Consider the following 61,472-nt stretch of genomic DNA (forward strand, 5'->3'; position numbering starts at 1 on the left):
CTGTGGCTCAGTGGTAGAGCCTCGGCTTGGCATGCAGAAGGTCCCAGGTTCAGTCCCCAGCATCTCCAGTTAAAGGGACTGGGCAAGTAGGTGATGGGAAAGACCCCTGCCTGGGACCCTGGAGAGCCCCTGCCGGTCTGAGTAGACAATACTGACTTTGACGGACCGAGGGCCTGATTCAGTGGAAGGCAGCTTCATGTGTTCAATAGCCGTGAAGTTCAGCCTTTTGCACAGTAGCTCTCCGTTTATAATTATTAAAAGCCAAAATGTCAAACAAACTCGTTCAGCATTACCTGATGTGGGGTTTCCAGCATTTAGTTCTGGGGAGGGGGAAGCCGGGTGGAACCGCTTCGCCGGCAGGCCCTGAAAAGGACGGTAAGTTTAGAAATGGGCCCCGCTTCAAAAATCCCGTGAGCCCATTGGCAGGGTGCACCGTGCATGCATGGGGTGCCTGTGGGTAACAGTGTGCTTGCTTTGCGTAGGAGTGGAAGCTTAAACGGGGGTGCGTGCAGCATGCATAGACCTGTTGTGCTGCATGCCCGGTTCCCGTGTGGTCCAAAGTTGTGCTCGTAGCTGCGTTGGCAGAAGTATTAATGCAGAAGTATTGTTGTTTGTGGGGCAAAGGGGGGGGTTGCATTAGTGGCGATTGCCTGGCTTCATTACCTTGATGATTGTGTTCCAAATTTGGGGAGTGGGGTCTTTGTTCCCTTTTCTTCATGCCCTGCTCCTGGGCGCAATGAACATGGCCCTTCGGTCAGTTAAAGGTTTGCGGAGGTTTTCCCCTCTGCCCCACTCTGTGGTGCCTTTTATGGAAAACTGAGTATGGGAGTAAAGAAAAAGCCCTGTAACCACGCTCTGGATTGCGGCAAGATCTTACGTGTGCAGCCTTGGCGGTGGAGTGAGAAACCTTGTGGGACTGTCGCAACATCTTTGGGACCCTGGCAATTCACACGTGTGCTGTGTGATCTCCCACATGTCTGCAAAGGCCTCACTAAAACACAGCTCTTCTGAGGAGCCTCTACCGGGCTGGTGTTTTTGCATGGGGTGGCTACTGCCCTTGCTGTCCATAAAAGCTTAATGGTGGGGGGCGGAGGGAGGGAGGCGTCCCTGGGATACACTTCTGCACTTTAAGCAGCAGCAGCAGAAGAGTTGGTTTTCATATGCCGACTTTCTCTACCACTTAAGGGAGATTCAAACCGGCTTACAATCATCTTCCCCTCCCTGTGAGGTGGGTGGGGCTGAGAGAGCTGTGACTAGCCCAAGGTCACCCAGCAGGCTTCAGGTGAAGGAGTGGGGAGACCAACCCAGTTCACCAGATTAGAGTCGGCCGCTCATGTGGAGGAGTAGGGGATCAAACCCGGTTCTGCAGATCAATGTCCGCCGCTCCAAACCACTGCTCTTAACCACTACACCACGCTGGCTCTCTGTTTGCAAAGATTTTGCGAAAGCATCTGCACAGCAGTTAATGGCGCAATCCTAATTACGCGTTCCTAAGGCCGAGTCCCATTGAGTAGGATTCTGAGTAAACCTGCTTAGAATTGCTCTCCATATCTCCCTTTTATCTCCTCCCCCCTTAATTTTGCTTGCACGTGCCTTTAGACCTTATAAAAAAACCCTATATCCTGTTTATTCCACACACACCCATTTTCTATTGCCCCCAAGACTTCAGCCTGTGTTAAAGTGTACCTCCAGTCTGCAATTCTGTTGGAGGAAGGCCCCGTTCAGGGCAGCCAGGCTTATGGCGCAAGCCCGCGCATGTTTTCTTAGAAGTGCCTATGCGTCTGGATCTTGGTTGATGCTTAATTGAAACCAAAGGATAATTGTGTCTCTTATATAAAAAGGAAAATGACCTGCCCTCAATATCTTGAAACCAGGTTAGTTAAAAAATTGACATTCAATCAGTTCCTTTGCTAGGGTGCTGCTGTCTTTCTTTAGAGCCGGACATAAGGCCCGTGGGACAGATCTGGCTCTTTTTTGGCCTGCAAGGCAGCCAACCCCCCCCCCCAGTCTCAATCTGGGCTGGTGTGGCAAGAATCAGCCCAACAAAATGACATTTTTTTGATGCTGTATCTTCCTAAGTAGCTCCGTGTTAATTGTGGCTTTCGCCGCGGGAGGGTTGTGTGAGTGTGTGTGTGTAACAATACAAAGAGATTGATTCATAAGAACATAAGGAAAGCCCTGCTGGATCAGACCGAGGCCCATCAAGTCCAGCAGTCTGTTCACACAGTGGCCAACCAGGTGCCTCTAGGAAGCCCACACGCAAGACGGCTGCAGCAGCATTTATCCTGCCTGTGATCCGCAGCACCTAATATAACAGGCATGCTCCTCGGATCCTGGAGAGAATAGGTGTGCATCATGACTAATATCCATTTTGACTTGTAGCCATGGATAGCCCCATAAGGAAAGCCCTGGTGGATCAGACCAAGGCTCATCAAGTCCATCAGTCTGTTCACAGTGGCCAACCAGGTACCTCTAGGAAGCCCACCAACTAGATGACTGCAGCAGCATTATCCTGCCTGTCTTCCACAGCACCTAATCTAATAGGCATGCTCCTCTGATCCTGGAGAGAATAGGTATGCATCACTAGTATCCATTTTTACTAGTAGCCATGGATAGCCTTCTCCTCCATGAACATGTCCACTCCCCTCTTAAAGCCTTCCAAGTTGGCAGCCATCACCGCAACCTGGGGCAGGGAGTTCCACAATTTAACTATGCAGAGGCTATTAAAATAGCCTCTTCAGGCTTGTATGCAGGCATGTAAGTGTTGCATTTAAGCAGCATTCTTCACCTTATCTGAGCCAGGTGTGAAGAAGGGGGTGTTGGATGCTGTTTGTGTGGTGACCCACTGGTGGTTGGTAACCAGTGTCAGGCATGCTAGGGGGCCAGTCGGCTTGGGTGGAGCCAGCCCCACCCAGAAACGTGCGAGTCTTGGACTGCTCTTCTCCCTAAAAAGGTTGTGTGCTAGGTATCCCTCCAAAGCGAAGTAGGCATGCATGCCTGAGGCCTCTGGAACATCACAGAGGATTTTGGAACATGTTTTTCTTTCATAGACTCATAGAGTTGGAAGGGACCACCAGGGTCATCTAGTCCAACCCCCTGCACAATGCAGGAAATTCACAACTACCACACACCCCCAGTGACCCCCACTCCATGCCCAGAAGATGGCCAAGACGCCCTCCCTCTCATCACCTGCCTAAGCTCATAGAATCAGCATGGCTGACAGATGGCCATCTAGCCTCTGCTTCAAAACCTCTAGGGAAGGAGAGCTCACCACCTCTCGAGGAAGCCTGTTCCACTGAGGAACCGCCCTGACTGTTAGAAAGTTCTTCCTAATGTCTAGACGGAAACTCTTTGGATTTAATTTCAACCCGTTGGTTCTGCTCCGACCTTCTGGGGCAACGGAAAACAACTCGGCACCATCCTCTATCTGACAGCCCTGAAGTACCTGAAGATGGTTATCATATCACCTTCGTTCCTCCCTCTAATACCAGCTTTTGAGCAGCTTTGTGCTGTGGGGGGCCTTTTTGCGGGGCCTCCCCAGTTGAACAAAAACCCTGGAGCAATGTGGTGCAGGTGACGGGAAAGCCTGGTACAGGCCTCTTAATCTGACCCTGGTGCTAAATTACTGGGGGAGAGGATTGAAGGTTCAGACCTTGTTGAAACAGGTGAGCGAGCGAGGTCCCTACGAGTCGTGAGTCCGATTTTCCCCATCTGAAATGTTCCTGCGCATCTCGGTCCTAAAGTTTAAGCCCCCCCCCCCCCAGCCTTAAAACGGGTAGCGATGGAGAGAGATGCCTCAAAGTCTGAATCCCTTAGCAGAAGGTTCTAGATTCCTTGTCGCATCCTGCAAGGATACCAGGGGGGTCAATTTAGCAGAAGCTTCCAAATCTATGGTGAGACCACACTTGGAATACTGTGTACAGTTCTGGTCACCACACCTAAAAAAGGATATTACAGAGCTTGAGAAGGTGCAGAAAAGAGCAAGCAAAATACTTAGGGGACTAGAGCAACTGTCCTATGGGGAGCGGTTAAGACGCTTAGGGCTGTTTAGCTTGGAAAGAAGGCGGCTGAGGGGAGACATGATAGAGGTCTATAAACTTATGCATGGTACGGAGAGAGTGGACAGGGAGAGGTTTTTCTCCCTCTCCCATAATACCAGAACACGGGGTCATCTGCTAAAGCTGGAGGGTGAGAGATTCAAAACAGATAAAAGGAAGTATTTTTTCACACAACGCATAGTTAAATTGTGGAACTCCCTGCCCCAGGATGTGGTGATGGCTGCCAGCTTGGAGGGCTTTAAGAGGGGAGTGGACATATTCATGGAGGAGAGGGATATTCATGGCTGTTAGTTAGAATGGATACTAGTCATGCTGCATACCTATTCTCTCTAGTATCAGAGAAGCATGCCTATTATATTAGGTGCTGTGGAAGACAGGCAGGATAATGCTGCTGCAGTCGTCTTGCTTGGGGGCTTCCTAAAGGCACCTGGTTGGCCGCTGTGTGAACAGACTGCTGGACTTGATGGGCCTTGGTCTGATCCAGCAGGGCCTTCTTAGGTTCTTATTTATACTACCAGGATAACGTTGCATTGCAAATGTTTTAATCAAGTATGTTTTCTCTCTTCCAGCCAAGATAAATTGCATCTTCTTGTGAAACTTCCGCCCTCTCTCGGACCGTAGTTTGTTTGAAGACTTCCACCATGAGTCTCCAGTGGGCGGCTGTGGCCACTTTCCTCTACGCCGAGGTCATCTTGGTCTTTCTCCTGTGCATTCCCTTTATCTCAGCAACAAGGTGAGGCGTTTGTAGTATGGGATGAGAGCATGACAGGCGGGGCAGTTGGTAGCAGCAGCAGCCAGCGTGGTGTAGTGGCTGAGAGCAGTGGAAACTAATCTGGAGAACCGGGTTTGATTTGGGGAGAGACTGTGGCTCAGTGGTAGAGCCTCTGCTCGACATGCAGAAGGTCCCAGGTTCAATCCCCGGCATCTCCAGTCAAAATGGACTAGGCAAGTAGATGACGTGAAAGACCCCTGCCTGAGACCCTGGAGAGCCACTGCTAGTCTCAGGAGACAATACTGACTTGGATGGACCGCGGGTCTGATTCAGTAGAAGGCAGCTTCATGTGTTCATTCCCCACTCCTCCACCTGAGCGGCGGACACTAATCTGGAGAGCCGGGTCGATTCCCCACTCCTCCACATGAGCGGCGGACTCTAATCTGGAGAGCCGGGTTCGATTCCAAACTCCACATGAGTGGTGGACTCTAATCCGGAGAACTGGGTTCGATTCCCCACTCCTCCACACGAAGCCTCCTGGGTGACCTTGGGCCAGTCACAGTTCGCCCACAACTCAGCCCCACCTACCTCACAAGGTGCCTGTTGTGGGGAAGGGAAGGCGACTGTAAGCCGGTTTGATTCTCCTTAAAAGTAGAGAAAATCAGACTATAAATACCAACTCTTCTTCTACAGGCACTGAGTGTCCCCTCTTTTCCTCCAGGCTGTCATATGGGGACGGTTCTGTAAAGTATTGGGTTGAGGAGACCCGGGTTCAGGTCACCCCCAAGTGACCCTGGGGCCCTCAGCCTCGCCTACCCCACTGCATAGTTGTGAGGGTGAAATAGTGGAGGAGAGGGAAACAGTACGCTCCCCACAGCCGGCGTTCCTTTGAAGGGCAAGACAAAGATGTGATGGGGTAGATAAGAAGATCAAGAGCAAGTAGTGCGCCAAAAACTGATGATAGGAGGTGCGTTTGATGTTGTGTCACTGCCAGGATCTGTGGGAAGCGGAAGTAATGAGCGGGCGTCCGTGTGAGTGAGCGGGAGGCAGGAGAAGGGTCAGCCGGGCTTTTTATGTTTCCCTGAAGAGTTTGTCAAAAAAGGAACTAGCCTTTGTTAAGGGTCGGAGCCCAGGGTTAGGAAGAGGAACCCCTTTGCCAAAAAGTGTTTGGCACAAGGTCTATAAAGGCTCTGTGCCTGGCCAGAATCAAAATGTTGAGTGCTGTGGTCTGGGTGGATTATGTAGAATCATAGAGTTGGAAGGGACCACCAGGGTCATCTAGTCCAACCCCCTGCACAATGCAGGAAGTTCACAACTACCTCCCCCCCAACACCCCCTGGGACCCCTACTCTGTGCCCAGAAGATGGCCAAGATGCCCTCCCTCTCATGATCTGACTAAGGCACTGCTGACAGATGGACATCTAACTTCTTAAAAACCTCTAGGGAAGAAGAGCTTACCACCTCCTGAGGAAGCCTGTTCCACTGAGGAACCGCTCTAAATGTTAGAAAATTCTTCCTAATGTCGTGGTGGAAACTTGTGATTTACTTTCAACCCGTTGGTTCTGGTCCGACCTGGGGCAACAGGAAACAACTCGGCGCCCTCCTCTATATGACAGCCCTTCAAGTACTTGAAGATGGTTATCATATCCCCTTTCAGTCTTCTCCTCCCCTGGCTAAACATACCCAGCTCCTTCAACCTTTCCTCATAGGACTTGGTCTCCAGACCCCTCACCATCTTTATTGCCCTCCTCTGGACACGTTCCAGCTTGTCTACATCTTTCTTAAATTGCGGTGCCCAAAACGGACCACAATACTCTAGGTGAGGTCTAATCCAGGGGTCCCCAACCTTTCTGAACCTGTGGGAGTTGTGACACAGGGCGTTGGGCGCAGCCACAAAATGGCTGACGCTTGCCTGCAGTCACCCAGCCTTGTTCTGTGGTGGCCGCTGCTGCTGAAGCAACAACCGAAAAAGGGGTGGAAAACTCAACCAGAAAACTAAGGGTTGAGCTGGAAACTCAAGTGACAACCGCGACGCATCCGGAAACATGAAAAGTTTTGCTCCGCATACTTGTGTGAGCATGGATTAAAACACTGGGCCTGGAATCCAGGCGACATATAAAACTACCAGTATAAACTATGCAAAAATAATCAACACCGTTGATGATACACAAACTATAAGTGACCAATAGACCATACGCGTTTTGACCTCTCGGGCCTTCCTCAGTGGTCAGATTATATAAAACATGCTTATTAAAAACATATCCGTTAATACACTCGACAAGGTATTCTATCAGAAATGTATAAACCGTATATCCTGTGTGGCTGGAGGTAAATTAATAACACCAGTCATAGGTCTTTCAGCATGGTAATTTGCTCACACAAGTCCGCGGTGCAAAATTTTTCATGTTTCCGGATGCGTCGCGGTAGTCACTTGTTGATGCTAACACACCCGGAAACATAAATTTTTTTGCATATTTGTGTGACCTGTAATTGGTGTTAATAATTTACATCTGGCTACATAGGATATGATGTTTGTAAATTTCTGATATAGTACTTGTCAAGTGCATTTCTGTATGTGGTTTAATAATGTTTTATATAATTTGGGAATATTGGGAGTGGTTCAGGGATATCCTCGGAAGAAGGAAGTCTGGGCCTGCCTCGGTCGCTTGGCGATGGTCAGCTTCCAAGTATTTCACTTTGAGGTTATCTGCCGCTGCTAGGCAACTTGGACAGTAGTGCCTCCGAAAGAGACTCCATAGCGACAGGTGTTTGTGGTGTGTGTGTCTCTGTTGAGCCGTGAAGGTAGATGGGGAGCCTCCGGGAGAAGGAGAGATTACCCTAGGGCAGGGATGTCAAACATAAGCCCCGCGGGCCGGATCCGGACCCTTGAGAGGTCTTATCCGGCCCGCGAGCCAGCTGGCAGCGCCCCCCTGCTCTCGATCTGGGCTGACGATCAAGTGATAGGTATCCAGTTTGGAACCGCTTAACTTTGTATGCGACACGCAGCTGTGTAAAGTTATTCAGGTGCGTATGCATGGATTAAGAGCCCCGGGGCGCAGAGCGGTAAGCTGCAGTACTGCAGTCCAAGCTCTGTTCACGACCTGAGTTCGATCCCGACGGAAATCAGGTCCAGGTAGCCAAGTCAAGGTTGACTCAGCCTTCCATCCTGCCGAGGTCGGTAAAATGAGTACCCAGCTTGCTGGGGGTAAAGGGAAGACGACTGGGGAAGGCACTGGCAAACCACCCCGCTAACATAGTCTGCCTAGGAAACGTTGGGATCTGACGTCACCCCATGGGTCTGGAATGACCCAGTGCTTGCACAGGGGTCTACCTTTACCTTTTATGCATGTAGTAGAAGCACTCTGGAATTGACGAAGTCTATGACGAAACGGGCCACTTTTAGAAGACCCTTTCCATTTGGCACCTATGGTGCACTCCTGTTGGCGTTGTGGGTGACTGGCTTCTTGTGTACAATATATGTTTCGTTCAGTTTGAGTCTTGTAGTGTACCACAGACTTTTTCACGGATTGATTTGTTTTCCTGCACAACCCCGGTGTTGCAATTTGCACGTGGATGGTTTCTGTGGATTGCATTGTATAAAATTTGTGTCATTAATTGTGTACTAGACAATTGGAAATGGATATTGATAATTCGAAATGGATATTTCATAATTATGGATGGCCTCTCTCTGTTGTTTTTGACTTGGTGTAGTTCTGTACATAAAGGGTGCTTTTTTGCTTGCTATACAAGTGACATTTGTGTCATCTCCGGCCCTTGTAACAATTGAGTTTGACACCCCTGCCCTAGGTCTTCGACAGTGAGCATGTGGATGGGGGGGAACAACCCAGAGTAACCAAGTCTTCCTTCTCTCCCTCCCTCCACAGATGGCAGAAAATCTTCAAGTCCCGCTTGGTGCGCATGCTGGTGACATATGGGAACACTTTCTTTGTCGTGCTGATCGTCATTCTTGTCCTTCTGTTTCTGGGTAAGTGGAAACAGTGTGTGTGTGTGAAACGCGTTAGTTGAATTCCTCTCCGGTCCTATTGAAAGGGTTTTATACCTCCTACGCAGGGTTTGTCAGGCAGTGTCTGGCAACTGGTGTGACCGTTATGAGCGGGGATGGGGGTGGCAATGCTGGCCCCAGTGCCACGTCACTCCCGGAAAAACTGACAGGGTTGCTCTAGGAATTGCTTGGAACTACCCAATGATAAAGCCATAGTTTCCCCCCCTTTTAACCCCAAACAAAAAGTAATAAAAGGTTTCACAGTGGTGTCTACAGACAGTCATCTATAGAAGGTTTCCAGACATCTAAAAATATGTCCATGCACAGTTATCAGTTATAAGATGTACATTGAAATGCTCATAAAAGTTGTAAGGTCCTCAATCCATTGGATTACAGGAGGTGGGCGTCTGTCTTTCCAGTGCTGAAATATGTCTTTTGGCAACAATAAGGGCACAGAGAGGCCATTTGCACTGACCATCAGTTAGTTTCCAGAAGACAATCAAATAGCAGCTGTTGGTGGGGGGGAGGGGACTGGCAGTGACATGGTGCTGCTCTAGGAATCGCCCAGAGCTACTCTGTGATAAAACCATAGAGCTTCCGGCAATTCCTAGAGCTACCCTAGGTCACTTCCAGGTTTTTTACCAGAAGTGACGTTGCACATCACATAAGGTTGCCTCTTTCTCCCACCGTTGGTCAGAGTGGCTGGGGAAATACCTTGCCCCCACTGGGGTCTTGGCAGCTCTACTCCTAACTTGCTTCTGACGTGGCAAAGAAAGGAGTTCAACTCGTGTGACGACTCACCACCTTTTCCTTGGCGAGCCCTCCCTTGATTTGAGAGAGCAACAGTTCAGAGTAATCCAGGTGGAATTCACCCAGCAGCGTCAGAACCGGTCATTGGGTTCCTTGACAGCTGTCTAGCGATGACTCTTACTGGGTAGTCTGGGGCAATACTAAAGGGGTTCTGGAGGGTCAAAGATGGGGCGAAGCAGATGCAAAGAGGGGTGGTGGCAAACAACTCTGACCCACATTGGCCTTCCGTGAACTTCTGTGAACTTAGGCAGATCATGAAAGGGAGGGCAGGAAAGGTTGCATCAGCGTTTGGCTCTCCTGGCCCTTTCTTACACGCCCAGGGAAATGCCAGTCGCCACTTTGGGGTCAGGAAGCAATTTTCCTCCAGGCCAGATTGGCCAGGGATCCTGGAGGGTTTTTGTTGCCAACTTCTAGGCATGGAATAGGGGTCACTGGGGTGTGTGGGGGGGAGGTAGTTGTGAATTTCCTGAATTGTGGAGGGGGTTGGACTAGATGATCCTGGTGGGCCCTTCCAGTGCTAGGATTCCGGGTGGCGCCTCCCTCTCCATCGCCCTGTGTCTCGAGCCTTGCGGGGCGTCCGTGAGGAGATCGCTCAGCCTTGTAGCAGGAGACAAAGGCTGATTGGTACAAGTTACGGTGGTAAGGGGAGAGACCTCTGTGCCTTGCCAAAAGAAAAGGTATGCGTCTCAGAACCAGTGCATTGGTAGTTAGTTCCAAAAAGGAACAGCATCCCATCTCACACAGCGGCCAGCCAGTTCTTCCAGAAGTCCAGCAACAGGGCATAGAGGCCGAGGCCTTCCCCTGATGTCGCTTCCTGTCACCGGGATTCAGAGGCTGATTGCCTCTGAACATGGAGGTTCTCTTTAGTCCCCATGGCTAGTAGCCACTGACTGACCTCTCCAGGAATCTGTCTAATCCCCTTTTAAAGCCACCTATGCCTGTGGCCGTCGCTGCACCCTCAGGCAGTGAGTTCCACATTTTAATCACATGCTGTGTAAAGAAGTATTGCCTTCAGCCTGTCTTGAATCTACTGCCCACAAGCTTCATTGAGGGACCTTAAGGCACAAAGGGGGGAACACAAGCTTTTCTAGGGAGAAGGAGAAGAAGAGTTGGTTTTTATATGCCGGCTTTCTCTACCACTGAAGGAAGAATCAAACCTTCCCCTGCCCACAACAGACACCCTGTGAGGTAGGTGGGGCTGAGAGAGCTGCGACTAGCCCAAGGTCACCCAGTAGGAGTGGGGAAACAAATCCAGTTCCCCAGATTAGCCTCGGTCGCTCGTGTGGAGGTGTGGGGAATCAAACCCGGTTCTCCAGATCAGAGTCCACAGCTCCAAACCACCGTGCTTAACCACTACACCACGCCAGCTCTCCTTCTTGTGCTCAGAAGCACATCTTACTTTGATTATGTGAAACTCAAACTATAACTAAGTAATGAGGGGCTGTGGTATGTTTGCAATTATGTGAAGAAAAAAAAGGGAAAAACATTGGAATAGCAATATTAGATTATATATTCCATGGATATATGATGTAGCTTATATGGAATGGTAAATAGAGATTATTAGCCAATTGAAGATAAAGGTGCTATTTACACAGCCCAAATAATGCACTTTCAATCCACTTTGAAGGTGGATTTTACTGTGTGAACTGGCAAAATCCACTTGCAAACAATCATTAAGGTGCAGTGAATGTGGACTGAAAGTGCATTATTTGGGTTGTGTAAATAGCACCTAAGTGAATAGGTAGAAATTATCAGTATTAGTATAGTTTAAGCAGCGTATTGAGAGACAGTTGAACAGGCCTTTGCTTTTTTGTTTTTCTTTCTTGTAAGCTTGAATTGATAAATTTAAAATGAATTCCCTGGAAGGTGGACTATATTGTATGGGAATGATTGAGTTTGTTCTCTGTGTGTGAAATTTTAATAAAAATTATTATTATTATTTAAAAAGCAGTCTCTTAGCAGGCAGCTGGCGCTTGCCTGGTAGCTGACAGATGCCTTCTTGAAATAACCCATTGCTCATCAGCCGGTTTCTCCGGCCCTGGCTCCCTTTGACAGGAGAATGTTACCGGGATTATTGTGGGGTTGTCACTTGTACAAGCTACTGTTGAGGCTGAGGTGGCATTAGTGCAGCCAGTGTAGAAGCGGGCTTGGGGGTGTTCAGGGATGCTCTTGCCTCTGTGCGGTGGTATGGGAGCTAGAAGGGTGTATCTTTCTGTCCAGGTGTGTCTTTTCTGCCCCCCCTCAAATAAGGTGGGGCCCATTCATAAAGCGGATGACATTTAACATGCACAGCTCCGGAGCGCTGGGGCGTTTCGCGCAGATTTGCAGGCTTGCCTAATCAAGAAGAAGAGTTGGTTTGAATATGCTGACTTTACCTTTTTTTAAAAGGAGAATCAAAGTGTCTTAAAATCTCCCTTCCTCTCCCCACAACAGACACCTTGTGAGGTAGGCGGAGCTGAGAGAGTTCGGAGAGAACTGTGACTGGCCCAAGGTCACCCAGCTGGTTGCATATGGAGGAATGGGGAAACCAACCCACTTCTCCAGATTAGACTCCGCCGCTCATGTGGAGGAGTGGGGAATCGAACCTGGTTCTCCAGATTAGAGTCCGCTGCGCTTAACCACTACACCCCACTGGCTCTCAAAGGGAAGAGAATCCGAACATCTGGGAATAACTATTAAAGCCAAGCACAGTGAGAGAAACTTTTTACCCACTGTCTTGATTAAAATTTGGTGTGGCCACCCAGGGTGGGGTGGGGGGTAGATCCAGCCTGTAGGTTGCTCGAGAGCCATCCCTGGTAGTTGTGGATCCTGGACAGCCTTTCTGAGTGGAATTGGTTGTCAAGGAGTTACCTTTTGGTAGTCTTCTCTGCAAGAGGAAGACCCAACATGAGATGGATAGACTCGATCGAGGAAGCCACAGCCCTGAGTCTGCAAGAACGCAGCAAGGCTGTTAACGAGAGGATGTTTTGGAGGTCATGAATTCATAGGGTCGCCATAAGTCGGAAGCAGCTTGACGGCCATTTAACACACACACATAAACACAGTCATCCTTAGAATCCTAGAATCATAGCGTTGGAAGAGACCACCAGGGTCATCTAGTCCAACCCCCTTCACAATGCAGGAAATTCACAACTGCCTCCCCCCTCCACACCCCCAGTGACCCCTACTCCACGCCCAGAAGATGGCCAAGATGCCCTCCCTCTCATCATCTGCCTAAGGTCATAGAATCAGCCTTGCTGACAGATGGCCATCTAGCCTGTGCTTAAAACCTCCAGGGAAGGAGCGCTCGCCACCTCCCGAGGAAGCCTGTTCCACCGAGGAAACCGCTCTAAGTGTTAGAAAGTTCTCTCTTGGGTCTCAAAGTAGGGGTTCTCATTGCCACCCACCACCTGAGAGATGTCGGGGATTGAACATGGGGCTTTCAGCATGCCAAGCAGATGCTCTCCCAGCGTGCCTTGCCCCCACCCTTGGTAGTATTGCCAAATACCACTGAGGACTTGAGACCTAGGCCTTCATCGGCCCTGAACGCGAGGGGAAATCGTATCAGTTCTCCGACGGGTTCCTGATGGAAGCCGTCGCTGCCTGCCCTCGAACCATTTCAGCCTGGCTTTGGCTGCATCAGTGGCTTGCGTAGACGATCTCTCCTTTGCCGTTGAATAATGGGAATGCATCTCTTGGTTTTTATCAGATGGATTCGTGCCGGGTTGGTTTCTGTCCCTGGGTTCTTGTCTCTGGTTTCGGTCACTTTTGTAAAAGGTCTGGGCAAACCCAGAGAGTTGTGGTAGGTGACTCGGAACCTGCGGCTGGGGACCTGCCCTGTTGGGTTGGACAGAGCGTTATACTCTCTCGCAGGACTCTCTTTCGGCTGTGCCCTGTCTCTGCCACGAGATGCCCAGCGGCGTTCCTTCCCTTTGAAACCAGCTCTCTGCAGAGGCGAGGAGGCGGTGTAAATCCCTTGTGCAGAACTTCTCCCTGCCTGCTGATGGAAGGTATACAATCCTGGAAGGGACTGGTACCCAGAACACACATAGACATAAAGTACCACCGATACACTGAATACGGTGGCTTATATAATTTCAAAAGCACGCTTTCCAACAAATAATTCAAGTTACGCAACAAAACAATCTACACACGTTGCAACAGAACAACCTGCACAAGTTACGGAACAATCTCTGCACGTTTGCAAGGTTTCGCGAATCTTTTTTTTTTTGTAATTATTTTTATTCAGTTTTAAGTAATAACGCACCAAACAGAAGAAAGGGAGGGGAATCCAACCCGTCATACGAATAGTCTAGGTATTATTAACATTGCAAATTCATAACATTCTTCCTCATACATAATATTTAATTCAATACCAGTTCATGGCATTCTAGCTCTTCTATAATATTCAGCCTATTCCTTGGTATTATACCTCTTTATACATATAATACTTGGTACTTTATACATATAATACTTGGTATTATACCTCTTTATACATATATTTAACTCATCTTTCTCGTTAAATTCCTTCTCACTCAAACCTTTGCCCAAATTCTTGTAAATTTCATCCATTTTGAGTTTAGAATTTACCTTATAAAATTCTTGTAATTTACATACCTTATCTCATGTCCTGTATATTAGCAGTTGATCTCTCTTCTTGTATAAGAAATTGATACCAACTAAATTACTCCCTTTGTTTCTTTATCTTAGAAAGTTGATGCAATAACCTTATAAAAAAGCAACCATTTTTCTTGGTGATGTTCTTGTGTTTTATCCGCCAAGTAGTCGGCCAGTTTTGCCATTGTTATAAAATCCAGAGATTTTTCCAGCCATGTTTGCGTATCTGGTATAAGGTTTGGCGAATCGTGTCCTTGTTTCGCTAATCTCACGAGCTTCCTCAGAAGTCTCTTGCTGCTGGACAGGGAAATCTTGACTTTCTGATTTTGCTCCTGTTGCGTTAAAACAGAATTTTCAACCCGAATTACGCCCATGAATACAATAATCCCTTAAAAGCTTAGCATCAGTCCATGCAGTTTTACCATAACACAATTTTAACGTACCCAAGCAGATTAATTACATTTATATCGGCAGACCGTGCCGTTTTGTGCACAAGCTTGTTCCCCTTCCGGTCCTGAGTTTCCGGTCGCTTGCTGTAGAGCTGGGAAGTGGCCTCTCCCCTGGTCGCCTGCGGGGAGCTGCAGGTGAATATTTAGAGGCTTCCGTGGACAAACAGTCCGGGAAAACGTTTTACGGCTAGCAAGTCTGATGGCTGGCTGCCATGGTGTCTTGATAGCTGTCCAGTTCTTCAAGCACGGAAGAGCCAGTAGAGGTGCAGACGGAAAAAAGTTGTTATAAAAAACAATGCTCGGTAATCCTTTTTTATTAACAAAACTGTATATATGCATGTGTGTGTGTGTGTATATATACATACTTGTATACTTGCATATCCATATACATCTCAATTATCATTCGAGACTGCTGACTATATAGGTTGTTACGAATGGATGCAAGAAACATCCGGTTTTAATGATAGCGTGAAAACATTGACTGCTGGTATTAATATCTTGTGTGTGTAAAGTGCCATCAAGTCACTGCCGACTTATGGCAACCCCTTTTGGGGTTTGCAAGGCAAGAGACTAACAGAGGTGGTTTGCCAGTGCCTTCCTCTGCACAGCAACCCTGGACTTCCTTGGTGGTCTCCCATCCAAATACTAACCAGGGCTGACCCTGCTTAGCTTCTGAGATCTGATGAGATCAGGCTAGCCTATCTTAAGTCAATTTAATTTTAAATAAGATAAATAATTTAGATAGAATATAGGATAGAGAATAAATGTTTATACTTTTGCTTAATTAAAGAATGATATTAGATGACATAGGATGTATTAGGGCCCACTCTGTTGTTTAATTGAGGAGGATTTTGTTGTAGATATGTCGTATGAGGAATGTGTGTTGTATGAGAGGTGTATGTGTTTTATTTAAAAAAATAATTGTAATAAAAAAGAACAGAAGAGCCAGGAGCTCTTCAGGGAGAGAGGTGGTTGATCCCATATACAGTTGGCCATATTTGCCTGCAAATGGGTGCATGCTTGCAAGCCAGTGGTGTAGTGGCTAGCGTGTCGGGCTAGGATCAGGGAGGCCCAGGTTCGAATCCCCGCTCTGCCGTGGAAGCTTGGGCCAGCCACACCCTCTCGGCCTAACCTTCCTCGTAGGGTTGTTGTGCAGGACAAGGGGAGAGTGTTGTGTGCCATTTTAGGTCCCCATTGGGGAGAGAAAGGGAGTGAATAAAATAAGCCTGGGGGCGGGGCTGGCTAAAATTTGGTGCCAAGGTTTTTACGAAGGCTGACCGGTCCTGGCCCAGCAAGGTTTTTAGCACCCAGCAAGATAAATTCCTCCTCTGCTTCTGTGTCCTGCAGTCTCAATTTAGGGGATCTATAATCAAAGAGTGAGGTATTCAATTACATGAAGTTTAATTGACGTTCTGGAACGTTTCCCATCAGATTTATGGAAGCTGGAGCGAAGGGAGTCACCCTTGCTGTGCACAGCTGTTTGTTGCTAAATCGTGCGCCCGGATGCCTCCTGTGGGGCCCTTCTCATGTTGCTAAAGGTGCAGGAATCCATCAGTGGTTTGGGGTGTTAAGCACCCCTAGTATAGCACATGGGGCATCCTTTTTCCTTGTGTTGGTGCTGTAACCTTGAGTTTGGAAGCAGCTTTTTTCTGAATTTCACCCTCCTTTTTCCCGGGCCTTCGCATCTCAGTCTAATACGGCTACCCCTTCTTGAGTTGTTAAACTCAGTAACTCCTGGCAGAACATTGAATTTGGGGCAGAGGTTTAATCGGGGCTGGAGGTAAAGTGTTTTTTTCTTTCAGGTTTTCTATTTATTTTCTTATATACGGGGCACAAAAGGGAAAAAAGGGAAAGAATAAGGATATCCAACATACAATTAAAAGAACAGAAATTCAAAAGCAATTCGAGCAGACTACATTACTCTACTTTTCAGCATAATTTTACGGCCAGCTAGTTACCCAAATTATAAAGTAAAAAAAGAGAAAAAATATTCGGGTGAATTGAACATATGAGATGATCGAAAAATGATCCCCTTTTGTGTCCATCAGACATATATAACGTCTCTACAAACAAAATAATTATCTAGATGTTGAATTAAAATTGGCGCTCAGAGCTCTTGACTGTCTTGCGCCTCCTTGCAGATGCCATTCGGGAGATCCGGAAATACGACGACGTGACCGAGAAAGTGAACCTGCAGAACAACCCCGGCGCCGTGGAGCACTTTCACATGAAGCTTTTTCGAGCTCAACGCAACCTCTACATCGCTGGCTTCTCGCTCTTGATGTCCTTGTGAGTATCCAGCCAAAGTTATTGTCAACCAACTCTGCTAGTGTTACCGGAGCAGATCCAGCCCAGATTCTCGTCAACCGAGTCTGTATCTCAGTGCTGGCTGTTGCATGCTTCGCAACTGCTTCACTGCTGGGTTTGTGCAATCGTGGGAGACGATTGCTCCGTCTTGACAGTGCGTTTTAAAGCTGCCGTTATAATTCTCTTGCCGGCACCCAAAGGTTGGGTGGGAAAAGACTCAATTACGTACAGAGATTTGTTTATTTTAAGGCGCTGGTCTCTATATTAAAAACAATAAAAGATTATATTAAACGAAAGCACAAAGGGCAACTAATACAGGTTGATAAACTAAAACCACAGTCCAAACACGTTTCGACCCCCTGGCCTTCATCAGGGGTCTAATAACATCACTTTTTATGCACACCAATACGTATTACAATATGTATTGTAATATGACCAGAACCAACGGGTTGAAATTAAATCAGACGAGTTTCCAACAGTCAGAGCGGTTCCTCAGTGGAACATGCTTCCTCGGGAGGTGGTGGGCTCTCCTTCCCTGGAGGTTTTTAAGCAGAGGCTAGATGGCCATCTGTCAGCAATGCTGATTCTATGAACTTGGGGGCAGTTCATGGGAGGGGGCCATCTTGGCCATCTTCTGGGCACTGGGGGTCTGTGGGGGAGGTAGTTGTGAGTTTCCTGCATTGTTCAGGGGGTTGGACTAGATGACCCTGGTGGTCCCTTCCAACTCTATGATTCTATATATAACAGTATTATAGCAAAATAGTAACAGCAACCTGGGTATGCATGTAGGGATGCATTCCAATTTGTGCCCAATATATTCCATAAAATTAAAGAGCCCACTGTTGTGGAATTCTTTCTGCTTTTTGCTTTCTGGGGTGCTTCAGCCTTTTGTCCAAAGTGTGCATACCAGTATCAACCAGATAAATGGTTGTGTGCATGCCAGTATCAACCCGTTAATTCTGTTGCCATTCATGGGAGACAATTGCTCTAATGGGCAGCCACCAGCTGGCCGAACAACAGTGCGTTTTTTCAGCTGCCGTTATAATTCTACTGCCATTCGGGGCAAAGAGAATTTGTGGCTGAAGGGCAGGGAAGTCACCCATCCCACCCCTGGCAGGGGCCTTTCCCCCAGTTTCTTCTATAAACAACTTAAACTTTCCTGGAGGCTTTTGTGCCTCTTCGTTCACTGTAGGCCTTCAAGCATGTCCCTGCAGCCATAAGGGTAAGAAACGGGTTTGCGTGGGAGCGTTAGTGTGGAAACTGAAGCAGAGTTGGTTTTCATTTGCCGACTTTCTCTACCTTTTACGGGGAATCAAACCGGCTTACAATCGCCTTCCCTTCCCCTCCCCACAACAGACACCCTGTGAGGCAGGTGGGGCTGAGAGAGCTCTAAGAGAACTGTGACCAGCCCAAGGTCACCCAGCAGGCTTCATGTGGAGAAGCGGGGAAACCAACCCGGTTCTCCAGATTAGAGTCCACCGCTCTTAACCACTAGACCACACGGCTCTCTGGCTTCACTAGGCAGAGGCCAGACAACTTGGCTCGATGTTGCAATGCGCCAAGAGCCCATTTGAGGAACTGACGCTTTTTGCAAGAGGCAAATGGGATCTAGGAACCGCTGAAACCCGCGTGCAGATTTAATCAGATATTCAGCAAAGCGGCATGCACCGTCTGAGAGGGGTTTTTCAAGAGGCCGGGTATCTGGTTCTGCTCATTTTGCAAAGCTTTCAGAACTAACCACCACGTGTCAAACTTCACCATCCCTGGATGTCCCTTCAAAATACAAGCCGTCTCTTCCCCCCTTCAGCAACCAAGACTGTTTTTGAAGAAGCCAGTTGGCGTTCCATGTCTGAACCAGCTGTGGATTCCCAGGCGGGCCTGTTCTGCTATCAGGGCTGAATGGAAGCCACCACTTGTAGGACCCTGCGAAAGGCGGAGGGTGCAGGATGCCCACTTTTGAGTCGAGATGCCTAGTGCCAAAAGCGCCAGATTTGTGCATTCTCTGCAGGAGCACCAAATGGGCCCAGAACCTTAGTATGGACAGTTTCAGCCGGCATGATGTAGTGGTTAAGAGCGGCGGACTCTGATCTGGAGAACCGGGTTGGTTTCCCCACTCCTCCACATGAAGCCTGCTGGGTGACCCTGGACTAGTCACAGTTCTCTCCGAACTCTCTCAGCCTCGCCTACCTCACAAGGTGCCTGTTGTGGTGAGAGGAAGGGAAAGAAATTGTAAGCTGGTTTGATTCTCCTTTAAAAAGGTAGAGAAAGTCGGCATATAAAAACCAACTCTTCTTCTTCACACAGAGTATAGTTAACTGTGGAACTCACTGCTGCAGGATATGGTGATGGCCACCAACTTGGAAGGCTTTAAACGGGGAGAGGGTGAAGTCATGGAGGATAAGGGCTGTCAGTGGCTACTAGTCATGATGGATGTCTACTCCCTCCAGTACCAGAAGCAGTATGCTTTTTTAAACCAGTCGCTGGGGGAAGGGCTTTAGTGTTTTAAGGAGAAGGAAGTAATTCCAGAGCACACGGGACCTCTCTTCTGGCTCTCCTGACTTTCAGCAAACTGGAAAATTGAATTATTGAAGAGGGAATTTTGTTTTAAACACGAGACATAGTTCTATTAGCCTGATGAGAACTCTCAAGGGTCCTGATCTGGCCCACGGGCCGTAGGTTTGACATGTTTGTAGGCTCTAAAGCCTGGAGGGTGCGGGGGGGGGGGGGGCGCTTGGCCAGTGTTTGAACCTGGACTCCTCGCTTGACTTCTCGCATTATCGGCCGCTTCTGTTATCAGTTAACAAAACCTCATTTGCATGGCTTGCAGTTTTGAATGGTGCAATTCTTCTGGGAGAATGTATTCGTTTCCTGGAAATGCGTATCTTGCCCTCGGTTGCGCTTTTCAAAAACAAAATCAAATCAACCTGTAAAGGAACAGGTAGTCTTTTACTAGAACAGGTAGTGTTAGTGCCAACCTACCAGATTTCCCATCTATTCTTCCCCCCCTCCTTTGGATACATGCATGCTTTCAGCCGCAAGGGGCCTGCTTCCTCTCCCTGGCTTCGATCTCCGTGTGTGTTTCGGTTAGACTCGTATGCTTCATCTGTGTGAACACATGAAGCTGCCTTCTACTGAATCAGACCCTTGGCCCATCAAAGTCAGTATTGTCTACTCAGACCGGCAGGGGCTTTCCAGGGTCTCAGGCAGAGGTCTTTCACATCACACTCGCCTGGTCCCTTTAACTGGAGATGCCGGGGTTGAACCTGGGACCTCCTGCATGCCAAGCAGATTCTCTACTGCTGAGCCACTGCCCCTCCCCAAGCAGTGGACTGGCCGGCGCCCATAAGAGGAAAGAAAGGCATGCTGCAGCCAGTTCCTACTTCCAGGTCCATTAGCCACATTCGCTTGCTGCTATGAAGTCCTATCATTTCAGGCCTAGTTGACAGATCCCTTGGACAAACGTAGCACCAAGTCCCACTCTCCTGGCTTTCTGCAAACTGGAAAACTGAATTATTGGAGAGGGTTTTTTTTTAAAACGCAGGAAATTGGAAGCAGGGTCAGTCACTTTAAATGGGAGACCTCCAAGGAAGTCCAGGGTTTGCTGATATGCTGAGGCAGGCAATGGCAAACCACCTCTGAGAGGCAGCATGGTGTAGTGGTTAAGAGTGGTGGTTTGGAGCTGTGGACTCTGATCTGGAGAACTGGGTTTGATTCCCCTGCTCCTCCACATGAGTGGCGGAAGCTAATGCGGAGAACTGGATTTGTTTCCCCACTTCTCCACACGAAGCCTGCTGGGTGATCTTGGGCTAGTCACAGCTCTCTTAGAGCTCTCTCCGCCCCACCTACCGGGAAGGGAAGGAGATTGCGTTGGGGCAGCTACAAAATTTTGAAGTTGTGGGATGCTGTACAGCTGCTAGCCACAAGGTGGCAGCATTTTTCTTTCAACGTCAATTGAAAACGATTCATCGTGCTGATGTAGCTCCCTCAGCCCAGGAGAACGCGAAGCCTATGAGCATGTGCAGAGTACTTTCCTACAGTGCAGCAGGCTTTTGCATGCATAGAGTTGCTGTAAAGATGTGTCCTGGAGGCATAGAGCAGGGGTCACTGGGGGAGTGGGGGGGTTAGCTCTGAATTTCCTGCATTGTGCCAGGGGTTGGACTAGATGACCCTTGGGATCCCTTCCAGCGCTGTGTTTCTAGAGGCTGTGACTTCAAGCCTGCTTCAGCATCCCCAACTTTTTGCATTTGTCAGCAAGTTGGCGTGCCCCTCCAAACCGTCCGGCGCTCTTATTCTCCCTCTCCCCTGCTTTTCAGTCGTGTTTACCGTTCGTTCTGCGGCCTGCGTCAGCTGCTCTTGGGTGGCTCGCAGCAGATCCGGGGCACTGCCCCCTTCCTGGCACTGGAGACAAACCACAGGCGCTCGACGTCAGCTCCGTATCTGCCCGTCCAGCTTTCAGGCTTAAAGAGCAGCTGCCTTTTGGCCTGCCGAGGCAGCTGACGGAGACAGCGAACAATGGCCACGGGTTGTCAATCCGCCACCTGGCCACAAGGCCCCGTAGAGTGCGGGACTTCGCAGCTGGGACTTCCATTTCTGTTGTGCATCTCGTAAATGGGGCAGCCTGTTTTGGTTTTGACTCTAGCTTCTTGGACTTTTTTTAGCCCTTAGCCAGAAGAAGAAGAGTTGGTTTTTATATGCCGACTTTCTCTACCACTTAAGGAAGAATCAGACTGGCTTACAATCGCCGTCCCTTCCTCTCCCCACAACAGGACACCCTGTGAGGTAGGTGGGGCTGAGTCAGCTCTAAGAGAGCTGTGACTAGCCCAAGGTCACCCAGCAGGCCTCATGTGGAGGAGAGGGGCAACCAACCCAGTTTTCCAGATTAGAATCATAGAGTTGGAAGGGACCACCAGGGCCATCTAGTCCAACCTCTTGCACAATGCAGGAAATTCACAACTACCTGCCCCCCCACACCCCTAGTAACCCCTACTCCATGTCCAGAAGGTGGCCAAGATGCCCTCATGATCTGCCTAAGGTCATAGAATCAGCATTGCTGACGGATGGCCATACGGCCTCTGCTTAAAAACCTTCAGGGAAGGAGTCTGCCGCTCGTGTGGAGGAGTGGGGAATCAAACCCAGTTCTCCATATTCGAGTCCACCGCTCCTAACCACTACACCACGCTGGCTCTCCATGGTTGGATCCTGGGCCTTGTCCGAAGGGGCTTCTGAGGGGGTCCCGAGCTGGGCTTCGGGCACATATTCGTGGCTGCCTGCATGCCCTTTCCCCCAACAGCGCTGGGCATTGTGCGTGGCCGGTGGCACAGCCCCCAGGCAAACCGCCTGCGCACCCTTCCTTGGCAACTCTGAGCATAACATACAGCTGGGAACTCAGGTTCTGGTGTGTTTACGAAAAGCAGGGCAGGTGCGCAGGTGGGGGGAGGTCAGCGGCAAGGGGCCCGACCAGCAGCCCCGGGCCCCAGCGGCTGCACCCCTCCGCAGGGTTTGCTGGTGTTGGCCCTGTGCAATTTTCCTGTTCTTAATCTCGAGCCTCGCTGGAAAATAAGTTTCATCTCTCTCCTTCTTCCCCTGCCTCCCAGCTCCCGTTTTGCCTGTTCACTTTCATTGCTCAAAGTAGAGCGCGCATCACAGTGACAATTAAATTAAATGAACTGAAATTCATCTCTCATTAAAAGGGGATTAGGGAGGTTTATCAGTGGCCGCAAGCCGTGTTGATTAAAGGGAGCCTCCGCCTTCAGAGGCAGTCAACCTTTGAATACCAGCGCCAGGAGGCAGCATCAGGGGAAGGCCTTTGGCCTCTGTTCCTTCAAATCCTATGATTCTATACACTCATCAGGGGTGCTCTAGGCTGATCCTGCATTGAGCAGGGGGTTGGACTAGATGGCCTCTATGGCCCCTTCAAATCCTATGATTCTGTACCCTTGTCAGGGGTGCTGTAGGCTGATCAGGCATTGAGCAGGGGGTTCGACTAGATGGCCTGTATGTCCCCTTCCAACTCTAGGACCCTACTGTATTTTGAACTGCACTTCCCAAGCCATTTGAGAATCGGGCTCCTGTTTTGAAGCCGTGCTATTAAAAACAAATCTTGTAAAAACAAAATGAACAAGTGGGGCCAAAGTGGTGCTTGGGGGGTGGGATAGAGCCGCATTGAGTGCATCTGCTGTTTTACTGCCTGTGCGGCAAGAGCATGCCACATCGATTTGCTGCCACCTGCCGGTATACGGGCGTGACCCTCCTGAAGTTCAGTGTGGCAGCCCTTGATTGGCTAGGGTTGCCAGACTCCAGGTGGAGCCTGGAGGTTTCCTGGAATTACAGCCAGCTCAGTTCCCCTGGAGGAAAGGGCTGTTTTGGGGGAGGATGGCCCCTATGGCATTACACCGGGAAACCAAAAAACATTCACGTGACTCACTTTATTACAATATTCACTTTACTGCGGAGGTGTGGAACCAACCTGCAGAACCTCCGAGGAATACCTGTACTCGTTTCTTGTCCCTGCTGTTCACTCTGCCGTTTGATGCTCTCCCTGCTTCTGTCTCCCCCCCGCAGCTTGCTGAGACGTCTGATCACTCTGATCTCCCAGCATGCCACCACCCTGGCCTCCAACGAAGCCTTCAAGAAGCAGGCGGAAGGCGCCAGCGACGCTGCCAAGAAATACATGGAGGAGAACGACAAGCTGAAGAAGGTATCAGGCGGAGCCAGGGAGTGGTGGGGGGGTGGGGGAATTTGGGGTTATCGGGTATTCCCAGGATGAGATCAGGCTAGCTTCAGTCATCCAGGGTCCGACATGCTTTACCCACCTCCCTTTTCGTAGCAGTAGCGTTCTCAATGGGTTAATCTCCTTTTGGGGCCGCCTTTTGCCAGGGCCCTATGTGGGCGACTTTGCCCTGCTAGGCAGCGGTACCAGCAAATGTAAAGTTACGCGTAGCATCCCTGCTGGGTGTTGGTAGAAACATGCTGGCCGCTTCTTAAGGCACTCTGCTCAAAAATGGCGTTGGGCTGTTAAAGTGGCGATAGCCAAGATACACTGCCTTTTCCCCCTCCCCAATTATTAAACCTACCTCATAGGGTTGTTGTGAGGATAAAATGCGAAGAGAAGAGAATGATGCATGCTGCTTTGGGTTCCCCGTTGGGGAGAAAGGTGGGGAGGGAGGAAGTCTAATAGGGCTGGTGTAACTTTCACCTACAAGATATGTTGTACAGGATCTCTTTATGTTTTTATTTTGTTTTAAATAAATTTTTATTTGTATCGCAAAAAAGAAAAATACAAAACGCACACTAAACACCACAATACGAAACGAAACACCACACATACAGTATTTCAAACCTTCCAAAATGTGCCCTATAACAAGCCGCTCTCTACAATAACAGTTAGGTTATTGAAAATGTCTGCATTAGGAGACCATATTGAAAATAACTCCGATATCCCTTAGTTAAAGTAAACTGTACAGCATAATGGTTTTTGATTCATTTGCACCCTACTTATTGTTCTACTCCTTAAAACCTGATCTACAATTTTCTTTGAATGGCCACCTATTAATATAAGTAATATACTTAACGTGTCTACGGAACAAGCACTTGGACTAAATAACAGTTTGACATAAGCATAAAGCAAGACTATTTAAAGTTACTATTTCCCACTTTAGATAAAACACCTTTAAAATTTATACTGTACTGTTCTTAGCTAGTCAGTCAATAGTTGATACTTGTCTACTCTAATTATTCTAATACAGAGCTACAGTTTTACGTAATCATAACAAGATGTCCATTTTCCTTGGAGCTCTTCTAAAGGTCTTTTATTCAACAAATAAGTCAATTTGGCCATCGCTGCATATTCTTCCATTTTTTCTGTCCATCTTTCTATCTCTGGAATTTTTTCTTAGAATCATAGAATCATAGGGTTGGAAGGGACCACCAGGGTCATCTAGTCCAACCCCCTGTGCAATGCAGGAAATTCACAACTACCCCCACCCACCCCCCAGTGACCCCTACTCCATGCACCCAGAAGATGCCCAAGGTGCCCTCCCTTTCATCATCTGCCTAAGGTCACAAAATCAGCATTGCTGACAGATGGCCATCTAACCTCTTCTTAAACACCTCCAGGGAAGGAGCGCTCACCACTTCCCGAGGAAGCCTGTTCCACTGAGGGACCGCTCTGTCAGAAAATTCTTGCTTCCATGTTGATGCCAAAATGATTCTGGCTAGGATCTCTTTGTGTTGAGAACTCCCAGTTCGGCCTGTGCCGAGAACCAGGTTTAAGACTTCCGGTAAGATGCTGGCTGCGTAGACCTGCCTCAAGGAGGCAGCAGAGACCTGTGGCGGACCGGGAATTTTCCTGAGAACCCAGTTTAATTAGAACTGCCTGGGGCAGATAACCTTGGCCCCCTCTGAACAGCCTGGGTGATTGCTGCATGTTTACGATGGCTGGCATTTTTGAAGAGATATCGAAGATAAAAATGCAAAGAAAGAAAGAAAAGAAAAGCATTCAAGGCTACTTTGGTTATTGCTTGACTAGATGGTTATTGCTTGACTAAAATATATATATTGCACAAGGATGTTTTTTATGCTCTAATTCACCTGAAGTCTCCTGAGTTTGACTTACTTTTTGTCTTTCTGGAATGCTGGCTGTCTCCCAAGTTCTCGCTGCCCAGAGACCCTTGGGCCCATCTTTTGAATGCGGGCCCTGCTGGAGGCCTTGTTTAGTGTGTGGTTGGGGGTACAAAGATGTGCCGAAGCTCAGCCTTGCTGAGCAATCTGCCCTGGCTGTGTGTGTGTTAGGAAAGGTTTAACGTTGGGAGCAAACTAGGCTTTGTTCGCGATCAGCGCAAACCCAGTTGGTTGAGGGGCTTTGCGTGTTTTTTGCCCTTGCTTGAAGACTGAATACGGACGCCTTCAGCTAATGCCGTTTTGCTCTGTGGTGTTAGAACATGAGAAGATAAGGAAAGCTCTGCTGGATCAGACCGAGGCCCATCAAGTCCAGCACGGTGGCCTCTAGGAAGCCCACAAGCAAGACGACTGCAGCAGCTTTCTCCTGCCTGCGTTCCACACCACTTAATATCATAGGCAAGCTCCTCTGGAGAGAATGGGTATGCATCACAACTAGCATCCATTTTGACTAGTAGCAATGGATAGTCCTCCTTAAGAACATAAGGAAAGCCCGGCTGGATCAGACCAAGGCCCATCAAGTCCAGCAATCTGTTCACACAGTGGCCAACCAGGTGCCTCTAGGAAGCCCACAAGCAAGACAACTGCAGCAGCATTGTCCTGCCTGCGTTCCACAGCACCTAATGGAATAGGCATGCTCCTCTGATCCTGGAGAGAATAGGTCTGTGTCATGACTCATCTCTGTTTTGACTAGCTATGGATAGCTCCATCCTCCATAAGAACATAAGAAAGGCCCTGCTGGATCAGACCAAGGCCCGTCAAGTCCAGCAGTCTGTTCACACAGGGGCCCACCAGGTGCCTCTAGGAAGCCCACAAGCAAGACGACTGCAGCAGCACCATCCTGCCTGCGTTCCACAGCACCTAATAGAACAGGCATGCTCCCCTGATCCTGGAGAGAACATCTGAGATAATAAAATTGTGACTCCTCCAGTGGAAATCCCAGAGGGTAGCTATGTTAAAGTCCGTTGCGGCAAAAATATATGGTGTTTTGTGGCACTAAAAAGACTTTATTCCGTTAAAGGTTTTCAGGGGCTTTGAGAAGCTGACCCCAATTCATTTATTCTTTAATGCATCTTCCTCGTTTCTCCTCCCCCAAACAGGAATTGAAGTTGGCAGGGGTTGACGTGGGAGATCTGACTGCCAAAGGTGCCGGAACTCAGGAAGAGAACAAAGCTCTGGAGACAGAAGTCAGGAAGCTGAAGGATGAACTATCTTCCTCCAAGAGAGGTGAGGATCTGTTAGGGGTTGGAGTGGGGGTTTCCTTGCAGGTATAATACTGAAACCATGCTCTGATTTGGGGGGGGCACATGGTTTCCTTGCTACTGAAACGGTGACCTATCCACCCCGTCGATGCCACCTTCTTCCAGCTTTGCAGCTTGCCGGGGAAGGAAATGGATTACTTTGCATGTTCTCCCTCCCACCAACTCTGGGTACTGGCTGGAAGAGAGTGGAAGAGAAAAGACCGCTTCTATTAATAGCCCTAGGACTGTATGTCCGTGAGCCTTCCCGACGGGCCGTTTTGAAACGCCCCATTCCTTTTTTGTCTCGTGGCTTAAAATAATTTGCTTGGCATCATGTTTTTTGGGACTAGGTGGGCCAGCCCCGAAGCGTGTGTTTGTAAACACTTCGCTTTCTCTGTAGTAGGGAGGTCTGCGTCTCTTTGCATACGGCGTTCTGACGCCCCACGTACTGTAGTCATGCTATGCAAACACCCCCCCAAACGTGTGCCCTCTGGACATAGGAGAGAGAGCGTGGTGTAGTGGTTAAGAGCAGTGGTTTGGAGAGGTGGAGTCTGATCTGGAGAATCGGGTTTGATTCCCCACTCCGCCACATGAGCGGCGGAGGCTTATCTGGTGAACTGGGTTGGTTTCCCTGCTCCTACACATGAAGCCAGCTGGGTGACCTTGGGCTAGTCACAGCTCTCTCAGCCTCACCTACCTCCCAGGGTATCTGTTGTGGGGAGGGGAAGAGAAGGTGATTGTAAGCCGGTTTGAGTCTCCCTTAAGTGGTAGAGAAAATCGGCATATAAAAACCAACTCCTTCTTCTTAAGCTGTCTGTGATGTTGGTGGGGTGCAGCCCAAGCGGAATCAGCACACGGGTCAGGTGCTTGGGTAATAGAATCGAACTTCTCAGGCCGAGCACAGCTTGGTTTTGGACTCGGGCGGCTCCCTTCCCACGGGGAGCGTCGCTTCTTCCCAGCAGGTAGCTGGAAACATCAGCTGCCGTTAAACGCCCGGGCGGAAGGGGGGGTCAGAACACACAGTGCTGGTTTTCAGAAGCTCTGGTTACCGTTTTCTTTCTCCCCACCCTTGGTCTCGGTGTCTTTAAAATAACACAGGCACAAAAAACAGCGGGTGGATGTTCTCGATTGCAGTCCAAGCCGGTTTGAGCAGCTTCGGTGGGTCTCATGTCCAGAGCTGGCAAGCCAGAGGGGTTGACATCAGCCCAAGAGGAATCCTGCGCTGGCTTGGGTGGCGGCCTGCCCTCCTGACTTTCTCGCCTCCCCGGGGCTCATGTAACAGCTCTTGTTCTTCCATTCTGTCCCGCCCAGGCTGTGCACATGGCACCATGCCCAGGCAGGCCTAGAGAGCCAGCGTGCTTCAGTGGGCAAGAGCAGCGGACTCTAATCTGGAGAACTGGGTTTGATCCCTCACTCCTCCACATGAGTGGCAGACTCTGATCTGGAGAACCGGGTTGGTTTCCCCACTCCTACGCATGAAGCCTGCTGATTGACCTTGGGCTAATCACAGTTCTCTTAGAGCTCTCCCAGCCCCACCTGCTTCACAGGGTGTCTGTTGTGGGGAGGGGAAGGGAAGGAGATTGTAAGCCGGTTTGATTCTCCTTAAAAGGTGCAGAGAAAGTCAGCGTATAAAACCCAGCTGTTCTTCTCCAATAATGGCCTAGGTTAGTGGTCGGCAAACTCATTAGTCAACAGAGCCAAATATCAACAGTACAATGATTGAGATTTCTTTTGAGAGCCAAATTTCTTAAACTATATAGGTAGGTACACTGTTTATATGTTCAACATAGAACACTGACCTTTTAGGGGAGGGGCCGTGGCTCAGCAGTAGAGCATCTGCTTGGCATGCAGAAGGTCCCAGGTTCAATCCTCTGCATCCCCAGTTAAAGGGATTAGGCAAGTAGGTGATGCGAAAGACCTCAGCCTGAGATCCTTCCAGTCTGAGTAGACAATACTGACTTCCGATTCAGTAGAAGGCACCTTTATGTGTTCACGGATCGTTTCCGTTGCCACACCCCGCAACACTTTGACAAGTTTCAGCTCCAAAATTATTCACCGAGTGCACGGGAGGTTTTGCCTTGTGCATCTACGGAGCAGCAAAGCCATCTTCCCCCATGCGCGTCCTCCAAACTCAAAATTAAGCCCCCCTGCAGAGTTTTGAGAATTTGGTCGGGGGGAAATGTGCATTGTGTGTGTTAAGTGCCAGCCTGGCCGCGGCAAGGGAGACTGCGGGGCAGAAGGCAGTGCCCCTGGCCCGCTCTTCCCTGCGTCCCCCCCTGCCCCGCACCTACCTCGGCCGCAGCCGACTCCCTGTGGCTCCTCGCCATCCGGCTCCAGGGGGTGTGCTTCCCCAGCCCTTCCTCCAGCCAGCCTGGCCTGCCCGGGCCGCGACCCCGCACCTTCCCCCAGGTGGAGGGCCGCGAGCAAGGGGGGAGCAGAGGTGAGGCGACAGCCGCTCGCCGCCTCCACCTGCAGGGAGGAGCCGCAGCGCACCTCCTCTGCCTCCTCGAGAGCCGCACTCAACCGGCCAGAGCTGCATGCGGCTTGAGAGCGGCGTTTTGCCGACCACTGGCCTAGGTAACCATATGTTTTCCAGGTAGCTTTGTTTTTCCCCTTTTTGAAGAAGATGATGAAGAAGAATTGGTTTTTATATGCCGACTTTCTCTACCACTTAAAGGAGGATCAAACCGGCTTACAATCACCTTCCCTTCCCCACAACAGATTTATATGATCTGTAATTTATATGATCATGCCCGCACAGGTCCATTGATTCAATCACTAGTGGACTGCCCCAGATCTCTGAGAAAACAACGTCTAGCACGCCTCCTATCGGACGCAATAGTTAACCTATCTGCTAGCATGGCCAGATTTGCTTGGTTAGCAATGAAAATAAGGCAAAGGCTATTCAGTAGCCAAGCAAATTGGGAATATGTATTCTGCGTACTGTATTTATCTATATACTTAATGTATGTGCTTTCTGATAGACTTATTTTACCAAACGTCTGCTATTATTAAGCATTCCAGTTTTAATACTGTACTGCTTTCGACTGGCCCAAGGACACCCAGCAGGCTTCACGTGGAGGAGTGGGGAAACCAACCCGGTTCACCAAGTTAGCGTCCACCGCTCATGTGGAGGAGGGGGAGAATTGAACCCTGTTCTCCAGATCAGAGTCCACCGCTCCAAGCCACCGCTCTTAACCACTACACCACGCTGGCTCCCAAGTTCTAATCTGCTATGGAAACTTGCTGGGCGACCTTAAGCAAGACACCCCCTGTCAGCCTAGACTACCTTACAGGGCTGTTAGGGTGAAATGGAGGGCGTGGAGGACAACCGGCCAGAGGACTTGGTCTTCCCTGGTTGGTCAGTCTAGCATTGACAAATCTAAGGCATCTGAGAATTCTCCCAGCCTCCCAGATGAGCCACCGGCTGAAGAAGGAAGTGTGGAATGTCGAGCTTTGTGCCGAGATCTGTTTCCGTCCTGACAGATAGGCAAGAATGCAAACCTGGACCACTGAAGTCGAGGATTTTATGGCATTGCTGCTTCGCCCTTTCTCCGGGAAATTTAACGAGTTATACGTGGAGGATTCTCGTTTTTATTCCTGTACTTCTCCCTGATTCGGCAGAAACACTGGTCCAAGGTCACTCAGTGAGTGTCAGGAAATTTGCAAGTTACCCTAGACAAAGTCCAACCTTCTCTGTCCCGGGCACCGCACGGGTGTGTCCTGACTTAACTGTCGTCCTTTGGTTCCATAAGTGCCATCCCTGTTGTGAGTTAAATCTCCCTCCCCCAGTTTTTCCAGCCCGGATCTCGAAGGCCCAGGCCTAGCCCGATCTTGTCAGCTCTTGGAAGGCCGCTAAGCGGGGTTGGCCCTGGTTTAGTACTTGGAGGGGAGACCATCGAGGAAGTTCAGGGTTTGCTACACGGAGGCAAGGAATGGCAAACCATCTCTTGTCTTGAAAGCCCTTTGAAGGGTCAGCATAACTGGGCTGTGACTTGACAGCACTTTCCTAGAGCCAGCGTGGTGTAGTGGTTAAGAGTGGTTTGGAGCGGTGGAGGACCAAGGCTCGATTCCCCACTCCTCCACATGAGTGGCGGATGCCAATCTGGTGAACCGGGTTGGCTTCCCCACTCCTAGATGTGAAGCCAGCTGGGTGACCTTGGGCTAGTCACGGCTCTCTTAGAGCTCTTTCAGCCCCACCTACCTCACAGGGTGTCTATTGTGGGGAGGGGAAGGGAAGGTATGCACATGAAGCTGCCTTATATTGAATCAGACCCTGGGTCCATCAAAGTCAGTATTGTCTGCTCAGACCGGCAGTGGCTCTCCAGGGTCTCAGGCGGAGGTCTTTCACAACACTTATGTGCCTAGTCCCTTTTAACTGGAGATGCCAGGGATTGAACCTGGGACCTTCTGCATGCCAAGCAGATGCTCTGCCACTGAGCCACAGCCGGTTTGATTCTTCCTTAAGTGGTAGAGAAAGTCGGCATATGAAAACCAACTCTTCTTCTTCCTTCCATCAGTGATTTCAAATATGCCTCTAAAATGAAGGAAACAATAAAAAAAACCTAAAAAACTCTCCGAGCACAACAAAGTGGTTAAAAAGTCTGAATAACTCCTACTTGCCTTCTGAGAAGAACATTCCCACGTGACTGTTTCTAGACAGGATAACAGTAGCGTTTAAACTACTGATCAAAGATCTGGATGGTTCTTGAGCGTAGCTCCAAAACTGATGCACAAATCCTGCACCAGCTGGGGGAAATTCATCAGCACGTTTCTGATGCATAGACCGCTCCAAAACCCAGGGTGGAGTGATCTCTCATTTAGATCTGTAGACGGTAGTGGAAATGCTATACCATCTTGCCACTTTAATGGACGCAACTTGCTGGAAATAACTTTCTCACACAAATGAGTTTCCTTCTAGGAACGGTGGGAAGGGTTGGTGGAAAGTCCTCATAGGGCAGCTTTTATTTATTTATCTTGTGATTTATAGCCCACCCTCCCCGGCCAAAGCCGGCTCAGGGCAGGTAACATCATACAAGATACAATAATATAATCAGCAATAAAATTAGCCAAAAAAATCTAACTTTAAACCATAAAATCCCAAATTTAAAACTTAAACACTACTGAACTTTCCTCTGCAAACTCTCCTCTGAGAATGTTCAGACTGCAGTCTTTATAGTCACATAAGAGGGGCTGTAAACTTCCATGTGCACCCCCGGATAATTTTTTTGAAGAAGAGTTGGTTTTTGTTCATATGCTGACTTCCTCTACCATTTAAGGAAGAATCAAACCAGCTTACAATCACATTTCCCTTCCCTTCCCTACAACAGACACCCTGAGAGGTGGGTGGAGCTGAGAGAGCTGTGACTAACCCAAGGTCACCCCGCTGGCCTCGTGTAGGGGTGGGGGAAAAATCCAGTTCACCAGATTAGCCTCCGCCGCTCATGTGGAGGAGCGGGGAATCAAACCCGGTTCTGCAGACCAGAGTCCACCGCTCCAAACCACCGCTCTTAACCACAACACCACGCAGCCTCTTCTTTTGTAGAGTCTCATTAGCTAGATTAGGTTCAGTGGAGGTCCACGGGTAGTCCGCTAAGTGGACGAGAGGAAATGGTAAAACCAGGGCATGCCGGAGTATGTGGAAAGGGATTCTGATGCAAGTGTTGTTGTTTTTCCTCCCCAGCCTTGGAGAAGGCCGAGAGTGAGGCGCTGGCGATGCGCAAACAGGCCGAAGGGCTGACCAAAGAGTACGACCGGCTGCTGGACGAACACTCCAAGCTCCAGGTGCTGTGGTTTGGGGGAGGGAGGGGGTCAACAAAGATCTGTGTCGCGGCAGGAATCTGCCCAGCAGGGCCTTGCCCGCATACCTGCGTACGATTACCGCTTCGTGGTCTCTGCGCATCGCACAGATGGGCTTTGCGCCTCTGCCGAGTGGCAAGTTGAAAACCTTTAGAGCAGTGGTTCCCAAACTTTTCAGACCACCGCCCCCTTGGATCTACAAACACAACCCCAGCGCCCCCTACCCTATCCCAACAACAGAGTTGAAGGGGCTCACCTCTAGCGCCCCCCTGCTTCCTTCCTGCCTCTTTGTGGCCCCCCTAGCTAATCCCACCGCCCCCCAGGGGGTGGTACTGCCCATTTTGGGAACCACTGCTTTAGAGCTAGCTTTTGGATGGGATAAGTGCCCCGTGGCGCAGAATGGGAAGCTGCACTACTGCAGTCCAAGCTGTGCTCACGACCAGCATTCGAAGTCGGTTTCAGGTAGCCGGCTCAAGGTTGACTCAGCCTTCCAGCCTTCCACCCCGTAAACAAAGTCTGCCTTGTAAACGTCGGGACGTGACATCACCCCATGGGTCAAGAATGACCCGGTGCCTGCACAGGGGGCCTTTACCTTTTTTTGGATGGGTTACACTGGCCCCGAGCAGGGCCGTGCTGCTGAGAACCGAAGGGAGCAGCAACGCTGGCGTGGAAATGCCTGCAGTCCATGCACACAAAGGTGTGTGTGTGGGGGTGCCATTGCTTCCATGCATTGCTGTTTGTGTGTGTGTGTGGGATCTCATTCTCATTTAGCAGCTGCAAATCTGTAAAATGTTTTGAGGGCAACCACCTATTCTGGTTGCTGCAGCAGAACTTGTCTTTTAGGAAAAGGTAGAAGGGCATTAGTGGAAGTATTTGCGCGGGCCCAGCTATAATGGAAGAAGAAGAGTTGGCTTTTGTACGCTGATTTTCTCTACCACTTAAAGGAGAACCAAACCGGCTTACAGTCCCCTTCTCTTCCCCTCCCCACAACAGACACCCTGTGAGGTAGGTGGGGCTGAGAGAGCTCTATGAGAACTGACTGGCCCAAGGTCACCCAGCTAGTTTTATGTGGAGGAGTGGGGAATCAAACACGGTTCTCCAGGTTAGAGTCCACCGTTCTTAACTGCTATACCACGCTTGTTAATTTGTTTTATTTACTTCATATCCCACTTTTCTCCCCAGTGGGGGACCCCGAGCGGCTGACATCCTTCTCTACTCCATTTTATCCTCACAAGAGCCCTGTGAGGTAGGCTAGCTGAGAGTGTGTGACTTGCCCATGGTCACCCAGCAAGCTTCCATGGCACGAGAAGGGATTCAAACCTGGGTCTCCTGGATCTTAGCCCGACATTCCAACCCAGGGGTGTAAAACATAAGGCCCAAGGGCCAGATCCAGCCCTTTGAGAGCTGTTACCTGGCCCGCAAACCAGCCGAAGCAACCACCCCCAAAATTCCCAATCTGGGCTGGCAAGGCATGGCCCAATTAAGTGACATTTATGTCATCTCTGGCCTTCATAACACCCCAGCTCTAACCACTACACCCACATGGGCTCTGAAGCGGCTCAAGAGGTTGCCCCTTCATTTGAGACCCCCTGACCAAGAGGCCTTTTAAAACTGCGTGCCCGCAAGCAAGCCTGGCACATGAGTTCGAAAATAGTCTGGTCTTGGTTGCCGGGTAACATTTTGGCCCAAACGGTGCCTGTCCGAAAGAAACCGCCAGGCCCTGACAGCCAGCTCCTCCCCACCTGGGCCCCGTTGCTAGGCCTGGGCAAAGAGGAAGAGCCGGGCAGGGCCGGGGAATCCTCCTTGGCAACCGTCCCGCCACGCTGGGGCCGGCACGTAAATCGGTCACGGGGCTCTGCCTCGTGAGGGAACTGATAAAGGTGAATGAGGTGGGTGGGGCTTCAGCGCCGGGCCGTCGCACCCCGAGGGAGTGCCTGGACAGGGCAACCTGAGTGGCAGGAACACAAGAGCCCTTGACTTTTGTTCTTGGGTTTGGAAGAGAGAACAAGGCACTCCGCGGTTATTTGTGGGAGGGGAGCAAAACAAGCCTGGATTTCAAACACTGTAAGATGTACACTAGGGGCCCCGTGGCGCAGAGTGTTAAGCTGCAGTGCTGCAGTCCAAGCTCTGCTCACGACCTGAGTTTGATCCCGACAGAAGTTGGTTTCAGGTAGCCAGCTCAAGGTGGACTCAGCCTTCCATCCTTCCGAGGTCGGTAAAATGAGTACTCAGCTTGCTGGGGGTAAAGGGAAGACGACTGGGGAAGGCACTGGCAAACCACCCCATAAACAAAGTCTGCCTAGGAAATGTTAGGATGTGACGTCACCCCATGGGTGCTTGCCCAGGGGACCTTTACCTTTTAAGATGTACGCTGGAAACCAAAGTGGCGTGATTTTGTTAATGTTTTTGTGCTCTCACGTTGTGAGCCTTGGGTCTGAGGAGGCGAGGAGGGATATACTTGTTTTAAAGGATCGAAATATTATAGTCATCAGAAGTGTGCGACTTTAAGAACATCAGAAAAGCCCTGCTGGATCAGACCAGTGGCCCACCTAGTCCAGCATCCTGGCTCGCACAGGGGCCAGCCCGTTCCTCTGGAGGTCCAACAACAGGGCGTAGAGGCCAAGCCCTTTCCCTGATAGGAACCTAAGAAGAGCCCTACTTGATCAGACCAGGGAGGGTCCATCTAGTCCAGCATCCTGTCTCACACAATGGCCAACCACTTCCCCTGGAGGTCCCACAACAGGGCATAGAGGCTGAGGCCTTCCCCTGACATGTACATCAGAACAGCCCTCCTGGATCAGACCTGTGGTCCATCTAGACCAGCATCCTTTCTCACAGAGCGGCCAACCAGATCCTTTGGAGGTCCAGCAACAGGGCACAGAGGCTGAGGCTTTCCCCTGATAAGAACCTCAGAAGAGAACTGCTGGATCAGACCAGTGGCCCATCTAGTCCAGCATCCTATCTCACACAGTGGCCAACCAGTTCCTCTGGAGGTCCAGCAACAGGGCCCAGAGGCTGAGGCCTTCATAAGAACCTCAGAAGAGAACTGCTGGATCAGACCAGTGGCCCATCTAGTCCAGCATCCTATCTCACACAGTGGCCAACCAGTTCCTCTGGAAGTCCAGCAACAGGGCACAGAGGCTGAGGCCTTCATAAGAACCTCAGAAGATCCCTGCTGGATCAGACCAGTGAGGGTTCATCTAGTCCAGCATCCCATCTCACACAATGGCCAACCAGTTCCTCTGGAAGGCCAACAACGGCATAGAGGCTGAGGCCTTCCCCTGATAAGAACCTCAGAAGAGCCCTGCTGGATCAGACCAGTGGTCCATCTAGTCCAGCATCCTGTCTCACACAGGGGCCAACCAGTTCCTCTGGAGGTCCAGCAACAGGGCTCCGAGGCCTTCATAAGAGCCCCGTTGGGTTAGATCAGGGGCCCATCTAGTCCAGCATCCTGACTCACGCAGTGACCGACCACTTCCCCTGGAGGTCCCACAACAGGACAGAGAGGCTGAGGCCTTCCCTTCACGTTACCTCCCGTGACTGGGATTCAGAGGTTTACTGCCGAAAGATTTCCCTGAAAAACCGGGCTTCAAGGCAGTTAGAGCAGTCTGCATGAATCCCAGTCCCTTCAAGGTCTAGGAGACCCCACCCCACAACCATTGGCATGTGGGCATGAGTGAAGTCCCTCCAAGTCAAGTGTTGTCCTTGACGTGCAGTCTGATAATCCGTCCTTGTGAACATGTCTCTGGACGGTGCTTGGATCTACTTGATCTCACACCGGACTGTCTGGGGACTTTTCAGCTGGGCAAGGGAGGCTTCTGCCACCCTGGACAGCTGGCATGCTGGCTGGATTCCAGCTGGATTGGAGCCGGATGGCTGGCTACGGGCATGTGGCGGCAGCATTTAGCTACAGCTACCAGCCTCCAGGTGGGACCTGGAGATTTCCTGAAATAACAACTGATCTCCAGACAAAAGAGATCAGCTTCCATTGGAGGACTTGGGAGGGTAGACGCTATGGCACTACACCCCGCCCGCATCATGCTCCACCCCCAAAATCACCAGGAATTTCCCAGCCCAGAGTTGGCACTTGGTGAATCTTGGCATTGTGCTGTTCTTAAGCACACGGCGCTTCTAAGTATCTGTCCCTCAGGCAGAAGGATTCGGGTCATAAGAACATAAGAAAGGCCCTGCTGGGTCAGACCAAGGCCCATCAAGTTCACTGGTCTGTTCACACGGGCCAACCAGGTGCCTCTAGGAAGCCCACAAACAAGACAACTGCAGCAGCATTATCCCGCCTGCGTTCCACGGCATATAATATAATAGGCATGCTCCTCTGATCCTGGAGAGAATAGGGATGCATCATGACTAGTATCCTTTTTGATAGTAGCCATGGATAGCCCTCTCCTCCATGAACATGTCCACTCCCCAAGCCTTTCAAGTTGGCAGCCATCACCACATCATGGGGCAGGCAGTTCCACAATTTAACTATGCGTTGTGTGAAGAAATACTTCCTTTTATCAGTTTTGAATCTCTCGCCCTCCAGCTTCAGCAGATGACCCCGCGTTCTAGTATTATGGGAGAGGGAGAAAACTTCTCCTTGTCTGCTCTCTCCGTACCAGGCATAATTTTATAGACCTCTATCATCTCTCCCCTTAACTGCCTTCGTTCCAAGCTAAACAGCCCTAAACGCTTTAACCGCTTCTCATAGGGCAGTTCTTCTAGTCCCCTAATCATTGTGGTTGCTCTTTTCAGCACCTTCTCAAGCTCTGCAATATCCTTTTTTAGGTGTGGCGACTGGAACTGCACACAGCATTCCAAGTGTGGTCTCACCATAGATTTATACAAGGGCAGTATGATAGCAGCAGTTTTATTCTCTATTCCTCGACTAATTATAGCCAGCGTGGAATTTACCAGGGTCTTTGCCTGGTTTGCCCTTAGGAAGATGCAGTTGGAGGAAAAAATTCCCCATTTGGCAACATAGCCGGGTAAGGTTGAATACCCAGGACCTAAAGAATTGCCTGCGTCCCTTTTTCGTATTGCCTTGGCCCCGTCTTGTTCTCTAGACGGTGCTTTCGGTGTTATCCTCATTCCTGTCCCTCCTCCTGATCTCCCCCATTCCTGAGCTCTCCGTCTTGGCTTTCACCACCTGCTTGCCCGTCGCGGCCGCCTGCTCCTCCTCTCCCCCCCCCCCCCAAGTCCCGGAGCGGGCCTGTTCAGCCGGCTGCAGCCGGGTGACATTTTTGCCTCGCCGGGCGACCTAAAAATAGGGTCCGTGCATGCCCGGCTCGCTCCCGACGACCCTGCGGAGGCTCTTTTAAAAACCGCTGATGCAGCCGAGCGTCCGTGGGCACCTGTGGCAGCGAGAGATCCGAGCCCGGGCTCCCTCAGTGGGCGTGTGGCACATGCCCTCTGCTATTTGCGCCCCCCACGACAGCTGCTGATTCTTATGCCAACCCTGCACCGCCCTCTCTGCTTTGCCTCTTAAGGAAGCGGGAGGCGGGCGATGCAGACACAGGCGTGGTTGGCGTCTCTATTTTGGGGATTCAGTTTTGTGGGTTTTTGTTGTGGGGATGGGGCAGGGGCTTCTGAAATGTGGTCATTAGCTCTTTGCGCTGTTTGTCAAGCGGCGTGGAGTGTTGGGAGTGAGAGCCAGCATGGTGTAGTGGTTACGGGCGGTGGTTTGGAGCCGTGGAGTCTGATCTGGAGAACCGGGTTGGATTCCCCCATCCCCTCCACGTGAGCGGTGGAGGCTAATTTGGTGGACTGGATTGGTTTCCCCACTCCTCCACATGAAGCCAGCTGGGTGACCCTGGACTAGTCACAGCTCTCTCAGCTCCACCTCCCTCACGGGGAGGGGAAGAGAAGGTGGCCATAAGCCGGTTTGATTCTCCCTTAAGAGGTAGAGAAAGTCGGCATATAAAAACCAACTCCTCGTCGTCTTCTCTTAAGGAAGCGGGAGGCGGGTAGTGCAGATATGGACGCGGTTGTGAGTCTCTATTTTGGGGATTCTCTTTTGTGTGTTTTTGTTAGGGGGGGCGGGCGCTCCTGAAACGTGGTAATTAGCTCTTTGTGCTGTTTGTCGGGCGGCGTGGAGCGTTGGGAGCTGCAGCCGGCACGGCCTCCTTGGCGCAGGTCCAAGCCCCGCGCTTTCTTCCTCCAGGCCTTTTTGGGCCGCCGGCGGCTTTAGTAAGAGACGTTGCCGTGCGGAGCTTGGCTGTCTTTCTGCCCCCTCGGGCTGGTGTAAACGAGCCGTCCTCTTCTCCCCCCCCCCCCAAGACCGCAGGGTTCCCGGCTAAAACGTCCTGAGCCATGGTGGACAGCCACGGGGAAAAGCTTGTTCCTGTCTAAATTGAGCGTGTACTGGCTAGGGTTGCCTCGAGCCGCCAGTCATCTGGCGTGCGTGCATCCTCCTTAACAATGCAGTTTCCACACACACACACACACACACACACACACACACACACACACACACAGAAAGCGTACTGTTAAATCCCCCCTTGCGCTTTCTCAGCCTGCCGCTAATGGGGCGCATGGTACGCTTTGACCTAGAAAAACAGAGCTGGAAGGGACTCCACGGGTCATCTAGTCCAACCCCTGGCACAAGGCAGGAAATTTACATCTCCCCCCCCCCTCCCCCAGTGACCCCTGCTCTGTGCCCGGAGGAAGGCGAAAAACCTCCAGGATCCCTGGCCCATCTGGCCTGCAGGGAAATTTCTTCCTGACCCCATAGTGGGGTAGATCCCACCTCTGTCCTTCTCCACAGAGCAAACTTTATGTATTCAGTGGTGTAGTGGTTAAGAGCGGTGGTTTGGAGAGGTGGACTCTGATCTGGAGAACTGGGTTTGATTCCCAGCTCCTCCACATGAGCGGCGGAGGCTAATCTGGTGAACTGGATTTGCTTCCCCACTCCTACACATAAGGCCAGCTGGGGGACCTTGGACTAGTCACAGCTCTCTCAGCCCCACCTGCCTCACAGGGTGTCTGTTGAGGGGAAGGGAAGGTGACTGTAAGCCTGTTTGAATCTTAAGTGGTAGAAAAAGTCAGCATATAAAAACCAACTCTTCTTCTGTGCCTAGAGGAAGGCAAGAAACCTCCAGGATCCCTGGTTAATCTGGCCTGGAGGGAAATTTCTTCCTGACCCCAAAGTGGGGCAGATCCCACCTCTGTCCTTCTGCTCCACGGAGCAAAATTTATGTATTTGTGTATTTTCTTTTTGACCCCATCTTTCCATTGGAGGAAGAGCCCCTTAGGTTAAGAGGTGCTTCTGTACAGCCGGAGGCAGCCCGTTGTGACACACTTGAACGATGTGCCTAAGAACAAAAGCCCCTCTCACCTTGCAGTAGGACAAAGGACAATGGGACCAAGCCGCGATCTCACGTCATTGGCTGGCGGGGAGCTGGTCTGTTGTGTGTGTTTGAATATGCAGCCTTGTGACCAGCCTATTGTCTGCCAGCGGTGACTCAGTCCCGCTTGCATTGGGTGAGGTTCTCCCAGAGTAGCCAGAAGCTGTCTGCCTTGCTCTGCCGTCCGTCCAAAGATTTTCACCGGGCGGGGCGCTCTCCCCTTGCTTCCACGGGTGAGGGGCAAGAGGTGGCAAATTCAGCTTTCTGAGAATCAGAGTCATTTTTTAAAAAGTCAGTTTCCTGTGTATGGAGGTCGACCCTCACTCCAGACAGATGCTTAAATAGGACTCGAGTTCCGCTTGCATAGCTTGGAAAGAAGGCGGTTAAGGGGAGACATGCTAGAGGTCTATAAAATTATGCATGGTGTGGAGAGAGTGGAAAGGGAGGAGCTTTTCTCCCTCTCATATAATACTAGAAAGCGGGGTCATCTGCTGAAGCTGGAGGGTGAGAGATTCAAAACAGATAAAAGGAAGCATTTCTTCACACAACGCGTAGTGAAATTGTGGAACTCCCTGCCCCAGGATGTGTTGATGGCTGCCAACTTGGAAGGCTTTAAGAGGGGGATGGACATGTTCATGGAAGTCAGGGCTATCCATGGCTACTAGTCCAAATGGATACTAGTCATGATGCATACCTATTCTTCCTAGTATCAGAGGAGCATGCCTATCATATTAGGTGCTGTGGAACACAGGCAGGACAATGCTGCTGCAGTGGTCTTGTTTGTGGGCTTCCTAGAAGCACCCAGTTGGCCACTGGGTGAACAGACTGCTGGACTTGATGGGACTTGGTCTGATCCGGCAGGGCTTTCCCTATGTTCTTTTCAGATACCAGTAGGGAACTTTGACTCTTAAAAAAACCCCTAAATCTCGTTGGTCTTGAAGTTGATACTGGACTTGAATCTTGGTTTTCCACTACAGACCAGTCCACCGGAAAAGATGTTTAAATAAGATTTCCAGTTGGTGGCTCTTTGTTCCCGCCCTTTGGCTAATGCAGGTGGTGGAAGGAATTATGCCAAATAAGGGTAAATCTGCATAGTCCGGGATCATTTTTCACCCAGGCAGTTCCAGATTCCATGCCAGAGGGGAGGGAGGAACCCTGAATTCTACAGAGGTCAAATTCAGCTGCCGCGTAAATATGGGTTGGAAGAGGTGGTAAATGTGTAATGAAAATACTTCTGGTTCGGTGTAAAATTCAGCCCTGCTCTTAAACATGCACCGCATGGGCCAACCCCCCCCCCCCGGGTGTTCCATAGTATTGAACTCCAAAACATGTTTATTTCTCTTAGGATAGGTGCGGCCATGTTCAAAAGGAGTCAGCCTCTGAATCCCAGAGCCAGGGGGCAAAATCAGGGGAAGGCCTCTGTGCCCTGTTGTCTGACCTACAGGGGAACTGGTTGACCGCTGTGTGAGACAGGATGCTGGACTGGATGGGACACTGGTCTGATCCGATTCAGCAGGGCTCTTCTTACGTTCTTGTGGAGGTCTCGGCCTCTTTGCCCTGTCGTTGCACCTCCAGAGCAACTGGTCGGCCATTGTGTGAGACACGATGCTGGACTGGGCGGACCCTCACTTGTTAGCCAAATTGCTCGGTTATGAATATTTTATATGGGGAAATTAGCAATCAATAACCGGCAAGGGGCATAACCTCGGGATCTAACCTTTGTTTACGGGAGTCCGTTCCAAGATTCAAACAAGAGGCGGAAGCAAGGGTTTCTTTTAAGAAGTTTACTTTAAAAATACGTGCCCACGCAATCCAATAACATGTACACAACACACAATCAGAGCCTATGAAGTAAAGGTAGTAGGATAGACGTTCGCCAAGGTGGCAGTTTCCCTTTGAAGAGGGGCGATACTACACCTGATCCAGTAGCGGACGTCCGAATGCAAGAAAAGTGGGTCAGGGGATTTCAGGGGCTCGGCCAGCAAGGCAGGAGAGTATTGTGGCTGGGCTGCGCAAAACCCACGCCAACGTAGTGACAGCAAGCATGAGAGGGGAAAAGGAAAGATGATTATGACTGAGGGTCACTTCAATTATATTCTTTCTGGTGGGTGCTGGCTACGTGTCTGGTTGTTCCTTGCGAAATGGCTTCTGCTGGACATTCGAACGGGGTCACAGGAAAATGGATTCCCTCTGGTTCACTCGGAGGGGTCGTCCTGCCCGCGGTTCCTTCATGCCTGTTTCGCGGGACGGTGCGGGAGCCCTTTCCATAGCGTTTGGGGCTTGTTGCACGTCTGGGACGGGGGGCGACACGTAGCTACTGGGGTTGCCATGTCTCCAGTCTGGGAGATGGCAAGCGTGGGGCAACCCACTGGTCTGAGCTATTGGGGCTCTTTGTATGATGGCCTGTTTTGGAGTGTGGCTGTGTCACAGGATATTAAGCCTCCCTTTCCAGAACCGGGGACCCGCACGCGTGCAGTTAAGTCTTTAGGAGAGCTGTTCCCAACATCTTGTCTGACCCAAAGATGTCACCTTTTCACCAGCGTGGTGTAGTGGTTAAGAGTGGTGGCTTGGAGTGGTGGAGTCTGATCTGGAGAAACGGGTTTGATTCCCCACTCCTCCACATGAGCGGTGGAGGCTAATCTGGTGAACTGCATTTGTTTCCCCACTCCTACACACAAAGCCAGCTGGGTGACCTTGGGCTAGTCACAGCTCTCGTAGAGCTCTCTCAGCCCCACCTACCTCACTGGGTGCCTGTTGTGGGGAGGGGAAGGGAAGGTGATTGTAAGCCGGTTTGAGTCTCCCTTAAGTGGTAGAGAAAGTCGGCATATAAAAACCAACTCTTCTTAACTGTGCGTTTTATCTTTGTTTCTAACAGGCGGTGTGCGAAGGACCCAAGGACAAGAAGGAAGAGTGATCCCCCGCATCTGCTGTCCTGGCTAGTCATCTTCCCGTTTGCTGGTTGCTACACATTCATCCTACCCCCCTGGGTGTGGGGGCCCGGTTGAGCCTCTCATTCTGGACACTGGCTTGGGTGGGGGTGCTCATTCTTCATGCCCCTCCCCGACACACTAGCTTTTACGTGGATGGGTAACTTTTCACACCCCTGCCTTTCTGTTCCTTCCCAAGACTAGCCATGAGCTTACCAGCATGGAACTGGGGGGGGGGGGCTGATTCTGGATTTTTTTTCCCTCACATAGGAGGTGGGGGAAGGTAAGACCCTCCTTTCGGGCGAGGCGGGAGGGGGCCGGATCACTGGAAGCTGAGGGTTGTCCAGCCGTTCTCGCATGTTTGTCTCTCCCCCCCCCCCCGCTGTTGTTTTTCCTCTCTCAGCTCCCCCCACACTTTGGATAGTGCGCTGCTCCCTCCGAAGCTTTATGGGAGCATGAAAGGGCATGCCGCAGTGTGCCTGTTGGGTGCGAGGAAAGATCTGCTTTGTACGTCCACACCCTCTGTAATTTTTTTTTATATATATATCTATATATCTATAAAGGATGAGGGGTTTGTACGGAGCTGCTCATTAAAATCTCTGGAACAAAACGCAATGTGGTTTGTTGCGGAACAGTATAGAGTTCTGTTTTGACCCCTTGTGGTAATAAGGTGTATGGGTAAGGTTGCCAGCCTCCAGGTGGTGGCTGGAGATCTCCCGCTATTACAACTGATCTCCAAGCGATAGAGATCAGTTCCCCTGGAGAAAATGGCCACTTTGGAAGGTGGACTCTATGGCATTGAAGTCCATCCCCTCCCTAAACCCTGTGCCCATCAGGCCACGCCCAAGAATCCAGGTATTTCATAGAATCATAGAGCTGGAAGGGACCACCAGGGTCATCTAGTCCAACCCCCAGCACAATGCAGGAAATTCACAACTTCCTCCCCCCACACACACCCAGTGACCCCTACTCCATGTCCAGAAGATGGCCAAGATGCCCTCCCTCTCATCATCTGCCCAAGGTCATAGAATCAGCATTGCTGACAGATGGCCGTCTAGCCTCTGCTTAAAAATCTCCAGGGAAGGAGAGCTCACCACCTCCCGAGGAAGCCTTCTCCACTGAGGAACCTCTCTAACTTAGAAAATTCTTCCTAATGTCTAAATTTCCCAACCCAGAGCTGGCAACCCTACTCCAGAAGTAAGACCACCTACTTCTAGGGTTGGTACCTGGATATCTCCCGCTATTACAGTTGATATCCAGATGACCAAGATCGGTTCCCCTGGAGAAAATGGCTGCTTTGGCAATTGGACTCTATGGCATTGAAGTCCTTCCCCTCCCTGGACCCTGCCCTCCTCAGGCTCCACCCCCCAAATCTCCAGGTATTTCCCAACCCGGAGCTGGCAACCCTGTGTATGGGGGAGGGACTTCAGTGTATTCTCGCCCTACCGGCCAGGTGCAAGCCCGCCCCATCTGACTCCAAGGTCAAATGCCAGTTCCCTGTCTCTAGGCTTGGCCACATCGTCTCCGTTTGTCCTCCCGGTTCCTCTCCCCGGTCTCGGCTTGGTTACGCTCCAGGCTCCGCTCTGCGTCCATTTGGGTTTGACTTCACCCTCCCAAGGTCACCTAAGGTCTGCGGCAACAAGCCGGCCCTATGTGCAAGTGCCAGAAAAGGTGCCCACGGAGGTGACGCAATTGCCCGCAAGGTGTCTGAGCAAGGAGAGGAGACGCTGCGAAAAGACGGGAGATGGAAGAGGGAGTGCAAGATTTGACAGACAAGGATTTTGGGGAAGGGGGGGGGGAATTTTGGTGAATGGAGAGCCGGGGAAGGGCTCTGACGGAAAAGTGGCTCTTTTAATTGACGGATCTGGCCTGATGAAGAATCAGCCCTCAAGCTATATTGGAGCAGTAGGAGAAGCCTCCTACCTGGGGGAGAGTTTAGAAGAAGAAGAAGAGCTGGTTTTTATATGCTGACTTTCTCTACCATTTAAGGGAGACTCAAACCAGCTTACAATCACCTTCCCTTCCCCTCCCCACAACAGACACCCTCCTGTGAGGTAGGTGGGGCTGAGAGAGCTGTGACTATTCCAAGGTCACCCAGCTAGCTTCATGTGTAGGAGTGGGGAAACAAATCCAGTTCACCAGATTAGCCTCCGCTGCCCATGTGGAGGAGCGGGGAATCAAACCCGGTTCTCCAGATCAGACTCCATCGCTCGTAACCACTACACCACGCTGGCTTACACAGCACAGTTTAGCGCCTCCACAGCACAGAAAGTGGGAGAGGGGCTGTGGCTCAGTGGCAGAGCCTCTGCTTGGCATGAAGAAGGTCCCAGGTTCAATCCCCGGCATCTCCAGTTAAAGGGATCAGGCAAGAAGGTGATGTGAAAGACCCCTGCCTGAGACCCTGGAGAACCGCTCCTTAAAAAAACCCTTCTAAGCCTGTGCATTCATAGGAAAAGGCCTTATGCTACTGTTTGCTTTTAATTTTAAATCTCTTTCTGAATAGAGAGGCTGCTTGTTCCTTCTTCCACTGTACACTAGGCCAATATCCTTAGTGGCCTACAGTAGTCCGTACTGGCTTATACCACAGGAACAAAACAATCTTTTCATTATAATCAAGTTTAATTTTCTTTTCACGCAAGAAGGGGAGAGGGGAAGGGAAGGAGACTGTAAGCCTGTTTGATTCTCCTTAAAAGGTAGAGAAAATCGGCATATAAAAACCAACTACTACTACTCTTTCTAGATCCAGCGTAGTGTGGTTAAGAGCAGTGGTTTGGAGTGGTGGACTCTGACCTGGAGATCCTGGTTTGATTCCCTGCTCCTCCACGTGAGCAGCTGTCTCTAATCTGGAGAACCAGGTTGGTTTTCCCATTCCTCCACATGAAGCCTGCTGAGTGACCTTGGGCTAGTCACAGCTCTCTCAGCCCACCTATCTCACAGGGTGTCTGTTGTGAGGAAGGGAAGGCGATTGTAGACCGGTTTGATTCTTCCTTAAGTGGTAGAGAAAGTCAGCTTATAAAAACCAACTCTTCTTCTCCAATGGTGAAGGAATTTACGTGGCTGTAAGAGAAATGGTTAATATTAGTGCTCCATCCCCCCCTTCTCAGAATGAGAACTCTGAACAAAACCGGTAATGTGGACACTCAGAAACCCAAGCCGTTTGGCATCAGCAGCTGCAAGACAAACGCGAGAAGTGTGGGTCAGAGGAGAGAAATGGGATACATCAGACCTTCTGGAATGGGTCTCTGAGTTTTAATGTTTGGGGCATCTCGAGCGTGGCCCAAACCGGTGCGAAGTTATGCAGCTGGGGCAGCGGCAACCCGCGAAAGGGCCCCGCTGTTGATCCTGGCTTGAGCAAATGTTTGTGGGAACGGGTGTGTGTGCCCAAGGAGGGCCTGAATAGCCAAAGGAGGGGTGGGGTTGGCGGGTCCGGAGGTTTCTCCCTCCACCGAGGGCCGTCAAGGGAGTTCACTGTGAGTTAAGAAAATAGCTCTGTTCGGTTATGTTGGGGAGTCGCTGGAACGAGAGCTGTTTTTCTGGAGGGAGCCGGTTCTCGTAAAGGGTTCAGGGGCAAGCGCTGGTGTGAAAGGAGCCTGAGGACCCTCAACCCTGGAGGTGGGGTAAAGGAATAAAAAGGGGACGGCGGGGACTGTTCTCCAGCTTGGAATTTGCAGAAGGCACAGGGCATACAATCGCGTGCATTCTGCTGACTGGCTTGCTGGGTGCGCGTTTTGCTGATGCATGACCGGGTGACCGATGGCTTGGTGACTCACACATGAGTTGGCTCCATTGGGAAGCATTCAACAAAGGGGGGGGGTCATGTATGGAAGCTTTGTTGGGGGGAGTTCAACGGCCGTGGCTCTTCTGCCCACACAGGACATCGTTTCTGAGGCGTTCCTCAAACGATGCGCAAGCATTTGTGAACCTGACCCTTGGTTTGCCAACTAAGTAGCGGTCAGAGCTGCTCGGCCCCGGATAACACGAGGTCCCCGTTGAGTCACAAAGGGGCGGGGAGGTGTCTGCCTAGCCCCAAACCTGCCCACCTTAGACTCATGTGTATGCCTTTTTCTTCTGGCAGTTTGTGGCAACAACAGATCTTTAGGGGGAAAAAACCAGGACAAGTTACCTCTAATCAAAGCCAGCTAAACTTCTGAAAACCCACTCTGAAAATTATTCTATTCATGCAAAAGGTACATGGCCCTGAATGTAAGGTGAATGCCCGCCCAAAAAAAGGTTATACACAAAGTTTTTTGAGTACTGGATATAACTCTCAACTTGTTTGCGAAGTTAAGATTATACCTTCTTTTGAACAACCATAGTTCTGCATTTAAGTCAATACTGTATATTGGTCACTAAGGCCTTCAAAGGATGTGCGGCCTCCCAGTTTCCCTGCCCCAGAACCTCTAGAGCAGTAGCACATGAAGCTGCCTTATACTGAATCAGACCCTTGGTCCATCAAGGTCAGTATTGTCTACGCAGACCAACAGCGGCTCTCCAGGGTCTCAGGCGGAGGTCTTTCCCATCACCTACTTGCCTAGTCCCTTTAAGTGGAGATGCCGGGGATTGAACCTGGGACCTTCTGCATGCCAAGCAGATGCTCTTCCACGGAGCCACAGCCCCTCCCTTCCCCTCCACTGAGCCACAGCTGTGAAAGCAGTTTTCCGGGTGGCTTGGGAAAGAGGACCTTGGTGGTGGAAAGCGCTGTCAAGTAGCAGCTGACTTAAGGTGACCCTGTAGGGTTTTCAAGGCAACAGATGAGCAGAGGGTGTTTTGCCATTGCCTGCCTCTGCGTAGCAACCATGGATTTCCTTGGTGGTCTCCCATCCAAGTTTAAAAATCTGCACAGCCAATCAAATCTCCAATGGCTAATCAGATGCCTTGCTGGGCAAAAGAACATCAGGAAAGCCCTGCTGGATCAGACCAAGGCCCATCAAGTCCAGCAGTCTGTTCACAAGATGGCCAACCAGGTGCCTCTAGGAAGCCCCCAAGCAAGACGACTGCAGCAGCATTATCCTGCCTGCGTCCCACAGCCCCTAATATAATAGCCATGCTCCTCTGATATTGGAGAGAATAGGTATGCATCATGACTAGTAGCCATTTGGTCTAGTAGCCATGGATAGCCTTCTCCACGAACATGTCCATTCCCCTCTTCAAGCCTTCCAAGTTGGCAGCCATCACCTCATCCTGGGGCAGGGAGTTCCACAGTTTTAACGACGCACTGTGTGAAAAGCCCCACCCTGCTTTCTAAAAACTTGGTGGCTGCCAAGTTGGGGGGCCCTGGTATAGGTTGTATTAAATGGGACGGGATGTGCAGCAGGGGGTGGTTTTTTTAGGGGTGCTAGGACTGAAGTTTGCACTGAGGGTTGAAGTGCCGCCGCCTAGTTGAGTCCAGGGTTGTGGTTTTGCTCCTGTTCCTCATCTTGGGGTTCACTGCCATGCTGGATCCCACAAATTGATTCAGGCAGGGCATGACACCCATGTTGGATCTGTTCCTTGCTCCTTTTCTTACCCTGTTCTTTTTCCCCCCTTCAAAATGTTATTCAAATTTTCAAATATTATACGAACAAGCAAACATCCATTAACAAACATACAATATGTGCCATCTTTCAGGGAGTGCATTTTATGTTATTCGCTAAAATCTTACTAATCATTTGTTTAACCAAAGTTCAGCTTAGTTCCTTTATTATTATTCCCACTGCTTCCCAAACTATACTCATACTTATTGTTTAGTACTTTTCAAACTGCTTAATAAAACATTAATAATACTTTATACTTTATATAAATCTTCTTGCCCTGCTGTGGTACGCTTTAATATCTTCTTTGCTACTCTAAATTGATTATCCCATAAATACAGCAATGCTACTAATTTAATATTCTTATTTATATTTCTGTTATCATGCCTTCCCCCTTATTTACTAAACTCTACTTATTTACTAAACTCTAACCAAAATAACATGCCCATTTCTTCTGAAATTCTTCCATTTTTAATAAATTAGGTTTTATTGAAATATGCAGAATATTACCGAATATGTCAAAATATACAAAGACATAATATACAAAAAGAAAAAAGTGGAGAGAAAAAAAGAAAAGAAAAACAATACAATAAAACATTACAGAAACTGACGTCCAACAGAACAGATTATTATATACCTTATTTCTTTTGTGAATAACTTTGATTTTATCTGTTTTTACTTTAATTATCATGTAGGTATTTTTCATCTTAGTCTACCGTTTAATCGGTTTAGGTTCTAAAACCTAAGGTCATTTTTTTAATCCCTAAAATATTGATTTATATACACTGACCATACCTTCCAGACTATATCAAAGCCGGAAACCCAGCTATTTTAAAATATATTTACTTAACTTGGTGAAAGGCAGAGCAATGGAAGAATTTCAAGTTAAGTGACATTCTTCCATTTATCTGCCTTTCACCAAGAAGAAGAGTTGGTTTTTATATGCCAACTTTCTCTACCACTTAAGGCAGAATCAAGCTGGCTTACAATTCCCTTCCCCACAACAGACGCCCTTTCAGGTAGGTGGGGCTGAGAGAGCTGTGACTAGCCCAAGGTCACCCAGCGGGCTTTGCGTGGAGGATTGGGGAAACAAACCCAGTTCACCAGATTAGCCTCCGCCACTCATGTGGAGGAGTGGGGAATCGAACCCGGTTCTCCAGATCAGAGTCCACTGTGTTGAGCCACCGCTCTTAACCACTACGCCACGCTGGCTCCCAAGTTAGATAGTTTGGCCATCACCGCATACTCGGCCATTGTGTCCTGATAACAATCGCTCAGCGATCACGGTCAGCCCAACCAGGGTCCTCAGTGGAGACCCCGGGGGCAGCCGGCGTTGCTTATTTTTTGCAGGAGAGAGGTGATCCAAAGGGTTTGTGGACAGCGCCAAGGGATGGCTGTCCGTCTTCCAACAGTGGAAAAGTTTGATTGCTCTCCCTCCCCATCCCGGGCTGGTATTTGCACCCTGGTGGATCTGTTTTCCCAGGCCCTGCCAGGTGATTTATCACGGCGAAAGCAGGACGGGAGCCAGGAGTAACAACATCGAAAACCCTGCACAGGCAGGCCTCTTGGCAAGCGGGTGCGGAGAGCGCTGAATTGCGGGCCTGTTCTTTCTCTCTGTTGAGGGTGAGTCTGGCCCGGAGCCCTGGAAGGAGGCAGACATTCCCCACTTTTAACGGCAGGATGTATTTTTCCTCTCCGTGGGACAAATCTTTTTTTTTATGAATGCATTTTGTGGAGGCTGGGGAATGGAAATAAAAATTCCAGTCCTTACTGCCCCCTCAGTCTTGTCTCCTTCCCAGCCCAAACTGTTTTGGGATCCATCTTTCCCTAAACTCGCTTGCATTTGCTTATTCCCAGATTTGGACAGGCAACTGACGTATAGGGTTGCCAGTCTCTAGGCACTGGTTATGAAAATAGGCAGCACTTATGGCATATACTGACTCATAATCAATATTGCTTAAACATTTTTTATCAGACTGTGATATGCATGCAACATCTGAATAACATTCATCCAATGTTATTCAGATGTTACATGCATATCACAGTCTGATAAAAAATGTTTAAGCAATATTGACTATGGATCAGTATATGCCATAAGTGCTGCCTATTTTCATAACCAGTTCCTAATCGGCACTAGTCTTTATTTTGAGTCTCTAGGCACTAGCTGGAGATCTCCCGCTATTGCAACTGATCTCCAGCCGATAGAGATCAGTTCATCTGGAGAAAACGGCTGCTTTGGCAATTGGACTCTATGGAATTGAAGTCCCTCCCCAAACCCCGCCCTCCTCAGGCTCCGCCCCCAAAACCTTCCACCGGTGGTGAAGAGGGACCTGGCAACCCTACTAACGTATGGTTACCAGGTCCCTCTTTGCCACTGGCTGAACATGGGGGGTAGGTTTGCCAGATTCAGGTTTGGAAGCTCCTGGAGATTTAGGGGTGGAACCTAGGGTAGGTGAGGGCTGGAGAGGGTAGGGACTTCAGTGGGGTACAATTAGGGTTGCCAACCTCCAAGTACTGGCTGGAGCGCTCCTGCTATCACAACTGATCTCCAGCCGACTGAGCTCAGTTCACCTGGAGAAAATGGCCACTTTGGCAATTGGACTCTATGGCATTGAAGTTCCTCCCCTCTGCAATCCCCGCCCTCCTCAGGTCCTGCTCCCAAAATCTCCAGGCATTTCCCAACCCGGAGCTGGCAACTCTACAGATAAGCATCCATGGGGTTGCCAACCTCCAGGTACTAGCTGGAGAGCTCCTGCTATTGCAACTGACCTCCAGCCAACTGAGTGGCCAGCTGGAGAAAATTGCCACTTTGGCAATTGGACTCTATGGCATTGAAGTCCCTCCCCAAACCCCACCCTCAGGCTCCGCCCCATAAACCTATCACCAGTGGTGAAGAGGGACCGGCGACCCTAGGTATAATACCATACAGCCCATCCTCCAAAGCATCTATTTCCTGCAAGGGAACTGATCTGTGTAGTCAGGAGATAATGGTCATGATAGATACTAGTCATGATGCATACCTATTCTCTCCAGGATTGTATGGACATGCCTATTATATTAGGTGCTATGGAACAGCAGGCAGGACAATGCTGCTGCATTTGTCTTGCTTGTGGGCTTCCTGGAGGCACCTGGTTTGCCCCTGCGTGGACAGACTGCTGGACTTGATGGGCCTTGGTCTGACCCAGCATGGCCTTTCTTATGTTCTTATATTCTTATGAGATGAGCTGTAATTCCAGGGGATCCACAGGTCCCACCTGGAGGCTGGCATCCCTATACCTCCAAGACAGGGTTGCCAGCTCCGGGTTGGCAAATACCTGGAGATTTTGTGGGGGTGGGGGCTGAGGAAGCCAGGTTTCGGGGAGGGGAGGAACTCCAGTGGTGTGCAATGCCATAGAGTCCACCCTCCTCAAGCATCTGTTTTCTCCAGGGGAACAGATCTTTGTAGTCTGGAGATGAGCTGTAATTCCGGGGGGATCCCCAGGTCTCACCTGGAGACTGGCCTCCCAAAAAAGTGCACCCCACTTTGAAGCCGGCTGTCCGGTCCACACACGCAACCGCTCTCCCTGGCTTGTTTACCGCTGCCGCCGGCGGCTCGAGGGATATTTTGCTGCCCAGGCGATGACCCAAACCAAGAAGAAAAAATAAGCCGGAGGTTCCGTTCCAACTCCGTTCCTTTTCTCCCCGTCCTTATTCCCAGAAATAGGAGGACGGCGGAAATCAACGCCCCCCCCCCTTTTCTCGCAGCGGTCCGCCTTCCTAGGCTGCAGCTGAGTGCCAGGGCCGAATCCTGGCTCGCGAGAGGAGGCCGTGTCGCCTGCTCTTTGGAACAGCTTGTGCTGGCACAGGGGTGCGGCGCGCAAAGGGTGAAGCTGTTCTCCTGCCCACGGATGGGCAGCTCCGCGTTCCTTGCTGCTGGCAACTTCTTCGGGCCTCAACGGCCAAGCATTACAACGGACCAGGAGCCTTCGGTGCGTCGTCCCAGGACGGCGGTTCATTGCAAAAGTATAGAGGCCTCGGTTTAACTTCACGCCGCATGTCACCCTTTGACGGCGTGGAGCAGCACACGCCTTGACGCTGAATTTTGTTCCCTGTCTCCGCTGGTGATTTATTTGCCTCCCGCAGTTCCTGCCAGAGGGAAATCTGAATGGCCGTAGGATAGGCACAGAATTCAGCTGCTTGAGAAACTCTCAATAAAACCCAGTTTTATTGATACCTCCCTTTTGTCCCCATGGGCATTCGAAAGGGCTTGCAGAATCTCTGCTGCGTGGTGTAGTGGTTAAGAGCGGTGGTTTGGAGAGGGTGGGCTTTGATCTGGAGAACCGGGTTCGGTTCCCCGCTCCTCCGCATGAGCGGCGGACGCTAATCTGGTGAATCGGGTTGGTTTCCCCACCCCTACAGATAAAGCCAGCTGGGTGACCTTGGGCTAGTCACCGCTCTCTTAGAGCTATCTCAACCTCACCTACCTCACAGGGTGTCTGTTGTGGGAGGGGAAGGTGATTGTAAGCCGTTTTGATTCTGCCTTAAGTGGTAGAGAAAGTCAACATATAAAAACCAACTCTTCTTCTTAAGTGGTAGAGAAAGTCGGCATATAACAACCAACTCTTCTTCTTAAGTGGTAGAGAAAGTCGGCGTATAAAAACCAACTCCTCTTCTTAAGTGGTAGAGAAAGTCGGCGTATAAAAACCAACTCCTCTTCTTAAGTGGTAGAGAAAGTCGGCATATAAAAACCAACTCCTCTTCTTAAGTGGTAGAGAAAGTCAACATATAAAAACCAACTCTTCTTCTTAAGTGGTAGAGAAAGTCGGCATATAACAACCAACTCTTCTTCTTAAGTGGTAGAGAAAGTCAACATATAAAAACCAACTCTTCTTCTTAAGTGGTAGAGAAAGTCGGCATATGACAACCAACTCTTCTTCTTAAGTGGTAGAGAAAGTCGGCGTATAAAAACCAACTCCTCTTCTTAAGTGGTAGAGAAAGTCGGCATATAAAAACCAACTCCTCTTCTTAAGTGGTAGAGAAAGTCGGCATATAAAAACCAACTCCTTAAGTGGTAGAGAAAGTCAACATATAAAAACCAACTCTTCTTCTTAAGTGGTAGAGAAAGTCGGCATATAACAACCAACTCTTCTTCTTAAGTGGTAGAGAAAGTCGGCATATAACAACCAACTCTTCTTCTTAAGTGGTAGAGAAAGTCGGCGTATAAAAACCAACTCCTCTTAAGTGGTAGAGAAAGTCGGCATATAAAAACCAACTCCTCTTCTTAAGTGGTAGAGAAAGTCGGCATATAAAAACCAACTCTTCTTCTTTGTTGTCTGAGAGAGTAACTGGCCCATGGCAGAGGGAGGATTCGAACCTGGGTCTCCCTGATCCCAATCCAGCACACTAGGCACTATGACACTCCAGCCACCACCTCGAAGTTGGCAACCCTACTTATATGCCAAGCATCCCTTTAGGAAGGCGAACTGGGTGGTCCTCACAGACACAGAGGGGATGCCTCCTGGACTCTTCCGAAGCTGGTGTCTTTCCATTCCCTTAAACCAGAACCGGACATCAGCCTCTGACCCCCTAACTGCGTCACAAGTACACGGCTGAAAAGTTGAAAGTTCAAAGTGGTGATCTTTGCATGGTAACCTAGAGAGGCGAGAAAGAGATCCTATCCCCCGGGGATCGCTGGACAGTTTTCGACTTGGTAGTCCTCTAGCTAGCTTTTTTATCTTCCTCGAATTGTGAGATTCCAAGCAACCCTGATGTTTAGAGAGTTATATTCCAGATGTGCGTGGGTTCTTTTTTTCCCCCCAGCGGCGAACTTTTGGGTCACCCCTCAGAGGTTGCAAATTCTAAGAAGCAAGAGATACTTGCTCAGAACAATTCCACAAAATATTGGCTGCTACCTGGATTTTTTCACAGTGAGTCAAAAGGAAAATAAAAATACTGGAATGGCATTGATGAAGGCCCCGATCAAATCCAGCATTCACTTCTAGCTTTAGCCTGCTATGGTGGACCTATCTTCTAGGAATTTGTCTATCCCCCCTCTTTAAAATAAAATAAATCTGTGCTAGTGGTCCTTTTATAGAGTTACTCCAGTTTAAGACCACTGAAATTAATGGGTTTGCACAGGAGTAACTCTAGACTGCATTGCTAACTATGTACTATTTGCATATTTCCTTTTCTCTGCCTTTGGTAGGCAGGAAGAATTTGTGCGGCCGTTCCTTTTTCTAATTTCTGTCCCCGATAAATCAATGTCCCTGTTTTGGCCTTTCAGAAGAACCATTTAAAATTGTGGTTTATGAACACAATATGCCATCTCACTGCAAAAGGTGTCGAGGAGGCCGAGCTGGCTAAAAAGCATCTCAAAAGTAGTCAATAATTAATTTTTTTAAACGACCATGATCTTTACCAAGAAACAAGCAGCATGCAATATAAAAAATAAGTGACTCAGGGCAGTGACCCCCAACAAACATGGTTCCGTGGTTCCCTCTGATGTGTTTTATATTATTATTATTATTTAAAACTTTGTTACATACATAAATATAAATATTATTATTATTTAAAACTTTGTTACATACATAAATATAAATATAAAATTCACAAAATTAGGGGGGGGGGGGAAACAATCAAAATTACATATCATTACAAATAAAAGTAATACTACTTAAAAAAAGAAAAGAAACCAGCTACCCTCTAATGCAGGGGTGTCGAACTAGGGGTGTTGAACTCATTTGTGACGAGGGCTGGATATGACATAAATGTCACTTGGTCGGGCTGGGCCATGCCTCGCCAGCCCAGATCGAGAGTGGGGGGCCTGCGCCGGCTTAAGTGGCTCACGGGCCTGGGGCCGGATCTGGCCCCTGGGCCGTATGTTTGACACCCCTGCTCTAATGGGTTTTCTGGCAACCAATACCTCCGCCTCTGCTCCCTTCAACAACAACAACAAAAAATCCCAAACCTACATTCAAGACTGTTTGTTTTCCAGCTAGGGCGGCTGCAGGGACTTGGGGCGTCCATTGCAGAGGTCCTGCACCGTGGATCATCCGTGGACAATCAATAGATATTGGAAGTAGAACGTTGTAACCTTGTGATTTCTTAGCCAATTCTGCTGTTACTTTGCTGAACCTCCTGGTGGTGGCTGGAGATCTCTCGCTGTTACAACTGACCTCCAGGGGACAGCGATCCGTCCCCCTGGAGAAAACGGCCGCCTGGGCAATCGGACTCTATGGCATTGAAGTTCCTTCGCTCTCCAAACCCCGCCCCCATCAGGCTCTGCCCCCAAAAACTCCAGTTATTTCCCAACCTGGAGCTGGCAACCCTATTAATGGTGGAAAGTACCGTCCAGCTGCAGCCAACGCATGGCGACACCCTAAGGTTCTCAACACGAAAAGATGGTTTACCATTGCCTTCCTGTGTTTACCGACCATGGACTTCTCTTGATGGTCTCCCATCCATGTACGGACCAGTGCCCATCCTGCTTGCCTCTGAGAGCTGATGAGATCATGTAACCCTAACATGGCTAGCCTAGGTCATGTTAGGGTTACTTGGTGGCAAAGAGACACAGGTTGGTTACGCATGGCTGGTTTGTCTTGCGATTCTCCTGCGCAGTGTCTCTATTCTCTGTGGGGATTGTGCATGACGTCCCCCTCCCTTAGTGCTCAGCTTGCTTCCGTTCCGCAGTTCTCCCAGGTTTTCCCATCCCTGTTTTATCCCGAAAATAATTTTACTTCCGGGCTTCTCTCAGATGTGAGTAGGTGCGTAGTTTAGCAGCGGGTAGATCTTCCCAGGTTATGAGAGGGAGGGCATCTTGACCATCTTCTGGGCACAGAGTAAGCGTCACTAGGTGTGTGTGTGTGTGTGGAGGTAATTGTGAATTTCCTGCATTGTGCAGGGGGTTGGACTAGATGACTCTGGCGGTCCCTTCCAACTCTATGATTCTAATTCTGATATATCATCACATCATCCAAAATACTATTAAAAATCGCAGAGAGAGCCAGTGGAGGCTAGGGTCGTATGTTCGCTCTCCCCTCCACATTTGGGTGATTGCTTACCCACGGGGGATGCGAGCAAGTGCACGATCCCAGCTTCCACTGGCTCTCTCTGCGGTTTTTAATAGTATAGTAACAGTCCCAAAGATCACCTGGTATCACAACTGATCTCCAAACAATGGAGATCAGTTCCGCTGGAGAAAATGGCTGCTTCGGAGGGCGGGCTCCAGGGCGCTGCACCCTGTTAAGGTCCCTCCCCTCCTCAAACCCCTTCCTCCCCAGGCTCCACTCCCAAAGCCTCCAGGTATTTCCCAACCCAGAGCTGGCCGGCAGATTCCTTCTTGGGACAGTTCTCTGGAGCAGGCCAGGGCAGGTGGCATCGCCAGTACTTAAGCCTTTCCCCCCCACCCACATTTTCCTTCTTTTTATGACTTCCAGTCCCATCCCCTGCTCTGGACATCGCCTGCCACCTCACCCTCACCCCTTCCCAGCTATCTGGGGGTCTTCCCAAATCTTTTTCAAAAGACAGGTGACTCCACCTGACCGTTGCATCGATTTTCAAGTACAGACAGGCAGTTTCCTCAGTGATGACTCTTGATTCGTTTGCTGTGTCCTTTGGACTCTATCGGCGATCCGCAAAGATTTGGGGAGGTTATTCTCCAAGGCCCCTCCCTCTAGGATTGCCAACCTCCAGGTTGGGGAGGGGCTGTGGCTCAGTGGTAGAGCATCTGCTCGGCATGCAGAAGGTCCCAGGTTCAATCCCCGGCATCTCCAGTTAAAGAGATCAGGCAGGTAGGTGATGGGAAAGACCCCTGCCTGAGACCCTGGAGAGCCGCTGCCAGTCTGAGTAGACAGTACTGACTTCGATGGACCAAGGGTCTGATTCAGCAGAAGGCAGCTTCATGTGTGTTCATGTGTACTAGCCGGAGATCTCCTGCTATTGCAACTGATCTCCAGCCGATAGAGATCAGTTCACCGGGAGAAAACGGCCGCTTTGGCTATTAGACTCTATGACATTGGTGCTGAGAGCCAGTGTATAGTGGTTACGAGCAGTGGTTTGGAGCGGTGGAGTCTGATCTGGAGAACCGGGTTTGATTCCGCACTCCACCACATGAGCGGCGGAGGCTCATCTAGTGAACTGGATTTGTTTCCCCTCTCCTACACACAAAGCCAGCTGGGTGACCTTGGGCTAGTCACACTCTCTCAGCCTCACCTACCTCCCCGGGTGTCTGTTGTGGGAAGGGAAGGGGATTGCAAGCCTGTTTGAGTCTCCCTTAAGTGGTAGAGAAAAGTTGGCATATAAAAACCAACTTTTCTTCTTCTTGAAGTCCCTCCCTTCTCCAAACCCCGCCCTCCTCTGGCTTCACCCCCAACATCTCCAGGTATTGCCCAACCCAAAGCTGGCAACCCTACCCCCCGCCCAATGAACAGAGACGTGCAAACGAGAAGGTCCAGATGGTTCCTTTTATTGCTAGGTTCCATGACAAAGTTTGCACACAAAAAAAGATCACAGACGGTACATAACCAGCACGGGGTAGGACCGGGCGGGCAGAGGGGGGGGGGTGTTCCACAGTGAGGGAGAGGATTTGAAACAACACTGGCATTTTAGACAACACTGGGGGATTTAAAGCTGCAACCCTGGAAGACTGTTGGGTTTCTCCCATGGCTCTGGCGATGCAGGCGAGGGTGCTGTGCGTACAAAGGAGATGCGGATGCTCTCTCGGTGCTGGCGGATGGAGGGCGGACGCTTGGCACGTTCACGGACCGGGGGGCCAGCTGAACGGCCAGGTAATGCTTCCAGGCCTACTTTGGGAGGAAATAACTCCCACTATTAACATAAGAATATAAAGAAAGGCCCTGCTGGATGAGACCCAGGCCCATCAAGTCCAGCAGTCTGTTCACACAGGGGCCAACCAGGTGCCTGTAGGAAGCCAACAAGCAAGACGACTGCAGCAGCACCATCCTGCATGCTCCTCTGGTCCTGGAGAGAATTAGCTATGCATCATGACTAGCATCCATGGACTAATAGCCCTGGGTAGCGCTCTCCTCCATGAACATGTCCACTCTCCTCGAAGCCTCCCAAGTTGGCAGACGTCGCCACATCCTGGGGCAGGGAGTTCCACAGTTTAACTACGCGTTGTGTAAATTAAAAGTTTTTGGGAAAAGGTTATTAGAGAAACTAATAATTTGACTAGTATGAGAGTAAAAAGAAATCCTGCATTTTGTTCACTGGGAATCCCGCAAGAAAATTTGGATAGAAATGATAGGGTCGTTTGTCAATATAGTTTTGCTGCTGCAAGAATTGTAATAGCTAAAGTGTGGAAGCAAGTGAATAAACCTTCAATTTGTGACTGGAGGGAGAAACTATGGATGTATATGAGGATGGCCAAATTAACAGAATTCCTACATGGAAAAGATATGGAAGAATTCAAAAAACCTGGGCAAAGGCCGTCACATATTGGGATAAACTGGCAAAAATGGATTTTACTAACTTAGTTGGTGAGTTATAGAAATAAGTTTTATTACTTTTCTATTTTATTGTTAATAATGTAATTTTTAAAACTGTTCAGACACTTCTTCGGAAGTCTGGTGATGGGTCACTTTTTATGGTGGGTGGTGGATCAAAAGGGTATTTTCTTCATTTCAATTCTATTATTTTGTAATCCTGAATGTAACAATTAGAGCATATAATTGATACTCTTTTGTATTTTCTTATTTTCTTTTTAGTATTGTATTTGTTTATTTTGTTTTATGTTATAAAAATAATTAAAAAAACCAAAAACTATGCGTTGTGTGAAGAAATAATTCCTTTTATCTTTTATTCTTGGGGAGATGGTAGAGCCGGGTGGCGTTCTCAGGCTGGTAGAGCCTAGGGTTGTTAGCTCACGCCTGAAAATTGCGTTTGTTATTGGGACTTTACGAGCACAAGTTAATCTGTGGAACAGAAGGGGGGAACGATGGTGCGGTGGGAAAAGGAATTTTACTCCACTCAAGGATTTCCCACACATTTCGCACGCAGCCTGCGATCAGTAAGACACCATCTCTTAAGAGTGTTCCCAGTTGCCTTACCGATTAGGGCTGTGTAAATTTTAAAAAAAAAATCGTTAAATTTCAGGTTTATTGGGCCCGGTTTTTCCCCGGGAAACCCGAAATAAGCCGAATGCCGAATGCCCATACTGGTAAATATGGGCATTCGGCTTATTTCTGGGTTTCCTGAAAAATTCAGCCCTGGTGTGTGTGTCATTTTTTTGAGGCAGAGCCCCCAAATTCACAGCGTCGCTTGAAGGGACTGTTCCTGCACAAACCCCAAAGTTGGTGAAGATTGGGTCAGGGGGTCCGATTTTATGGGGTTTGGAAGGGGTCGCCCCCCCTCCTCCATAGACTGTCGTTGCGAAGCCCCTGGGGAGCTGCGTGCGAAACGTGCGGGGATCCTTGAACAAAATAAAATTTCTTCTCCCACTGACAATTGTTTTTTTTTTGTTTTTTTCCTTGATTCTCTCCTGTCCTCCTGTGCCCTCAGACGTCCCAGGGTTGGAAGTCCTGGATTCTCAGCCGCGTCTTACCCTACGACCTGCAAACTAGCACGGCAAACGCAAAAGAGGTATAAAAACCTTTGCCGTCGCTCAGGATGCCAGGGGAGAGGGCTGCAGTCTTCAGCGAACAAGCCGCAGCGAAAGACCGCCGCACCCTCGGGCTTAGCCCAGCAAATCCCTCTCCCGCCGTGATAATGGCCACGGCAACTAAATGCACCGTCTCTCCCCCAAGGTGGGTTTATTTTGGTCTGGGAGAGACAGGAAGTCTACGGCCTTTCTTTTGGCAGTCGATGCCAGGGGCTAATGGCCCCTTCGACAATGAAGCGAAACCTGGCCCCATGCCAGTCCTAGGACTTCCGCGCGCTCGATCAGAGAGCGTGTTGTTATTTGCAACAGTCCTGGAGGCAGCAGAAGGGCCGGGGCGGAGGGGTCAGGGTGGGAATAGAAGAGACAGTGTCAGATAGGTGAGCCGGAAGGGCGAAGAGGGGAGCTTGTGGAAGAGCGGTACCTGGAGCATCTGCTTGGAGGGAAAGTGTGTGGTTTCCAAGCCAGGTGGAAAGCTCTCCACAACCAAAAATATGCACAAACCTACAGCTTTGTCGTTGAGCCAACTGGGCGGAGAGATTGTCTCCATTCTTCTACCCTTCCCAAGCATGCAACAAAAACTGGGAAGGAGTTACTACAACATGGCAGTGTAGTAAACCTTGACTATCTCGAGCCAGGCCCAAGCCAAGTAAGATGGTTTCTACATGCGGACAATCCTCCATGCATCTTTCAGTGTTGCTGTGACTACCAAGGCATGCGCAGAGTCCACACAGAAGGGTCCCCTGCACTTTCCTTACCATAGCCACTCACAGCCACCATTCACCCTCCCCACATACACCAGATGGCTTTACTGGGTTTTTTAAAAAACTCATCAGGAATGGTTAGATCGCAACAGCGTTATTACGATCTACGGCTATGATCTTCTAGTTCCTAGCTTTCATTTTTTTTAAGGCAAGTCTTGAGAGCTTTCACCGGAAAATGTCCAGGCTGCACCTTTTCCCTTATAACTCCACATTGAAAACGGCTATGTGCCTTAAAAAATTTACAGCTGAAAACTAGCAGATTGTGATAATATGTTGTTATAAAGTTATAGCAAGCTAGCAGTCCTTTAAAAAAGCCCTCCAAAGTCATCTGGTTTAAGGGGGGTGGGGGGATGGTACCCACAGGGGCTGAGGCAAGGGAAATAGGGGCGAAGTGGCAGGACTTGCAGAATTGTACCCCTTCCTGTCTACATGGCATTCAAAGGTTGCTTTGACTTCAATCTTTGCAAAAAGATAGCGCCAACCCTAGTTTGGGAAATATCACAGCAAAGAAAGGGAAAAATCCAGAACGTGGCCAGTTAGGGGACAACCTGGTGTGGACGCTCAAGAAAACAGCGCTGTTGTAAGGAGGCCAAGGCAGAGCAGAACATCCACACGGAAACAGCCCGTGAAAAATTGCTCCCACCTGCTTTCTCCCCCCGCCCCCCCGGTAAAAACCCAGTGCCG

General features: G+C 49.7%; 1 protein-coding gene across 1 annotated transcript; it reads left to right on the forward strand.

Moving 5' to 3' along the window:
• Nucleotides 1-4,655: 4,655 nt before the first annotated feature.
• Nucleotides 4,656-42,933, forward strand: BCAP31 (B cell receptor associated protein 31). The gene is made up of 8 exons (XM_056859489.1): nt 4,656-4,791; nt 8,655-8,755; nt 16,770-16,917; nt 23,497-23,652; nt 23,956-23,963; nt 26,728-26,838; nt 32,536-32,636; nt 42,870-42,933. Exons 1-8 carry the CDS (start codon nt 4,700-4,702, stop codon nt 42,906-42,908), a joined length of 756 nt encoding a protein of 251 aa, XP_056715467.1. The 5' UTR covers nt 4,656-4,699; the 3' UTR covers nt 42,909-42,933.
• The last annotated feature ends 18,539 nt before the right edge of the window (nt 42,934-61,472 follow it).

This window comes from Euleptes europaea, chromosome 1 (genome assembly GCF_029931775.1).
Source record: "Euleptes europaea isolate rEulEur1 chromosome 1, rEulEur1.hap1, whole genome shotgun sequence".
NCBI classification, from domain to species: Eukaryota; Metazoa; Chordata; class Lepidosauria; order Squamata; family Sphaerodactylidae; genus Euleptes; species Euleptes europaea.

What these genes read in the sequence shown, in the direction of transcription:
- BCAP31 (XM_056859489.1), top strand. Translation starts at nt 4,700, where the DNA reads ATGAGTCTCCAGTGGGCGGCTGTGGCCACTTTCCTCTACGCCGAGGTC. An exon ending in TCTTGTCCTTCTGTTTCTGG is followed by an intron (nt 8,756 to 16,769) that starts GTAAGTGGAAAC and finishes GCCTCCTTGCAG; the next exon opens with ATGCCATTCGGGAGATCCGG. An exon ending in ACGAACACTCCAAGCTCCAG is followed by an intron (nt 32,637 to 42,869) that starts GTGCTGTGGTTT and finishes TGTTTCTAACAG; the next exon opens with GCGGTGTGCGAAGGACCCAA.